The sequence below is a fragment of the Phaseolus vulgaris genome, chromosome 11, assembly GCF_051622355.1.
Source record: "Phaseolus vulgaris cultivar YP4 chromosome 11, ASM5162235v1, whole genome shotgun sequence".
Classification (NCBI taxonomy): domain Eukaryota; kingdom Viridiplantae; phylum Streptophyta; class Magnoliopsida; order Fabales; family Fabaceae; genus Phaseolus; species Phaseolus vulgaris.
In genome coordinates this window covers 40,663,922-40,724,320 of record NC_143508.1, presented here as the reverse complement: position 1 = coordinate 40,724,320, position 60,399 = coordinate 40,663,922, and the positions used below count along the sequence as shown (strand labels likewise).

The window sequence follows — 60,399 nt, the reverse complement described above, 5'->3', positions numbered from 1 at the left end:
CAGTAAGCGAAAATATAGGCGTGTTGAACGGAACACCTAGCTGACAGAAGGGAAGGACATCGGGAAGTCTGTGTAGTCGCCAATCGTTAAGTTGGCGTGCTCCGATCTCTAGCATATCTAAACCGGCGGTCACCAGGCTTGTGTCGTAGTCGCCGTATGCGAGCTTATACGACCAAGTGGTCAGAGATCGCCGAGAGGGGGACATCGCCGAAAGATCAGGAAAGCTTGTTCAAAGCTTTCAAAGGGCACGAGTACGAAGGATGAAGTTATCAGATGATCATTCCCTAGCCAGAGGTTGAGGCCAGGGAACAGTTTACCAGAACATGCACGATGAGCAAGTGATGCAGATCGTGATAGCGGCAGGCGAGACCACAGAGAAGGTGTGCATGGTGACACCCCGTGCTCGCCATTAGAAGAGATCGCGCTCCAAGGCAGCTATGCACCGAGTTGCTCCTCATCTGAGTAACTTAGTCGAACAGCCTGAAGAGTAGAAGTGGCGCTCAAGCAGAAGACGTTCCAGATGGTGACACGTGTACAGCTGGATGCGAGCCACGTATCCAGAGGTGTAACCATCAGTAGAGAGAAAATGCACAGGTACATAAGGAACTCTTAACAGATTCTGAGCTACGCGCGTTTAGAACACTTCTTTACGCATTGAGAACACTTGAGTACGCTGAGAGAGATTTTGCACGGTTCCTTGAGTTTTAGCTTTTCTCTCTTAGAGTTTTGGTGATTTTGTCACTGACTTGAGCGTCGGAGCGCGATCGGCCGCAGTGGCGCCACTCTGTCTTTTTCAGGTTCTTGAGGAGAATCGAGGTGTGAAGGACGGAAGCTAGCGTGATGCAAAACCGATCCAGAGGGAGATACCTTTGACGTGGCAAGATTCTTGCGTTTTGGTCAACCGGCAGGATCAAATCGAATGAAAGCAAAGATTATTTTTAATCATGTGATAAAAATCTTAGCTCATTGAACTGATTACAAACTCAGAATTAAGGAAAGTCTATGAAAATTATAAACCTCATGAAAAATGTATACAATTAAACCAATGCATAATTGAATTATATTAAGAGAAACTGTAACTACTTTTGTCAGTAAATTAAATTCTGTAACATAACTATTTTATAATGTGAGACAGCCTCTACAAAATCATTAATAAAATACTAGCTTCTATAGCAGGGAGTGTAGGTACTCCCCTCAACAAATTGAAGTTTATAATAGAGAAAAACTGTAATATGAGCAATTCAAACATTAGACTTATTTTTTTCCATGGAAGAAAATGGAAGGAGTAGAAGAATAGATCTTTATTTAAAGCACAAAAAAACAATATAGAGCATAATATATATTTTTTCTTTACTTATGTGTAGACTGTAGAAGTTTAAAAATTTATTTAATTAACAATTAGAAAGATAAGATCTCTGTAAGAAATCTCTAAATAGAAATTAATTCTAGAAATAAAATAATTAATTATTATTTTAACTAAATTAGATATTATTTTAGAAAAAAAATTTATTGATGGTTAAAGTAGTTTTATTATTAATAAAATTTATAAATTAGTTTTTAAATTGGTATCTAATTAGTTGTTAAGGTTTTAGTTACCAATTTTAAAATCTAAATTAATTAATAATTAATATCTTAGTAGCTAATTAGATATTAATTTAGAAACTAATTTATAAATTTTATTAATAATAGACATATTTTAAATACTAAAAAAAATTAGTCTTTAAAATAATATCTAATTTAATTAATATAGTAACTAATTATTATTATTTTTAAATTATTTTTATTTAATAATTTTCTTGTAATAGATGAATAGTTGATATGAATAAATAGAGTCACTTATTACATAAAAAAAAATAACATGAAACCATACTAACATGTAATGCATGCGCACCTATGAGTACAAATTAATGCAATCACAATTATTATAAAATAACCATTATTTAGTTTAATGATTTTTAGAGTAATTGTTTAGTTGTAAATTACTTGTTTTCTATGTTGAATTATTTTATTCTTCAAAATTCAAAAGCAACCATACATTAAGGAGTATTATAAAAGATGGACGAGGCTTGCTTAATCGGCTTTTGGTGCATCAATATCTTTTCTTCTCTAATTTTATGTGTCTATGGTTACCCTTTATTCAATTAACTATTATTTTCACCAAATCCTACTAAAAGAGTTTTAAAATGTTAAATAAAAAAAAGTATAATTTCCCTTTTATTCCTATAATTATAAAAACTAAATAAAAAGTATTTTGGTTCAAAGTTTAAATGGTTTCAAACAAGAGCATTCAAGTTGAGTCTCTTTATTCATAGTGAGAAATGTATTGTATAAGTCCTAGTTTTGTTGTTTGTTATCCCTTGAATATTAACTAATATTATTTAATCTTTTGTATCTTCCTCAACTGATACCCATTTATTTTTTACTAAGATTTGGGTAGTTTTATTAAATCTTTATATTAATGATTAATAGATCCTATAACTAACTTTAGATAAGTTACATTCTCTTTTAATAGGAGACCAAATTAACTAATGGTACATAGTCCATCTATCTCAAGTTAAGTAGGCGAAGGAGTTTATCCAATGAAAATCTAGAAATAAATTACAACGTAGTTTGTGCCTAATCAGTTTATGGTCATCTATGAAAATATTATATCACTAAATATGACAACTTGCTTATCGATTTATGGTCATGTTTACTTTTAATATTTTATTAGTTTCCCATATTCAAATTACCATATAGGCTAAGACTCGAGAATTGCCAAAATAAGGAAAAATGAACTTACTTGTATCACACGGGGCTAGACATTAAGCAAATGTCACCAGAGCTAGGTTGGCATTGTCCGATAAGTTCAGTCTTAGTAGATACCACCTCATAAGGTCAGATTTTGTAGATATCGCCTAATAAAGTCAATTTTTGGTAGATATCATCCGATAAGGTCGATTTTTGTAGATGTCGTTTGATAAGGTGGTTTTTGGTAGATACTGTTGGATAAGGTCAGTTTTTTGTAGGTACCACATGATAAGGTTGATTTTTGTAGAGGCCTCCTAATAAGTTCAATTTTTCTAGATACTGCCTAATAATATCAATTTTTATAGATGCCATCTGACAAAGTCATCTTTTGTAGATGCCACCTAATAAGATCGATTTTTGTAAATAATGTCTTATAAGGTCGGTTTTTGTAGATACCGCCTGATGGAAGTGAGTGAGGCTTACATGCTCTTATTCTTGAATTTGATTGAATGAAGTAGATTGAAGTGGCAGGGGAAGGATTTTTATTGGATAGGTGAAGGAAATGGCAAGAATTTCTCAGAAAAGCTAGAAGAAGTGGAGGTTTATCTTCACGGTGCCCTAGCTAAGTTAGCAAGGATCAAGGTTGAGACTAGATAGAGTAATTGAATCTACATTTTATAGAGTTTCATTACTCAAAAAGGAAGTATGAATTTACAAGAATGAGAGGCCTTATTTATAGCCATGGAAGGGGAAAGGTGTTGTATGCATGAAGCTACCCAATCCCTAGTTTGCATGGCAAGTTAGGGTTAGGGTTTAAATCTTGCCATCCAAGCTTTTCCAAACCCTATCTTGCTACCCCAACGTGTATGGAAAGTTAAGGTTAGGGTTTGAGCCTAACCACCCAAGCTTCTCCAAACCCTAGCTTACTTAGCAAGTTAGGGTTTTTAGAAGCTTTCCCTTGTGTCTCTAGTTGCCTAGGTTTAAGGTTTCTTCCTACTCTATTTGTGACCCAGAATACAAGGTCAAATAAATGAAATTCTCTAATTTACTATTTACAACTTTATACAAAGCTTCAAAGTAAACAAATATATTATTTTGTGTCTTAGCTCTGAGCCTAAGTTGTTGTGGCTGACTTTATCTGGATGCATCTCCATCACCGCCTAATTAAGTCAGATTGCTTCATAAGATCATCTTTTTAATGTTAGGTGATCATGATCATCATTTTAATAATTCAGTTGAGCTAGGATTGAGGTTGATCATTGTCAACTTTTAAACAATTTGACTGAGTCAGGGTCAAGGCTTATCATAGTTATCATTTTAATAATTTATTTGAGTTGGGGTCAAGGCTTCTTAGAGAAAGTGAATAAGAGAAATTTTATTAATTAACCAACTCAATGAAATTAATATTACAAGCATTTATAGTGTTTGTACTGTTCAATGGTTGTATACTACCCACCTAGCATTGTTAGCTAATATGGATATTACAATGGATACTTGTACACTAACATACATGCAAACAACTAGACAATTGTACACTAACAATTCTTAGCTAGACACATGTACATTAACATACAAGCTAACAACTGAACAAGTGTACTCTAACAATTCTTACTAACATCCCCCCCTCAAACTCAATGAGAAAAATTATTCACAATGACTTTGCTTCGAAGAAAGGTAAATCAAGTTAAAGATAGCGACTTTGTTGGAGCATCTGCCCATTAATCAAGAGAAGGATAATGATATATACAAATTTGTTTGCCCATAACCTTCTCTCGCACACAAAAATATCAACATCCATGTGTTTAGTACGATTATGAAAAACTGAATTCTAAGCAATGGCTACAACACTTTGATTGTCACATAAAAGTATTGGAATAGTGTAGGGAATATGCAATTCTATGAGCAGAGCAGAAATCCATGAAAGTTCAATAAATATTTGAGCCAAACTTTTATGTTATGCCTCAGTACTAGAGCCAGCAATAACTTATTATTTACGAGACTTATCAAGATATTAAATTAGGACCAAGAAAAATGGTTGTTCCTGGAGTAAAATGTCTATCATCAACATTTTATGCTCAATCAGCATCACAAAAAGCTTTTAACGATAACGGATGATCAAGAGATGCAGGTTGAAAATCTAATCCATGAGAAAAAGTTCCTTAAAGATACCGTAATATGTATTTCACCACCACCTAGTGAAAATTAAGAGGTTTTTCCATGAATAGAGAAACTTCGTTCATAGAAAAGCTTATTTCTGGTCTAGTTAGCATAACTACTCCAAAGCACCCACGACTGAGCGATACAAAGTTGGATAAAAAGAACATCTAAGCACCAAGCTTGGAAAGTTTGCAATTAGAAACAATAGGAGAAGAAACTGAATGAGCTTTAGCCATATGTGTTTTATTAAGTAAGTCACAAACATATTTGGTTTGCATCATGAGAATATATTTATTAGGCAAACACTTAATTTCAAGACTAAGAAAATAATCAACCTAAAAAAGTTGTTTAAAGGAAAAAGTTTCATGAAGTTTAGTTATAATCTCTTGAATAAGAATAGGCGAGTTACCAATTATTATAACGTCATCTACATAGAACAAAAAATATAAAACCCTGCAACTATTTTTTGTAAACAAAAAAAAAGAGTCACAAGCACTGCTTAGAAACCCAAGTTGACAAAGAGTACTTTATAATCGATCAAAACATTGTCCCGGTGCTTGTTTTAGCCCATAGATAGCTTTATTCAGCTTACAAAAAAAAAGACTTGTCATTTTCTACAAAACTAGGTGGTTGAGCATGTTAAGACTCCAGATGATCCAGTCAATCTTAGATGATTCCTTAACTCACTAGACGATTTCATGATATGAGAGCCTATAAGTTTTAATGATAACAAATACTATAAGATGTGTTGTGGTGTATAACTAACTCGTTCATGTACAAAACCATTAGAAATCATATATCAGATGATCATGAGAGTTGAGCAGATGTTATGAACAAATAGACAATATAACACTCTAAGACCTAGTCATCATAAATAGAAGTATCAGATGGTACATGTGCTAGATGTTGCAAAGAATGAATGCTAGACGATTGTCGCAGCAAAGAATAAAGATGATGATTACAAATAGCCAAAGAAAACGCATTGAATACGCACAAATTCTATCAAATCAAAAGCTTCCATAACAAGCGTCTAACACATTGAAGATAAAGAAAAATGTGGTAGATTACATCAGATATTTGAATAAATATATTTAATGTTACAACATTCATATTTTAGGTATGGATTGAAATAATTTGAATTGCCTCACACGATTAAGACATAAAAGACTCAATTAAAGCAAGAGTTCCATTTCTAGCGTCTAACGGATACAACTTTAATGGTCATAATCTGAAAGTTATATAAAGACCTTGAAGATGAAGAAGACAACACACAATACCAAGCTTATATAACACAGTCATATTCTTAGTGTGAATAGTATTATTGTGATTATATTTCATATTTGCTACTTAGAGAATCCATACTTAGGTAGTGAGTCATATATTGTAAATCCTCCACTGTGTGAAGATAACCATGTGCGCTTTCACGGTTGCCCTCGATTTAAGAGTGTTTCTCACTCGTTGAGAGGTCTTGATCTCAAGGGAAGATTAAGACTAGTTACCTGGAGAGGTGTAGAATACTTGTACTTGAAGAGGTGTCGAATACTTGTGATAGTAAAGGCTCTTATGCAGGTTTCTTGAAAGGACTGGACGTAGGCCAAGTCTTGAGTGAACCATTATAAATTCTATGTGTACTTCTCTCTCCTTGCCTTTTATCTTTTAAATATTGTATTTGTTTTAATAATTTTTTAGGTACCTGAATTGAGTTTGGGATCTATTCAACTCCCCTTCACATAAATTGTTTCTTCAAGAAAGCCATTTAAAAAGGTATTATTAACATCAAGATGAAACAATTTCCATCCATAAGAGACTACACGAGTAAGAATAATTTCAATTGTAATAGGTTTCACCACTGAAGAAAAAGTCTCATGAAAATCAAAACCATGGACTTAATGAAATCCTTTTGCCACCAACCGTGCTTTATATTTATTAATGGAGCCATTTGCATAGGATGAGTATTAACAGTAAGTGTTGTATTATGTACAAGTTCAGTAGTTACAAAAGGTGCAATATTAGACATAAATTCATACAAAAAGGACTATTCCATGGAATTAACAAGAACATAAGAAAAGGAAGTAATGTTAGACACTAGAGGTGGTGTAAGAATGAGATTTAAATTAGAATACTCATTAAGATCCTTAACAGTATTGAGAGTATTACGAAAAAACGAGAATAAAGAAATTCATTTTCATTAAATCAAGCGTCCTTTGAAATGTAAACTCCTCGATTGGATGATAAACACTTATAGCATTAGTGTATTTAAGAGTAACCCATGAAAATACACTCCTCAAATTTAAAATCAAGTTTATGAAAATGATAAGGTTTTAAAGGAGGGAACACAAGCACATCCAAAAATTTTGAGAAAAGCAAAGTCTAGATCTTTATTAAAAACAACATAATAAGGAATATCAAAATTTAAAGAAGTTGTAGGAAGTCTATTAATAAGATACACATTTATAGTAAAGGCATAATCCCAAAATTGTAATGGAAGAGAAGCTTTGTGCAGTAAGTTAAGACCCAAATCAATAATATGTTTGTGTTTCCTCTCAACAATACATTTTTAATGATGTGTATGAGAACAAACAAGTATATCATTTATACCACAATAAGTTAAGACACTTGTAAAAGGTCCATATTCTCTAGACTGGATGCTTTTAATTTTGAAACCATGTTGTAACTTAACCAGGTGTTTAAAATTATGAAAAATAGCAATGTATCACTTTTTGACTTTATTAGAAATACCCTAGTATATCTAGAACAAGCATCAACAAAGGAAACTTAAATTTGTATCTTGTATAAGAGGTAAAATGAGTAGGTCCCTAAATATCAGTAAACACAAGTTTTAAAGGAGAATAATCATATTTTGAGGCATGAGATAACAACTTATATTATTTACCAATGCAATAATAAGATGAGCAAAAATAAGAATCAACTTTATCGAACAAAGAAATTTTACAATGTTTTAGTACAATTTGTATAATATGACTATTTGGATGACCAAAACTATTGTGCCACACAAAACACGGATTCTAGACTTATGAGTGAAACACTTAGAAGATGATGGCAACTGTGAGGGTAAAATTGGAGATTATTGAATGGATAAAGTTATCAACACCAACAACACCTTGAAGAAGAACTTTTTTTTCCTTGAGATTTAACAAGACACTTCTCAGAATGAAATTCAAAAAAATATAATTATCTTTGACAAATTGAGTAACACTTAACAAACTTTTGGTGATAGAAGGAACATGTAACAAATTGTCTAGTTTTAGAATGACATGTGGGTGAGACAAACGAAGAGACACTAACACCACAAATACTCAAACTTGCACAATTGCCTATGAAAATCTAGTCAGGACCATTAAAGTTGCTTTATGTTCTAAGATTTACCAATAACATGGAAACTTGCTACAGAATCTGGTATCCATAATGTATTAGTGTTTCCTTGAGAGGTGGACTTTATCAGCATTGTGTTAGGTTAAGTGTTATGTCCATACTTATTATTAGGATTTATTCATGTATTTTATGTCTTATATGAGCCCATCAAATAAGGATTACATTATTTTGTGCTCAAATCAATAAAACTCGTTGATTCATGAGGTTGATAAGAAACATTAGACCGGAAATGAAAAACTTGGTTGTATGACCAAACTTAAGGTAGATTTGACACAGAAAATTGGCAAACTTGCCACCACCACGACCTCTACCAGAACCAATAACACCATCATGAGAAAAAGTTCCATTACTGAAGCCTCCATGACCACGTCCATACGAGGCATGGTTGTAATTCATTATGGTGATACTAAAGTTTGTGTCCCATGACCATAAAGAAGAGCTTCAACTTCAATGATTAAAGATATATGTTTCTTACTTTCAATGATTGAGACAACATGTGCATAATCATACAAAATTCCTTCAAGAATAACATCAACATGTTCCTCATGAGGCACAGGTGCGCCTACAACAACAAGTTCATCAACATAACTTTTATTCTTGAGGAGATAGTCTTTCATTGATTTAGAATCTAGTTTAAAAATACTCATTGCATTACGCAACTGTCGTGCCTGAGATTTAGTTTGATGTCCAAAGTATTCATGAATTTTCTCCCAAACTTTATAAGAATGATTTGCACCAAGTACATGAGAGAGAACGGATTTTGAAAGAATGGACTAAAATCAAACTAATAACGTTTGATCCTGAACCCCCAAAATTCATATTCATAATTGATATTGTTAAGTGTTCCATCAGTTTCAATAAGAAAACGTGCAACAACTGCATTTACAACAAATCGTTGTAACTTGTGTGACTTAATTACTGATTCAACATGTTGTTTCTAGTGGACATAGTTTGTATTATCAGGTTTCTAAGGAAGGATTGCGAAAAGTAAGTGGAAGCCATAGTAACAAATACATTAATATAACAGCTAAACAAAATGAAACAATAGTACAACTTGCAACACGACACGAACATCAAAATTAAAACAAACCAATTCCAATTCATAGAACAAACTCACAAATACAATTAATGTTTCTCGATCACAAATCATACATCAAATTGACAAAACCAAACGAAACGCAATTTCATAACAGTGAGAAAAAATAACAACAATAAGGATAATCACAGCATCGCGAGATTAAGAAAAAGGAGGATAAGAAGAAGAAGTGCAATGGGCAATCACATTTGAAGAAACTAGATCGTCAAAAAGAAGCTCTAGATACCATCTTAAAGAAACTGAATGGGAGAAATTTTATTAATTGTTCAACCAACTCAATGAAACGAATATTACAAGTGTTTTCAACAACTGTGTGTTATCCACGTAACATTATCAGGTAATATAAATATTACAATGGATAGTTGTACACTAGCATACAAGCAAACAGTTGGATAATTGTAAACTAACAATTCTTAGCTAGACACGTGTACATTAATATACAAGCAAACAACTAGACAGTTATACACTAATAATTCTTATCGACAAGCTTAATCATAATCAGCATTTTAACAATCCAACCGAGTCAGGGTCGAGGATAATCATAGTTAACTATTTTAAAATAGTCAACAATTTCATAATCCAATTGAGGTGGGATTAAGGCTAATCATAGGCAGCATTGTAAAAATCCATCGGAACTTGGTTGAAGTTAATCATAGTCAATAATTTTAACAATCCAACATGGAATCAAGGCTAATCATAGTTAGCAATTTAATAATTCGACCGAGTTAGAATTGAAACTGACCATAGAGTCTACCGTTAGTTAGTCTAATATCTTAAGAGATAACTTAACTTATTTAAAATCAATAATAAGGCCTATTAATAACTAACAAAAATATTTAATAAAATTACACACAATCTTAATAAAAAAATAAAGAAATATTTACTTGTAGTACTTTATACAAATTTTAGAAATTAAATAATATTAATTAATAAATTAGGACTAAGGACTCTCAAAAAGTTAATTTCATGTTCTTTCAATCACCTAACCAAATTTCATTTCTTAAAGAAAAGAAAAATGTTACCCTTTTCTTGTTAACCTGATGATTTAGCAAGAATTTATAAAATAAATAAAAAATAAAAACTGGCATGATGAATCATAAGTAACATCCAATTATTCATGTAGTTGTCACGAAAGTAATAATACTAATGCAGTTGAAGGCAAAGAGACAAAGAAAAAACTTACAATTGTGTTTTTCTGAAGACCATTATTTTCATATTGTTTTAATAAAAAAAACTAAAAACTTATTTAAGCATGATAAGAAATACAATATTTGATTATAAAATCCTCTAAAATATTCAGGACGAGAAAGGAATCCAGGTGGAGAAGGGAGGAATACCATGAGAAACAATACTAATTTTGGAGTTTTGGGTTAATTTGGGTCTAAATTTGAGAAATTTATTGTGGTTGAAGTGATATATATGTGTGTGTGTGTGTGTATATATATATATATATATATATATATATATATATATATATTGTCAAAAAGAAATAGAATGCTTGAGACATTGATGTGAGTAAAAATGATGGCATCACAAACAAGAATATTTTGACCCGACTAACTTTGTAGCTTAAAATGTATACATAAAAAATATATCTGTTTAGAATATCTTAAAGGTGAAGACGAAAATATGGCGAGATTAGTATCAAACAAAACTTTAAAACACTAATAAACCATACTAATACTTGAATTTGAAAACACTGATTAAGTAGTAACCTCATATAGTTCTGCAGATCCACACACTACTAGACTATCATGGTTTCACATTCTCATAGGTTTCTCACAGCTCTTTTGTAATTAACAGTTACAATGCTGATAAAAAAAACTGTAACAATCAATTAAGACATGCAAAGATCAGACAAACATTTCAGCACCTGATGTAAAACAAGTTTTATATTTAACATTTTCTTCCTGAGAAAAGGATGAAAAACCAATTCCTATACATTATAAATTCCTTGAAAATTTGAAATTCTAAATAAGGATCATTTTTCAAATATTCACTGATAGTCTCATCTGCAGTAACAGGGAAGAATATATTAGTGTGAGGGAGTTTGCTAAAATAAAGTGCCACATGTCTAATCCAGAACCAGAAGTTAATACAAATTTGGAGGCACAAATTTTGTTTTCAATTATTTATAGGGGACCCTACAAAATTCAAGCAGCAGAAAAAGTTGCTGGAGGTCAAGACTGTGAGATCAAAGGTAATGGCACCTTCATGCCCTAATCCATTCCATGCTAGAAAATTGAGAAAGAGGTTTTTGTTTGTTTAGTTATCAGTAATGTACATGATGTCTTCCTCTGAAATGTTCATGGACCCTCGATCCCTTCTGCTACCCTGTTGGCTTTTGTCAGGTTGACCTCGCTGTGTCATTACATCAATAACCCATTTCAGCTTTTTTTTTATAATAGCAGTTTTGGTTTAAGTATGTTCTTATCCTAAAACATAACCTTATTTTTTTATTTTCTTTTAGTCCTTCTAACATATCTATATTTTTCATTTACTTTATAATTTGTTGTTCCTTTTGAATTAGTCCCTTTGAACAATATTATAATAAGGCTAAAGGAACATAAACAACAGATATATTAGTAGAAGGACTACAAAAAACAAGGACCAAAACGTAAAAAAAAGGAATTTTACAAGGACTAAAAGTCATTAAAAATTTAGGAATCAAAAGCCAAATACAAGCACTTGACATGAAAATGGTGGCACCACTATCAAGATGCATATTTAAGCGGACAAAAATAAATAGGAAAAAAATTTACCACTTGTTTGGATAAATAGAAGAGAGTGAAAATAAATAAATAAATTGTATAAAATTCTTATATTAATTAAAAGCAAAAAATTTAACCCAAAAAATAGGTTTTACTACCACCTTTTTTTTATTTTATAAAAAAATAAAAAATGTGAAATTCAACATTCACAGTTTGGAGGGAAATTTTCTTCTTATTTCTACTCCTAAATAGAGAATGAAAAAATTGGTATTTCTGAGCTACCTTAGCTATCACACTTCCTTTCTCTAAGATAAAGGAGGACTGAAGTTGTTCTTTTTTAAGAGCCAACTTAAATGCTTGCTACTCACCTTTCTCAACACAAATGACATGTATAAATATGCTGCCTCCCATTCATCAGCTGAGAGTGTACCTGATATAGAAATATGCACAAGTACTGCATTACTAGGATTTCCACTAACCAGAACACGTAAAAAAAGACTGGGAAACGCATTGTTGTTAGATGAAGTTAAATGGAAACTGAAATGGAAAACAGTAGGCACAAAGGCTTACTATGATCTTGGTTTCCATCTCCCAATGCACCTAGTCTTCGCATGAGCTCGACAAATTCCGGTTTTTTCATATACTCGTGCACAAATTCATGTGAGTTCTTTGCAAAAACAAGCTCAAAGTCATACTGTAAATGTTAATTTTAAATGAGTCTTCAAGAACAAGTCATTGCAATCAACACTTACCTTAGAAAAGCTAGAAATTTGGCAGAGTATCATAGACAGTGTACATACCTCTTCAGCTAATGACTTGAATACGTGGAAGGGGACAATCCATTCAGGACAATCAACAGCATCCTGAAACAAGACTTCGCGTCTTAAATGGCAGGGTATGTATTAAAAATATGGAATTTTAAAGGGAACTAAATAAGAGACATGGTCTTTGAATCATAAAATCACAACCCTTGTTACACAGAGCTTCTCCATTTATGCATGCACAAAGTCATACAAGTCATAGTAATTTGACAAGGAAACTACAAACCAGCCTTGTGTGATGGAAAACAACTACTTGATATTAACAAAAGGAAGATTAGAAAGAAATGATACCTCCAAATGGAACGTGTACTTTATTCCAAAAGGGCTGGAAGATTTAAATTTCTGAATCACAAAAGGAAATTTCAGGTAAGTTGAATTCACAATCATTTCCATAATTATAGTGGTTTCTGGCCTTAAAAAATAAAAGATGATGAGAGGGAGGACAAACTTACCTTCTCAGAAAATTCTTCATCAAAACGCACCCAATAGACACTGTTGCCAAAAGTTAATCCTTCAGCTGCAAATTCACAGGGAAAATAGTATCTCCAATCAAGAATGAGGAAAGAGATCTTCCATACCCAACAAAATCCCCCACTTATATGCCGCAAAGGATCAAAGTGTGTTGTTGGTGAAGCACATGTCGTTCAAAATAATCTATTAGTTCAATTCCAGATAGGAAATTTCACAAGCAAAGAGGAAACACCAAAAGTGCAAAACTCTACTGGTGAAATGGATCGTTTCTTTTCTTGTTGATAACATAAACATGTAAAAGAATGAAGATTTTATATGCGTTGAGACATTTTAAGTGACAAAGGACCAAATTCCTACATACATCATTATTTTAATTAACACTATTAACACAAACATTAAACATACCAACAAGTCTGTGTGAACTGCTAATAACATATTATGAATTTCTATCAACTTTTTTAAAATAGCAACAATTATCATTTCTTATTTAACTACATGTGGTCAATTACATAAGACAAAGCATGTGATAGATAGGACTTCATTAACAACTAAATTTATTTCAAAAGAATAATAAGAAAAACCTTCTTTAAGCTTCTTCACAATCACATTGGCATCAGGCATAGTCCCAATGAAAATGCCTCCTGGTCGAAGTAAAGCTGACACATTAGCTAATGCTTGCCGGGCCCGAGCTTCTGTAGACCATGAGTAATGTAATGCAAACTGCACATTTAAAAAGTTTATCAGACTAAAATCCAACATTCACTTTCACGATGTAAAGAAGTTCATAATTTATTGAGACAATATATAAAGGTTATGGTTATGTTGCTTCTACTGACAAAACAGTATAGTTGTTTTGCTTATTAAAAGAAAAAAGGGGCCAGTAATCAAGAATATAAATGGTAGACACATCATTTATTTACTATTTTTTTTGTATCAGAGAAACTGCAGCAGAACAAGGGCTTTGCAAGAACAAAATTAGATGCCAAATAAATATTTCTAAATGCAATAAAAGAAAAACGACATGCAAGGGTATATAACAAGAATATATGGATCAAAAGTAAAAGCAGAAAACATGGTAGTTACTGGGAGAGGCCACTCTTCAAGGTATTAGATTTTCTAGCAGCACACACAAATTTCTCTTTCTGCATAAATTCATCAATTATATATAATTATTTCAAGAGAGTATCATTTACCTGGCAACTACAAATATCAAAAGGAGCATCATCCGCAAGAACTTTGTCCAAGCGAACCTGCAATTGCAAATCATATGAACAACTAGACCTTCTTTGAACATCTAAACAAAATTCAGAAATTGGTATTGAAGCTCGAGATCACAATATCACTTTCTCTGAATAAAATTTAGGGTGTGTTTGATTGTGTTTTGTTTCTTAGTTTTTGAAAACTATTTTATAATAGAAAACAATTTTCAAAAGATAATCTTTAAAAAATAGAAGCGGGAGAAGAAGATGAAATAATATAAGAGAGAACACAACTAAAAACATAAAATCAAAACAACTTACAGATGTTCTCTGGTCTTTTATTTATAAAACTGAAAAAAAAGGTATTCTTTTTCTAAAACAGATTTATAAAGTTTTTTGCTTTTTCATTTTATTTAAAAAAAACAACTTTCAAGAACAGGATACAAAGAGACCCTGAAAATTTAATCTACTTGATTAATAACTATTCTTTCAGATTCCTATCTACCTAGGCAATTCAGTAAACAACAAACCAACTAATGCGGAAAACATTCTACTTTACAATCTGAAAATGAGATAAAACAAGTCATTTCAAAAAATTAGCTGGAAGTACTTGTACTAAAGTTCAGGTATTCGAATTGTTAGAAACCAACAAATCCTAACACAACACCTACTCTGCTATCAAAACAAAGCACCAAAAAGAGCACTCTCCTTTCCACTCTAGAAAATCCCAGTACATTCAACATAAAATATAAGCTGAAAAAACTCCCATACAACAGACAACCTATTTATTAGGTCAAACAGCACACTAAACTACCTGGATACAACTAATTACAATTTAGCCCCTTTTTATTCTTTCTTCCTCTATAATAGACCCATAAAAGACGTTCCAACTTCATTTTGGTCCTGTCACCATTTCTAACAATACACACTTCCTTTGAATTAACAATTTGTCCTCAAGGCTGAAATTGGGAAACTAAATACTGAAATCTGAAAGATCTTCCCATGTAGCTTCTTCTGGAGGTTTGTTCTGCCACCGCACCAAACACTTGAGGAATTACCTCTCCATTCTTATTCATTGTTCAATTATCCAATGTCTGAAGATGCTGGAAACTGTAGAACTCCACTAGATGGTTCCCTGCAACTTTTTTCTTATGTTGAGAAACATGGAATACAAGGTGAATCCAAGCCTGTTCAGGTAGTTGTAACTTGAATGCAACTGCTCCAGTTAGCTAAAGAACCAAATAAGGTCCATAATATCTAACTACTAGTTTAGGATAGCTTTCTAGTAAACATGGGAGTAGTCTGAGGCCTAATCTTCAGATATACCCAAATCCCCTGATTGAATCAAAGTCATCTTCCTGTACCTGTTAGCATAATAGGTCATTTGATTTTTTGCTCTCTGCAACTGAAATTTTAATTGCTTCAAAGCTTCACCCTTGTCCATTAACTACTGAGCCGCGTCTTCCACCAAAGTTTCAACTTGTACAATCATGGTAAAAGACTGTGGAGATCTTCCATAAACTACCTCTAAGGTGTGGAATGTATACAGCAGCTTGAAAAGTGATATTATACGAATCTTCAGCCCATGCAATGAATTCTACCCAACAACCTCTAGGTTGTTACAAACAAAAACAACTCACAATAGGTTTCCACTATTCTGCCTCAACTTTTGTTTGACCATCAAATTCCAGTTGATTTGTTATTAGGGAAAGCAAATAAACCCATCCCTGCAGGTGTTTTTGAATCCGTCCCGATTTTGACGAAGAATCCCCGCATTGACCGGGTATAGGTATGAGTATGGGTAACACCCGATTTTTTAAATTGGGTATGGAGATGAAGATGAGTATGTACATATCCGCCCCAATCCCTATACCCATCCCAATACCTATTCCTGTTTTAAATTACTAAAACACCCATAGTTTATTAAAGAACCAAGAAAACTTATATTCAATGCTCCCATTTCTTTTATTTCACTACACAATTCTTTTTGTTCTCCCTCATCTGTTTGACTTGTTCGAAATTCACTCCGATCCTCAAGGTATTTTCCTCTTATCAAAACTTCGATTACACATTTTTTCCAACACTTACAGCAACACACACACACCAGGGTAAACAAAATTACCCCCCAAAAGGTGCACTCTCCTTAGAAAATACCAGTACATCAATTTAAAAACTAAGCTGAAAAAACACCACTACAACAGAGGGCCTATTTATTAGGCCAAACCGCATACTAACTACCCAGTCACAACTAATTATAATTTAACCCCTTTTAACTTTTTCTTCATCTGTAAAGGTTGTTCCCACTTCTTTGCGGTTGTCACTATTTTTAACAAGAATAAATAGAGATGAAATGTGAAGTACATGTCAAAACTTTAGTAAGTTAAATTCTTACTTTTGGGATCTAATGAAGTTAAGAATAAAAAATCATAGAATTTTATTTTAAAGGCATAAAAATGCTAATCACCTCATAACAATCTCCACATATAAGGCGAGCAGGAAATGTAAACTTTTTACGTCGCTGATGATGGTCAGCATCACCATTGTAACGTGTTCGACAGTCTTTGATCTGGAAAGATTGTTGAATTCAGTGAGAAAATACTGAGGACACATTCATGATAATTACAAATAGCTTGACAAAATAAGGTATACAGTGTTTCGCCATGTAATGGACAAGGATTTGGGCTATAAAATATAATTATAAGTTAGCACCTAAAGTTGGGGAAATATATAAGCACAATGACAAATTTACTACCACTAGCAAAGGCATGATCTTAGGATCTAACTGCAAGGTCCGACTTGAGTACTACATTGGATGTTTTGGATTTTGATGTGTGGCTTATGAGCTCTTGAGCTCTTCAAACTACAATGGATAGCTTTTGTCTGTGAATGAAAGAAATGGGAAAAGAATAATATCAATCTCACACAACCTTCATGAGATCATCCATAAAGAGCACAGCTTCCATTTTGGTTCATCAAGAGACAATACTTATATGTTTCTTATACAAGCTTCTATATCTCATATTTGGCTATAGTTTTTCATAACTTTATTTCTTTGGATACATCATAGATACATACTAATGTAGTATTTGAGAGCATAGCTATAAATCTCAGATGGCAGCACATAGTGGTCAACTCTGAAAGTGTTATAGTAGGAAGCAGGATGACTTTATTTTAAATAGAACAACACAAACTTAAAAATTTATGCTACACATGATAAAACTCAAAATAAGAATACCAAATTTGAAGAAAATCATGATAAATAATAGCTCACAAGTTTTATACACAATTACCACCAATCTTTTGAGCAATAAAGAACATAGTGATGAGATAAAATATGAAAGATGATGGTGAAATTAAAAGAAAAAGTAACAAGATAGATAAAATTAGTAGAATGTGAATTGGGAAATCTAAAGGAAGAAGAAAAAATGGAACAGAATACACTAAAAAAATGGGTTTTTGATGCCTAAATCATGGTAGCATCACTATAGCAAGTGAAAAAGCTTCCAATTCAATCCACTACAGCTCCAATATGTGACGCTATTGACAACTATGTTAGACAGTATTGGCATTGGCTAAATGAAGAAAATGCAAATATTGGTGTTTAATTTGCAAGAGTGCCCTTAATTGTTCCCTATAAATGATATGAATTGGTGGAAGTGAATATGGAAACATGGTAAGAAAACCAGTGCAGACAATTATGGCAAAACGTCATACTCACCGAACCTTCGGCAATGTCAATACCAACATAATATCCAATTTTGGCCTTGTCCCATTTGATAAGATCACCACCCTGATAAGCATTCATGAAACAAAAAAGGATGCTTGGTTAAGAACATGGGAATGACTAGTGGCATTTAAACAACAACTGAAAACCCATTAACACCTTGCCGCAGGCAAGATCAAGTACTGCATCTCCTCGACGGGCATAAAGCTGAATTAAGACGCTCTTAATCTGTTAAATGACAAAGAAATTAATCTGCAATCATGTAGTAATTTGTGGGTAACACATCATGTATTACAGAAACACAATACATACCCAGTTATTGAGTTTCTTCAAATGAATTATTGGACTGGCCTCCCGTTCTTCTAAAGTCTGGTTGGATCTTGCACTGTAATGATCAGCTACTTTCCGAGCAAAATTCTTCGTGCTTTCATCCTCAAGAAAGTGTGCACCACCTAAACACAACGCATCAAATGATAATTAACAATAGAACCACAACCCCATATAAGCCTGTTACAAGAAAAGCAATTGCCATCACGTTTGCAGATTCATCATGATTCTTGATATTATAGAAAATTGTTAGCAGCTGATGCAGCCGCAATTGTGGTTGTAAACTGATTTCCAAAACCTTGAGAAGTGGAAACAAAGCCTTTAATTCCCACAATTGAATCGTGCAAACTCTTCACACAATGAAACTTAGCACCACAAATTACTGTGAACTTCATTTATATATAATTGAGCAAGTCCATTGCAATATTGTTTCTATCAAACATGTCAGCAACTTTGTTTGACCAGGATGCAGTTAACAACTATAAAAACCTCTACTCTTAACCTCAATTCGCAAACTGCAACCCAATATTTCAAAACTAGGAGCACTTTAATTTCATTCAATTGTCAATTCTTAACTCCGTATTTCAGACCAAACCCAATACATAAGCCACAAAATTTTCCTTTAACCCCATTCCTCCACTTGAAAATTCAACCAACCTACAGTGTCAAAAACAATTAACCCCGGATCCACAAACCCTTCACAACGGTGAAAAAACAAATGGGCTAGAGCCAAAACACTAAAATATTTACCTTGAGGATCATGCCTAGCTCTGGATTGAGGTGGACCTAACGAGGTCGAAGGTGATTCCTGGTACCCACGTTTCATTGGGAGCAATGAATTGAAGAAGAATGACACTCACCCACTCTGCCTGCCGGAAGATGCTGCAAGAATCGTTGAAGGATATCAGAGAAACAATCGAAACTGTTCCCAAGTGTTTCTTTTTCTTGCCGAAAACTAAGAGAGAGACTTGGGTGTGGTTTTGCGTAGGGTTGTGTTCCTGTGGGGTATGTTTGATTTGAAGAGAGAAGAATGGAAGTGAAAGTGAAAGATACACAAAAAAGCAACAAAAATTTTGGTCTGTGGAAGGATATATAGTGGTATGGTGATGGTGGTGCTGAAGGAATCTGGGTCCTTTGCTGCCCAACACAACGGTATTCGATTGGTGAATGAAATTAATTAGAACCAAACCCTCAAATCAGGGTTAATTTCATTCTTTAAATATAGAAAATATTAAAAAATTGAACAGAGTTAAGTATGATTTCAATTTGAACAAATAAACCGTAGCCAATTAAATAAAAATTAGTAATGAAGAAAATACCTAAACAATACAATTTATTAATTTTCATATTTGTGCAAATTAACAATTTTTTGCTAAAATGGTGTAATTTTATTGAAATTATTAAAATGGGTAAAAAATTTAAGAATTAAAATTGATAAACTGTGTTTGGAAATTGCCTTTCTGGGATCTATTTTCATCTTATTTTTGTAAAATTAAACAAAAAAACATTTTTACTATTGTAATAAATTAAAATAATACGAAGAAAAATTATTTAATTTAAATAAATATGAATTCGGTTTTATTATAATAATAGTATAATATTATCAATGATTACAAAAATACTAATATTAATATTAATATTAATAATTATAATTATAATTAGTAATAATATTTATAATAATAATAATAATAATAATAATAATAATATTATGTTATCTAATATCAAGAATATTTTGACTAATTGAGAAAAGTTAAAGTCACCTTTAACTATCGATATATCTCGATAAAATAAACTCGATTATTTTAAATAAGGGAGTCATGTGTCACAATCCTGACGTGCTCGAGTGACATGTGTTCCCTGAATAATTAAGCGCAATAAATCAGTCGTGTTGTGCTTATACACATCCTTAAATTGCAATTAGGATATATGTGGACTTTTCATAGAGTTTCGTCCAGGTATAGCTCCATAAAAACTAGTATAAATAGGGAGGTACTCTTAGGTAAAAACACTTTTGAATTAATCATTTTAATTGTTTACTTTTGAATATAGAAATTACAGTAACTTGAACATAGAAGTGGTTGTAGGTACCTCTGTCGAGACCAAGACTTAAACCGATACCACGGCAGACCAAGACTAAGATAGAGACTAAAGTCAAGACCTAGAGCAGCACAGAGATCATAAATGATTGGGTGACAAGAGTTCAAGTTAGTGATCCTATGGGGTCATTTCGGCCGTAAGAACATTTTGGTGCTCACTGTGAGGTCGGAGGAAACCTTTTGATGGATTAGATGGTGACCATGCGCAACATGATGAACGATAAATGCCAACTCAAGGAATCCTGAGGCAACCACGTGAATCAAATGGAAATGATAATGAAGTTGTGGAAGGACATAAATGTAGGTACAATTGGCTCCAAAATGGGGGTGAATGGAGCTTGAACTCAATTCGCTTTTTATCAACTCAAGATAAAACAAAGATTATAAAAGATGAGGGATAAAGAAAAGTATGCACAAATATTTATATTGGTTCACCCCAAACACTAGGGCTACGTCCAATTCCCTTAAGCTCCCCGCTTAAGAGTCTTATCTCTCCAGGTAACAAGTATTCTCCACATCTCCAGGTCACAAGTATTCTCCACATCTCCAAGTACACAAGTATTCTCCACCTTTTCAAGCAAAGTATTCTCCACCTCTCTGGGTAACAGGTATTGAACACCTCTCCATGCAAACAATCTTAATCTCCCCCTGAGTCCAAGACCTCTCAACAAGTGAGAAAAACAATATCGAAAAAGAAGATCACAGGGTAATCTTCACACAGTGAAAGATTTACAATAAGGCTCACTCCCCAAACTATGAGTTCTCTATACAGCATATATGAAATATTCTCTCTGAAGACTCTACAAACTAAAACAATGAATGCTTAATCGCTTGTGGTAATCTTGTATGCTAGTATTATTGTATATGGCTTCTTCATCTCTGGGGTCTTTATATAGGCTCAAATTATGACCATTGATGCTTTAATTATTCTCTTGTTCACCTTGACGTTAGACGCTTCATATGGAAACATTTGCTCTTGATTCAATTGTATTTGAATTGTTTCTTCTTTCAGTCCCAATGTGAACATTGATTCATTAATATTTTAATCTCAAGTATCCTTCATTTTCATCACATCAGACGCTAAATATAACAACATTTTCTTTGATTATATTCTTTACGTCTTTAAGCATATGAAACAATTTGAATTGTTTTCTTTATAATCTCTGATGTAATCGTTAATCTTTTAATGCATGTGACTGATTCTTCAATCATATCTATTTCACAATTGCTTCACCGTAATTGCCTTGAATGCTGAATATGGAAATAATTGTTTGGTAGTTTATTGTGCGTCTTTGACATCTATAATTGGCTTCAATGCTCTCTTAAAATCTTTTTATCTCTGTTGTGGATTTGAACGTTGGATATAATCTTGACTCTCATTCTCCACTTGAGTTTTGTTCCATTTGACGTTGATCATGGAAGGTTTTAACCTGCGTCTTTAATGTTCTTTCTCTCTTGAATTCTTCTTAAATGTATTTATCTGAAATACTCTTTCTCTTGACTATTTGCAACATCTTTGAAATGTTTTCAATGACTTCCCATGAATTTCGCTATGCAATAACTTCATTATGCTCGTTGGACGTTCAATAAGAAAACTTTTGCGCGTTCTCCTCTACATCTTGATTGTTCTTAACATCACATATATAAACCTTTGTGATTACTAGTGATATTAATATTTTCAACATGTCATAGTGTATATATCACTAAACATTAATCTCTTAATATTTTAGAAGTATCAATACTTTCCATTCACTCGCCTTCACCTGCATTCAATCGACTACCTTGGTGACGAAATTTCAAGCGCAGTTTGCCACCGGTTTACCTCATCATCTCACCTTAATACCCTTAGTCAACCTCAAGTAGGAGAAGACTAAATCTCTTTGAACCTTTATGGAATGATTTGAAAGGGTCGCATTCAACATTCGAAAGCTCAACCTAGATTTGGCTATTCATCATATGGTTATTGCACTTAAAGCTGAACTATTTTCAGACAACTTGTGCAAAAAACCAGCATCAAACCTCAATGAAGTGAGACAGAGAGTTGTTAACTTCATGTAGTTGGAAGAGCTTAAAGAATTTTGAAGTCAAGTAAGAACTAAGGAAACCACGAGCAAAAAAGGTCCAAGATGGGGATGGTTAGCTAACTTCTTAGTGATGAAAACCCTAGTTGACCAAGGCAATTTTGTGGGCATCTTATACTAGAAGACTTTTCAATGATTGGGTTTGTTAAAGGACTCCGTCTTTCCCTTAAAAAAGCAAAATATTGGATTCTCGAGGGAGAAAGTGGACACCAGAGACTTCATTGACCTTTAGATAAAGTTTGGGAGGGAAATAAGAAGTACAAGACGATAAAAGTGTGATACGTAATTATGGATGTCAACACCTCCTATAATATTCTTCTCGAACGAACTTCACTTAACAAGCTAGTCTAAGGCACTAGACGGTCTAATCACTTTTAAATGGTCTAATACCCCACTAGAAAATTTTATGAGAATGAGCATGTCTTTGAAGGTTTTGATGATAACAAACATTATAAGGTGTGCTAAGTTGTAATAATAAATATACTCATGTATAGTACTTAAAGTAAACACATTAGATGATTTATTGAGATTAAACCTATTAATGGTCTATAATTGTTAGACAGTCACTCTGTTTAAAAGAGTTAGTTAAGTCTATAATTTTAACACAGTAGACAGTCTCACAATGATTAACCTATTAGATAATCTCATTGTGCAAACCGTGCTAGATGATCTTACTATTTCAAACATGTTAGACGAGCTTTTTGTTAGACTTGCTAGACGGTTTTAGTGTAGACATTCTCAAAGATAAATGTATTAGACGGTCTTAAAGACATCAACATGTCAAACGGTATAGTCTTCATGTACATGTTAGACAATCCAATCTTCGTTTCACGATAGACGGTTTATCACGACAGAGTTTCTAAACTCAATTTTTAAGATCCATAAATGATTTCTATTTGTTCCTTAATCATTTGTAAAACCTATAATGATTCTAATCAAATTTTTATATTAAAATAAATGCTTCCACATCTTAATAATAATAATAATAATAACAAAAACAAAATAACATTACAATATAATTATAATAATCATTACAATAATAACATTAATAATAATTTATGATAATTATAATGTTAATAATTTATTTTATATTAATATGTATAAAAATAAAAATATTAATTTAATAATTTGTAATAATAATAAAGATAATAATGAAGAAAATAATAATAATAATAATTATTATTATTATAATAATAAAAATTATTATCATAATAAATATAATAATATTAATATTAATATCTTTATTAATAATAATATTGATAATAGTAATAATGTGAATATTAATAATAATTACAATAATTATAATATTATTATAATTGATAATAATAATAATATTAGTAATAATAATAATAATATTAGTAATAATAAATAATAATAATAATAATATTAATAATAATAATAATAATAATTTTAATAATAAAATTAATAATAATAATAATATTATTAAAAATAATATAAATAATAATATTCATAATATTAATAATAATAATATAAATGATAATAATAATAATAATATTGATAATAATATTCATTTGATAACTAAATTGCCTCTATGGTTACCATTCTCTCATGTCCAAACTAGACAACTAAATTTTTTTAAGAAAAATGTTGTTGACACTATCAACAGTAAATAACATAAACACGGTTTAAAATAATATAATAATATTTTTAAATTAAAAAATAAAATAAAAAATAAATAAAATATTAATTTATTAAAGTGTGAAATGTATGTTTTTACTGTTCTAATATATCAACACCTAAATTCATTAATGTGAATTGACTAATCCAAACAAAACACTTCAAAAAATAAATAATTTGTAATGAATTTTATACTGGTATGCTAAAACTGAGAGGTTAAGCCGAGAGCTAGATACAAGACATAACTGAGAGGTTATGTATAAAAGAATAAAACAAAATATAAATATTATTATAATAAGGCCCAATTAAATAAAAGTCTCCATTAGGGGGTGCGTAAATGATAAAACGATGTAGAAAGAAAGTCCAAAGTAAAAGCATAAGCCCATTAAGGAAACAGTATAAATAGGAGGTCAACATAAGCGCCATGTAAGAGTGATTTTCGTCTGATGAACATAAATCTATTTTCTGACTTTGGCATCAGAGCGCCTTGCAGGTACACCCCCCCATCTGTGTGAAGGAGAAGCCGAGAGCACCCAGCTTGAGGAGAAGCCGAGAGCACCCAGCTTGAGGAGAAGCCGAGAGCATCCAACCCTAGTTGAAGCCGAGAACATCCAACCCTAGTTGAAACCGAGAGGATCCAGCCCAAGAAGAAACCGAGAGAGTCCAGCCCAAGAAGAAACCAAGAGAGTCCGGCCTAAGATTGGAAGATTTGTACAAAAGTTAATCTTGTCAACCTGATTATAGTGTTCTTGGCCCTTGTTGTAAGAACATTTTGGCACCCACCGTGGGGCCGAGAAGTAGCTGAAAAAAGGTTGAAGACAAGATGAGTCAAAGAGAAGAACAGGCAGACAATATTAACATGCCAATGGCAATGTTGGTACAACTACAAAAAGAATTTGAGATGTTAAAAAAGAATAATGAAGAAGAATTAAGTATGTTGAGAGCCGAAAATGCACATATGAGGAGAAAGTTACAAGAGGAAACAATTTTGAATTCATCCTTTGAAATTGTTCAGCCTAGAGTACAGATGAATGAAAGGATTTATCACAACAAAAGTTCCCAAACCAAGAGAAGATTGCTTGAAAACTCGGGGGTTTTTGCAGGAGCATCTTCTAGAAAGCATCCGTTCTATGATGTTATAGTTGATACTCCATTACCTGACAATTGGAAAAATTTGACCATTGACAAATATGATGGAAGTACAGACCTTGATGAACATATTGCAATATATACCACTCAGATCAACTTATATACGTGGAATGATGTTGTTATGTGTAGGGTGTTCCCTACGATGCTGAAAGGAGCATCATTGAGTTGGTTCACGCGTCTCCCACCTTTGAGTGTTGATTGTTTTGATACATTGGTGGAAAAGTTTGGTGCTCAGTTTGCAACTAGTCACCCTCATCATTTAACATCAATTGCCTTGGTAAACATAAGACAAGAGAAGGGGGAGTCGTTAAGAATGTTCATGGAACGCTTTGGAAAGGTCGCCTTGGGTATTCGAAATCTCAGTCTAGAGGTTACCATGCATCATATGATAACAACATTAAAACCGGGACCATTTGCCGACAGCCTTTGCAAAAAACCTGCGACTAATTTGGATGAATTAAGGCAGCGAGCGTCAAAATTTATGCAGATGGAAGAACTAAGAGAGTTCCGAAACCAGGTGAGGGTTGATGGAGGTGAAAAGAGGGTGATGGAAAGAGAAAGTGGACCTATGGTTAGAAGAGCCCGAGAAGAGTTTAGAAGTCGAAAACTCCAACAATACACACCTTTGAATACAAACAGAGCAAGAGTTTTACAGGAAGCCATGGCAGCAGAAATGATACCACCACCAAGAAAAGCAAGAACACCAGAGAGAGTAGATCACACTAAACATTGTGAGTATCATAAAAATCATGGTCATCATACAGAAGAATGCATTGGGTTAAAAGATAGAATAAAAGAATTGATCCAAGCAGGGCAGTTGAAACGTTTCATCCGAGGAGGAAATATAAGAATGAGGTTAAGTCCAGAGAAAGGTTTGAAAGGGGGAGAGGTAGGAGAGAGAAGAGTGGAAAGATTTGAAAGAAGAGAAGATAGAAGAGTGGAAAAGAGAGATGATAGAAGGGGTGGAAGGCCAGAGAGAAGAGGTGATAGGGTTTATCAAAACACCCAATAAGTAAGGCGAAGTATGGAACGAAGTCTGGGAAAGCCAGTCAGAGGGTTTATAAATACAATTTCAGGTGGGTTTTCTGGAAAAGAATCCTTGTCAGCAAGAAAACAGCATTGGAGAAGTATCAGAACCATTAATCATATTTTTAAAAGAAGAACTCTACCACCGATGCTTTTCACAGATGAAGATTTTCAAGAAATTGATCCTGACCATGATGATCCTATGGTGATAACGGTGGAAATAGCTGAATATGCTGTCATGAAAACCTTGGTTGATCAGGGGAGTTCAGTTGATATTTTTGTTTTGGGACACTTTCAAAAGGTTACATTTGAGAGAAGAAGATATAGTACCCTTCCGAGAGCAAATCATTGGCTTCTCGGGTGAAAGAGTTAGCACCAAAGGATATGTTGATCTAATGACAACATTTGGAAGAGGCAGCAAAACTAAAAAGATTAAAATAAGGTATTTGGTGGTAGATGCCTCCATGTCATATAATGTGTTGTTGGGACGGTCTTTTTTAAACAAGTTGGGGGAAATAATATCAACACCACACCTGACCATGAAGTTCCCGACAGAGAAGGGGGAGATAGCAACAGTTTATGTCAACCAAAAAGATGCTCGGGAATGTTATGCGGTAGGTTTGAAGATGAATTTGAAAACGAATAAAGATACTGAAAGAATGGTGGCAATGGTGGATTTGGACCCCAGATTAAATGATGAGAGGTTAGAACCAAAAGAAGAGACAACAGCTGTGGTATTGGGCCGAGACGAGAGACAATGTACTTATATAGGTGGAAGTTTGCCTGAAGAATTGTTGAACAAACTCATCACGGTATTACGTAACAACAAAGATTTATTTTCTTGGAAACCATCTGATATTCTTGGAATTGATCCGGAGGTAATTTGTCACAAGTTGTCGGTTTTCCGAGAAGCAAGACCAGTATCCCAAAAACGAAGAAAATTGGGAGAAGAAAGACGAAAGACAGCAATTGAAGAAATCGAAAAGTTGATGCAAGTTGGTTTCATTCGATCACGGTATTACGTAACAACAAAGATTTATTTTCTTGGAAACCATCTGATATTCCTGGAATTGATCCGGAGGTAATTTGTCACAAGTTGTCGGTTTTCCGAGAAGCAAGACCAGTATCCCAAAAACGAAGAAAATTGGGAGAAGAAAGACGAAAGACAGCAATTGAAGAAATCGAAAAGTTGATGCAAGTTGGTTTCATTCGAGAGGCTCAGTATACGACGTGGTTATCCAATGTGGTGCTTGTCAAGAAACCGAATGGAAAATGGAGAATGTGCACAGACTATACAGACCTGAATAAAGCTTGCCCGAAAGACACATATCCATTGCCCAACATAGACTGATTGGTGGATGGGGCGTTTGGTCAAGAGATAATGAGCTTTCTTGATGCCTATTCAGGGTATAATCAAATACAGATGTATGAACTAGATATCCCAAAAACATCTTTTACCATAGATACTGCAAATTATTGTTATAAAGTCATGCCTTTCGGTTTGAAGAACACTGGAGCAACATATCAAAGGTTGATGGACAAGGTATTCAAAAAACAAATTGGAAAGAACATGGAAGTTTATGTTGATGATATGATTGTAAAATCAGGAGAAATAGAGAAACATTTAGAAGACCTTGAGGAAGTGTTTGCACGAATAAGAAAGTACAATATTCGTCTCAATCCAGAAAAGTGTGTTTTCGGTGTGAGAGGAGGAAAATTTTTGGGGTTCATGTTAACAAATAGAGGTATTGAGGCAAACCCTGATAAATGTGAAGCAATAATGAAGATGGGAAGTCCAAAAAACTTGAAGGAGGTACAAAGACTAGTGGGAAAGTTGAATTCATTGTCAAGATTCTTACCAATATTGGCCGAGAGAACTAAACCGATAGTAAACTTGTTGAAAAAATTTGAAACCTTTGAGTGGAATGAAAGATGTGAACAAGCCTATTCTCAAATCAAAAGTATAGTAGCCGAACCACCAATCTTAGTTAAACCAGTGTCAACCCAACCTATCATAGTTTACCTAGCAACTTCGCATGAAGCTATATGAGCTGCCTTAGTCCAAGAAAACCCAGATCAAAAACCAATTTATTTTGTGAGTAGGTCCCTTCAAAATGCCGAAACCAGATATCCCAAGGTTGAAAAGTCTGATGTGATTCCACTAGCACAATTAGAATGATTCTTGACATTCTTAGGAATCATCTTGAGTTGGTTATGAGATAGGCACTTTATCATAGAATTGGATCAAGGTTCTATGAACAAGAACTCACCAAAACTAGTGCCAAAACACAAACTCATATGGAAGTTCCAGTTATTGTCAAATTGAATCGATTAAAATGAGAGGAAAAGCAATTGCACCGAATAGAATTGACATAGAATTGAAATGAACCGATCAAAATAAAATAAAAGGCAAGAATACTGAAAAGAAGTGCTGGAAATGTAAAAGCACCGAACCAAAACACAAAACAAAGAAGAACAACTTGCTGAAAAGTGAAATAGCCGAACCAAAAGACAAGAACACAAATTAAGACATGAATATCAAAAGAGAAGGAAGGAGAAGAGAAAGCTCATGAAGATGGAAGAATGGTTGGATGATCACGCCACTAGGAGGATTGAGACTCCAAGATAAGTGTGCAAGCCGCCACTTGAGGTAACCATGGAACCATCAAGATAAGACTAGTGAAGAAGGCACAAAGCTCTCCAATGCTCTCTCAAAAATTGAGTATAGTTTCTCTAATTAAAATTCCAATCTGAAAAATACAAGGGCAGCACCTTAATTTATAGCCTAGAGGTGCTGAAATGCAAGCTAAATAAATTCAAAAACTCCCCCCAAATTCAAATGAAAGTGGCGCCTAAACCAAGTCATGAGGAAGGTGTGATCTCTTCTCTCACTTTGGCACCTCCTTATTTACTCCTACACCTATCTACTAACGCACCCCCCTTCCTAAAACTCCTAACTAAAAACTAAAAGATGCTTTAACAATAGAGGTTTCTAATGTTTCCCTCTAAGCACCTTCAACCAAAGAAATTACAAAAAGAGAAAATAGACGTCCCCTAGCTCCTAAAGCTTTGAACATGCTTCTTGTAAGCCTTTGAGGTGGGCTTTGACCTCCATGGGCGTCCTCCATTTGAGCCTCAACCTCTTCTTGCTTTTGATGATTGGCCTCCATGTCCACTTGAGCTTGATCTCCATCAAAGTCGCCCTAACACTGGTGTATGCCGCAAGACGTCTTCGACCATATTTTCATAATCATCAGATAATTGTGAGGATAGACTATCCAATATCTAAAATTTTGAGAAAACCAGGTAGAATGGTGACATGGTCGATGGAGCTTTCAGAATATGGAATCAAATATGAACCAAGAGGACCAATCAAAGCCCAATCCCTCTCAGATTTCATTATTCAAATGCTGACAACAACACAACAGGAGCAGTGGACATTATATGTAAATGGCGCATCAAGCAAAAAAGGAAGCGGAGCAGGGATAGTAATTGAAGGACCAGATAACTTTTAAGTAGAGATGGCGTTGAGATTTGAGTTCAAAACATCCAACAACCAAGCCAAATATGAAGCTCTTATTGCAGGATTGCTGTTAGCCAGGGACATGGGAGTCGAAAATGTCATTTGCAAAAGTGACTCTCAGCTTTCGGTAGGACATGTGCAAGGGGAGTATCAGGTAAAAGATCCATTATTAATGAAATATTATTATAAAGTATTAAATATTATGCAGTTCTTTAATAAGGCCGAAATAAAATATATTCCAAGAGAATTAAATATGAAAGCAGACTCATTGTCTAAGTTAGCAAGCCAACAATGACAAGTGCAACATAATTCAGTCATACAAAAAACCCTCAACCATCCGACAGTTAGTTTAGAAGAATGCCTCAATATTACAACATCAAAAGATGAATGGATAAACACATATATAGAAGTTATAAAGAGCCAAGAACAAGGTGTTGAACTAAATACAAAAATGGCAAAGAAAGTGGCTAGTTTTGTTTTAATTGGTGATGAACTTTACAAAAGAGGATATTCTATGCCTTTGCTAAAGTGTCTCTCGAGAGAGCAAGCTCAATATGTAGTTAAAGAACTTCATGAAGGAATTTGTGGATTACACTGTGGAGCTCAAGCAATGGCAAAAAAAGTCTGCAGAGCCGGATACTACTGGCCAACAATTCGAGAAGATTGTGAGATCTATGTTAAAGCATGTAAAAAATGTCAAGAGTTTGGAAGTTTAAACCATATATCAGCACAAGAGTTGCAAGGAATTGTTTCTCCATGGCCATTTTCAAAGTGGGGAATTGATATACTTGGTCCATTTCCACTTGGACGAGGACAAACCAAGTTCATGATAGTAGTTGTGGACTACTTTACAAAATGGATAGAAGCAGAAGCATTGACTAAGATAACGACTTAGCAAGTTCAAACGTTTGTATGGAAAAATATAATATGTCGATTTGGAATCCCACACACCATTATAACTGACAATGGCGGACAATTCATTGACAAAAAACTTATGGAATTTTATGCAGATTTGGGGATCAAGTCAACAAACACTTCAGTTGAACATTCGCAAACGAATGGACAAGCCGAAGCTGCAAACAAAGTTATTCTCGGACAGTTAAAGAAGAGGTTAGGAAGCGCTAAAGGTTTATGGGCAGAGAAGTTGCCAGAGGTATTATGGGCATATAGATGTACACCACAAACTTCAACTGGTGAAACACCATTCAACCTCACATATGGAACAGATGCAATGCTACCAGTAGAAGTTAATGAACCAACGTTACGAAGGCAAATGGAAGATTGGAATATCAACAATGAATGTTTAAGAACTGACCTTGATCTTATTGAAGAACTTAGAGAACGAGCAAAGATAAAGGAAGCAACAGTAAAGAGAAGAGCAATGAAGAGGTTTAATGCAAAAGTAAAGTTAAGAGATTTTAAAGAAGGGGATTTGGTCTGGAGAATGCGAACTGATGCTTGAAAAGATCCATGACATGGAAAGCTAGCATCTAATTGGGAAGATCCTTTCAAGGTACTGGAAAATTTGCAAAATGGAGCCTACAGATTAGAGACTTTGGAAGAAAAAGTGATACCAAGAACCTGGAATGCAAGCCATTTGAAGTTTTATTTTAGTTAAGGCAGAAGGTGTAAAAAGAAGACTTTGATGTACATATTTGTCGTTTAATGAAGAAGAAGCAACATTGAATGATAGAAATCATCTCATTTACTTTCATTTTTCGGTCATGGATGATTTCATTCCAGGTGAAACCCAACCGAAAAAATTCTTTGGTCTTGGAAGATTTCATCATAATTGAAACCCTGCCAAAGAAAACAAATAAAAAAAAAACAATTCGGGCTTGGATGCTTTCACTCTAAGTGAAAACCCTCCCGATATCACGTATAGTGAAGTGCAAAGCAAAAAACTCTTAAATATTTTGCATATTTAAAACATAAAATCATAAGGTCCAGCCAAACATTGGCATTATGAAACCAAGAAAGGTGATTAATAATTGTCTACCTCAAAACCGAAAGGTCCAAGTTAACAAAGCGATTAATAGTTTTATACCTTCAAAACCGAAAAGTCCAAGTTAACAAAGCGATTAATAGTTTTATACCTTCAAAACCGAAAAGTCCAAGTTAACAAAGCGATTAATAGTTTTATACCTTCAAAACTGAAAGGTCCAAGTTAACAAAGCGATTAATAGTTTTATGCCTTCAAAACCGAAAGGTCCAAGTTAACAAGAGATTAATAGTTTTATGCCTTCAAAACCGCAAGGTCCAGAGCAACAATTTCATCATTCCAAACCGAAAGGTAGTTAATAATTACTTCAAAACCGAAATATTCAGATTGCGAAGTGCTCAATAATTTTACTTAAAAATCGAAAAATCCAAGTTGCAAAGTGGTCAATAATTTTATTTTTCAGAACCGAAAAGTCTAATTAAAGATATATCAAACCAGCTATTTTCCAAAGAATATAATCTATAGTTCTCATGTTTGTTATATTAGATTCATTAAACTAATATATATTTTAAGCATACTAAACCGAGAGGTCTCATTTTTTGCATAGTAGAAAGCAAAAACCGAGGGTCTTATCAAAAAATCGAAAGGTTTTAATACAAAACCGAGAGGTCTTAAAGCAAAACCGAGAGGTCTAACCAAACATTGGCGTATCAGTATCAAGTCCAAAAGTTCAAACCTATAAAAATAGTGAAAATTGATCTCTAACTAGAAAAACCGAGAACTTTAAATAGAAAGTTCAAAAAACTGTTTACGGTTCAACCTCAAAAACCGAAAGGTTCAGGTTATAAGATGATTAATAATTTTATGCTTTAACAATCCAAAGGTCTAATTGAAGATGTATTAAATCAACTCTTTTCCAAAGAATAGTGTAGATCTCGTTTTCACTACGAAGTCGAATGTTATCTTCATCAATCTTCAGGTTCTCGACCTTTAACTCAGAGATATGCTTTACAAGATTTTCTTTTTCTATCTCTTGTTGATTTTTCTGCATCTTCACTTCTTCTAGTTACAAAGTTAACGAGCTCATTTTCTCATTAGTCTCGGCAAGTTCACTCTTCAACTTTTCAAACTAAGCAAGAGACACACAATTTCCATTCTTCGCTTTCATCATCTTCCCAATCAAAAGGGTTCTACTCGAGAGCTCGATAATAGAATCAGCCAGAGATGCATCATCAGTGGCTTTCAACATATTATAAGATGATTCACTAAAAGAGGTTTGAACGAACTTCGCATATTTTGTTGAAGCACCAAAAATTGTTTCAGGAAGAGGTTCAGTTGAACCACCTTCAGCGTGACGATGGCGCCGAGAAGAAGAGTGAGATCTCTTACTACTTTTATCTCGTTTATTAGACTTCTTCGAAGGACCAGCAACATGAGCATCATTTGTAGGTTCAACTGCTTCAACGTGTGGAACAGGTTCTATAGTCTCCACTTCCACCACAGGATTGACCACGTTCTCGCGACGAGGGGTTACATCGCCTGCTTTGTTGAGAAGTCTTGTGAAATAAGATCGAGCTTTCGGATTGGTGCTCGCCATCAAAGCTGAAAATCAATAAAAAAATTTAGCAAAGTTAAAAATCTCATCCTATAAAGCGAGAAAATGTGAAACAACCACATACCAATAAGATCTTCTTGGGGTCTTGATGAAGTGTACAATTGTAGCAAGGCGCGAGTGGGAATCCGGTATGAGAGGTGACTAAAAACTTCAATAACATGACGATCGGCAACATCAATTGAGTGAAAAGACATTGAGTTAAACTTCAAAGGATCTTTCGTCCAATATAGAGGAAACTTTGGAGAATCTCCATTAAAAAAATACTCTCTTCCTTCTAGCTCTATTAGAATTTTGAAAAATCCTCCCTTAAAATCCTTATATGAAGAGGTAAAAGGTTTAAGAAAACAAATATCGGGTTTACTAATAAGGGACAACCAACCTGGTCGTTTACCAGGCCGAGAGCTATAATAGTACAAGAAAGATGTGGGCTAGGAGAAAGTGATAATAATTTACATAAAATACTAAAAGCTTGCATTAACGCCCAATCATTGGGTAGGAGCAATATTAAGAAAATTAAGAACGCCCATTTGAAAATTGTTCAAAGGCAATCGAATACGAAGGTCTCTAAAAAAACAAGCATAAAAATAAAAAAAATCATAGTTATCACCCTCTCGGCCATGGCAAACGTTATCGACATTCCCAACACGCCGAAAAGAAATTATATCATTCTCAATATCAGAATAATAAATCTGAGAATGGGAAAGGAAACTACGAAGTTCACTAGCAGAACGGTACCGAGAAAAGAACTCTCGGACCTTAGGATTAATCCACTGATAACCTGGACGTAGATTTTTCGGAGGCATAATTCTTTCGAATGTTGGAGGAGCGTCAACAGTAGGAGCTCCATTCGAATCCTTCATACACGAAGGAGTAGCCAAAGAAGACTTTGATTCAAGATGCTCTTCTTCTCAAACCACTCAGCCAGTAGATTCACCACCCGCGCTTGAAAAACCACTCAAATCATCAGTAGCAGAAGAAGAACTCGAAATAGACATATTACCTTTAAAGACACAAATGAAGCTTGAAAATGAACTCACTTTCAGAAAGCAACAAAACTCACATAAAACTATGATAGGTTGAGTGAGAAACCTATTTATAACCCAAAATAAACCCTAGAACCTGAAACGTTACAACAACTTGAAACCGTTCAAAAATATATCATCTAACGGTTAAAACAACAAATTCACGTCAAATCACTTAGTCTGAACAAAATAAATCACGGGAAACGAGGCATTTAATATCAAATCAAATCACATTTCAAAACTATTATATTATATTCAGACATAAATACTTTTCTTAAAACTTAAATAAAAAATTTTATGTCTCGGGGGCAGTGTACTGGTAGGCTAAAACCGAGAGGTTAAGCCGAGAGTTAGATACAATACATAACTGAGAGGTTATGCATAAAAGAATAAAACAAAATATAAATATTATTATAATAAGGCCCAATTAAATAAAAGCCTGCATTAGGGGGTGCGTAAATGATAAAACGGTGTAGAAAGAATGTCCAAAGTAAAAGCATAAGCCCATTAAGGAAATTGTATAAATAGGAGGTCAACATAAGCGCCAGGTAAGAGTGATTTTCGTTTGATGAACATAAATCTATTTTCTGACTTTGGCATCGGAACGCCTTGCAGGTACACCCCCCATCTGTGTGAAGGAGAAGTCGAGAGCACCCAACTTGAGGAGAAGCCGAGAGCATCCAACCCTAGTTGAAGCTGAGAACATCCAGTCCTAGTTGAAACCGAGAAAGTCCAGCCCAAGAAAAAACCAAGAGAGTCCGACCCAAGATTGGAAGATTTGTACAAAAGTTAATCTTGTCAACCTGATTCTAGTGTTCTTGGTCCTTGTTGTAAGAACAAATTCAAATCATACATTTAAATTTAAATGTCTAAAAAAATTTAAATTCAATATATTTGAATGTCTAAAAATTTATAGAGTTTCCTTTCTAAACAAAGTAAAAAGAAACTTTAGCAGACACAAATCTTTTTTTATAGGAATAGATTGAAGAAAAGAAAGAAAGAAAAGTCCACCTGTTTAGTTTATTCATCTTTGAATCAATTAGCAACATATTCTATTAACTTGATATAATCACAGGTTCACTTCATTGAACCAATACCTTCAATCAAGGAATCAATATTTGTTTTCTACTCACCAGATGACATGAATCTTAAAAATAGGAAGTTCAACACCTAGTCATCACTTGATTGTTTGCTGCATTAACATTTTTCAATCCTTTGCATGCGATTTTCATTCATTAATTTCCTAAGAACTTTACAACTACAAAATGCTTTTCATGTATCATGATAACAATTCAAATTTCACTACTCCTTTCTGTCTCTATTCTGAGTATGTTTTTGAACCATTTCACAGAATCTTTTGGTATCCTAGTAAGATTATTCTTGAAATCCACATAGTAGAGTCCAAACCGTACAGTGTATCCCATGTTCCACTCCCAGTTGTCAAGCAATGACCATACAAAGTAACCTCGTACATTGCAATCATCTTCCCTGTATTGAATTCATATCATGTCAGAATTAAGATGACTAACACAATAATGTTATAAACCCATAAGCAGGAACTCAAGAACTTCCAATAGTTTACCTTATAGCAGCAGATAGGTTTGAGAGATAGTCTCCATGGTATCTTATCCTCTTGTCATCTTTTAAGGCCTTCTGTAAGGTCATAAAGGGTTGGCTTGGGTCATCCATTCCTGCCATCACAAATCTAATGGATGTAAACAAATTTATGATTATTGATGCCATCACAAATTACATTATCTAAAGTGAAACTCCCAAAATAAAATCTGGTGAAAATCAAACACACCATTACTTCTTTTTCTTTTTTTCTATTGATTTTTACTCCAACTTTAGAAGGAAATTCCGATCTCTTTGTGTTTCATTTTGTTTTATCAATTCAGTGATTCATTTTGTTATATCTTTTTTTTTTCATCTGTCTAGAACTATATAGTTTGGATAGTTTACCAACCATAAAACCACTGAGTACTCACCATTCTCTGTTATAATTACTGGTGTGTCCCCATATTTGTCTTTCACATGTTTTACCAACTTTCGGATACCCCAAGGGACAATGTGCAACCAACTTGAAGCTGCCTGAAAAAAGAGACTTACTGATTTAGCATGAAGTGTACTGAGCAAAAGCACATTGTAGCCTGAGACTATATTTGGATTCATAGTAAGGAATAGAATGAAATGGAGTAAAGTAAAATAGAATAGACTTAAATGAAGAAAAAAAATTGTGAATATCATTCCATTCAACTGTCATATTTTAGTTCATTTTATCTTTTTCCAATAACTAAACACTGCATTCTGAGCATACCTTTTCTCCAATTGCAGCTCCTCTTCGGTATGCTATAGGATTAAGAACAAGAGCAAATATCAGAAACTTCCAATGAACTTCAGTTATGCTTGTTTTATGCAAAGAAGAGTTTAAAAAATGGGATCACAATTAGCATTAATAGCTTAATTACCTGTTGTAATAACAGCAGCATCAGAAACAGCATCTTGCATAACCAGTTTATGAATCCTAGTCCTATCGTTACGAGTATATACTGAGGTGTAATGATTTATGCCAATAAAATCCAAAGATCCCACAAGAAACTTTGAGTTTGCATAAGAAATCTCTGGTAATCTCTCACCTACAAGTTTCTTCATTGAGAGAGGGTATTTTCCAAAGAAAAGTGGATCTAGGAACCTGATACACATTGGTGTTTGTGGAAGATAAGTTCTTAGTTGTTTTCACTAAGCTCCATAATATTTTTTTTGATAATCATTATGCTACACAAAAGGTTACCATCCAAGTGAGAAGTCCATAGCTCTTAATGCTGCATCTTTGTCTTCATCAAGTTCTGTTATTGGTTCATACCAAATAACATCTAGTGCTATTCCTATTTGACCACCTTGTTCCTGAATTCTCCATCCAAATGAAAATAAATAAATTATTATTGACATTTTTAGCTTTTCTCTAGACTCTTTAATGATAATATTATCAAGTAAACATGCACAATGAGATATGTAATGTAAATCTCACTCATACTTAGTAGGAAAGATTGCACTTCTCTCTAATGATGTTATATTACATAATCTCATCTCTCCTTTGATTTTAAAATAACCATTCATATCTATTATATTTTTAATAAAATAATATTTATTCTCTAATTTTTAAATAAACATGTATATTCTCATATTCTAATAAATGATATTCTCTTTTATATACTTTCAATAAAATGATATCTATTTTTCTTATCTTATTTAAAAACATCATATTAACTAAAAAACTTAAATAAAAAATATAAAATTAAAAGTTAAAATATAAAAATACATCTTTGATTTTACTCATCTTGCAAAATATAATTTTGTAAAGCTAGCTATTAAAGTGAAAGTTTTGTAAAATGAAGGACTATAATGAAACTAACTTACAGTCTGAAGAAACTGAGAAGAGTTTTAGTTTATTTTTTGAAAACAAATATATATTTTGTATGACTACTGTGAGAAGGATCTGTTTGGAACCTTGAAATGTAGTTGGTAGCTTCTGTATGCAGCAGCATGAGATAAGAGAATGTTATGAGCAACAATGTATGGCTCAGTGGATGATTTTCCCTTCTTGCATAGAAGACGACCTAACAGGGAACATCTTCCTGGTGCTTGAATCCCTAAATCATAACCATGGAGTGCAAAGTTATGAGGCTCATTGAAGGTAATCCAGTGCTTAACTCTGTCTCCAAAAGCTTTGAAGCATGTATATGCATAATGCTCAAAATCTTTTCTGTAAGCAAATAGAGGTGAATGTGAAATTCAACTACACATTTCAAAACATCAAAACACCTAATTTCTTACATGATTTGTGTGCTTAACCATCCTTCATATTCATCTTCAAGCATTTGTGGAAGATCCCAATGATATAGTGTAACAAAAGGCTGGATTCCTGATTGGAAGAAAGAGCTAAAACTTCTATGTTATTTTCCTTTATATGTTTGAAGATCAAATTCCCAAATGAATTATTGAGTAACCTTTTTCAAGCAAAGCATCAATGAGGCTGTTGTAATATGTTATTCCCTCTTTATTGGGTTCCCCTGTTCCATCTGTTCACAAATTTAGTTAGCATTTGGACCAAACTACACAAAAACTAAATGGTTTTGAAAAAACATAACTCACTTGGGAAAATTCTCGTCCACGATATGGAAAATCTGTAAGAATCCATTCCCAAATCCTTCATCAAGTTTACATCATTCTGTATGCAATGGAACTCATCAATGTGAAACTTTCTTTCCACTCATTCGAAATTATCAGAGAGAAGAAAAAAGCAACAGTTGAATTTACTAACTAATAAAAGTCTATAATTTATCAAAAACTGTAAGTAAACTTAATCTTCAGAAGTAAAATCTTGGGTTTAAATATTTTTAAATAGAAAGAAAAATAAAGTTGAAAGTAGAAGTTCTTGTAAAGATTAATAATGGATAAAGAGGTGGGGAATGTTCTTTACCAATAACATGATATAAACAAATAAAAGTCTATACTTTTTTTATATTATCAATAAATTTAACAAAGTTAAAAGAAAACCAAAAAAAAAAGAAACGAAGTCACATCAGCATATAAATAACAGATTTATAAAAGGATTAACATAGTAGTGGTGCGTTATAATAATAATGTATTATAATATAGTAAAAAGATCTCTTGCAACACTTTACACGCTTTGGAACTTTATGTCATGTGCTACTTTTACGCTGATTTTTTATTCCTCGAGGTTGGTGAAACGTTGTCATCTTCATAAGCTTGGCGGTGATCCTTCCAATTCTTTACCATTTTCACAATATTCTATTTTAGCCATTTTATAATAGGAAAATGTTACTTTTATATTTTACAATGAAAAACATCAATATGTAATTATGATGTAAGATAATATACTCTTAAAATTGTTTTATTTCTTTAAACAAGATTCAAATTTTAACAGAAAATGATTTTTTTAAGTTATAATACAGAATTATCAACATATTACCACTCAAATGAACCACATGCATGAAGATGAAGAGGGTAGAGAAAGAAAATTGAAGCAATTAATGTGAGTAGAGTGAAGTTGAAGTGTGTCTTCTTAGTTCACCTGAAATCTGTGGTATTGATCGACTGCCATGTCTGCATTACTGAAATCCACAATTCTCCCTACCATTGTAATCAACAAGAAATCAGAAACTTCAACTTCAAACCTTCCTTTGATTCATTTTTATTTTGATGTGTTTGTATTTTCTACAGTTCCAATTTTCATCACTACCTGGAATCCTTGAGAAAGTATCCCATATGCTATCTCCTTTGTTTCCTTCATCAGCAGCTCCCTCAAACTGTGACATACAACAGTTACCTTCTTTGTTAGACTGTCATTCAATCAGAATTTGTTTGAGCTTCAATTCATCAACTCTCATGCAATAAAACTTTGTATTGAGGTTATTGAGATGAAACTAGAGTTGAAAAACGATAAAAAAATGTAAATGTTTGTATGACTTTGTCTAAGTTCTGTTAGTTGACTAATAGAAGGAAAACTGAATGCATACCTGGTGAGCTGAAGAAGCAGTTCCAAAAATAAACCCCTTTGGAAAATCTGCTCTGCTTATTGATTCTGCTTTCACAAGGAGTTGGACTGTTGTGAGGAAAAGAGTTAGAGAAAAAACAATAACCCTCATGATGGTTGTTGATGCTGAAAAGTTTTCTCTACTTGGATAGTGAATCTTCTGTGGTTAGAGTCTAAAATCCTTTGGTTATATTTATATACAGAAAAAAAATGTAGCTGTTTTTTGTAAGGGTGAAGGTTGTGGCAGAAGAAGAAATAGACTAAAGAGTTTCCTCAGAAACAGGAACATGTGAGCTATGATTAATTCCCAAATTTTTGTTCTTGGTGTCAACTTCTCTGAGGGACCATGCTCATGAATCAGACACAGGTTAACTCCAAGTGAATTGGGATGTCATCGGTGGCATGGAGTGTTTAATTAGCAAGAGATTTTTCTATATTCTTCTTTTAGCAAAACTGTGTTTTGTGTGTGGAGATGAAAAAGGGTGTCTTCAAATGTTGATGAGGAAACTTGAACCTGAGGGAACGATGCAGTGTGCGTGAATAACAGGTTAAAGTTGCGGGGAAGAGATTATTACTTGTGTTGTTTTCTTAATACCACACTCAATGTCCTTTCCCTTTTTATACTTCTCCGTTTCTTCAGTATCTTTTATGTTATTGGTGAGTGGGTAAGTGTGTTTCAACCAGACACTGAATTAGGCCATAATTATCTTAATTCGTTTTCTTGTGGTTAAGTTCCTCTTGTGTGTCTCTCTAATCCACTTCTCTTCACGCAATTATATAAAATTTGAGAAACAACTCCAAAAATTTATTCTAACACCTTAGTACTACGTGGTCTTAGTGGTTCATAATTTTATATTATGTACAAGTAAATAAATTTTAAATTTAATTTAGTATTATAAAACGAATTTATAAAAATGAGATTTATATATATATGTATATATTATAAAATATGTTTTTATTTTTAATCATTGTGAAATATTTAGTAGACTCTCCTCATGTCAAAACTATCGTATGTAAAATTATATCATAAGTGATTTGAATAAAACCGATAATAACTGATTTGAATAAAACCGATAGTTAAGTGATTTGATAAGTTTAGAATATATTCTAAATGCTTTGATATCATTTAAAAAAAATATCTTAAATCTAATTTTATTTTACAAAATTAATTTATAAACTAAGATTTAAGTTTACTTTATTATAAAATATTCATATACAGTATAATGGAATCTCCAACAAGTTGAATAATGAATTAAACATCTCTGTCACACTTTATGGTATTTATGTCTTAGAATTTTCAATCATATATGGTTCGGAAAAAAGTAATGGTTTTTGGACATTCCACCGTTTTTATATGCACATTCTGTATGCTTCAGTAAAACTCGCCAATTTTTTATATTTCTTTTCCTGTTATATTACATTCCTTATTGTAATTATACCTTCATTTTTTTTATTTCTTTCTATTTGTTGGAATTAAATATGTTATTAGGTGTTTACGACAACAGAGTGGTATAAAAAGAGACAAACCATTGAACATTTTAATTGTTAAAATTTAAATATATGCATATACTATTTTCATTTACAAAAATGAAAACAACACTTTGGCCTACTTAATTTGTAGGTTTTTCAAGTGAGTTGGAATTGAAATTAAAAAACAAATATTGTAAAAGAGGATTGATCCATTGACACATATTCTAGTCAATTAGATAAACAACACAATTGTGATGAAGAGACCAATTACAATTACGTGGCAGACTGAGACAAATCACACCGTTTAATTTATTTAAACTTTACTCAAATAAATTATTACAAAATTTCTTACCAAATAAAAGTTTTTTTTATTAACAATAAAAAATAAAATAAATATAACCACTATAAGAATGATCCAATCCTTATACATAAACTTAATCATAACTTCTCTCAATAGATTTACTCACATGTTTGTTTATACATAACTTTTTTATCTAACTTAGAGGAAAACACATGAGGCAAACAATCATACAACCTAAATGGATACATCATGAGATCATCCTCATACAAATCAACGGATCTATGCACCAATCAGAAAAAAAAGGTGCAGACTGTGACTTAGTTGTAATCTATGATCAAATCTTTAATTGAATCAAAGCAAAAGCTTCCAGTACATCTATTATTTCTTCTTTAAAGATTACTTTGTTTTTATAATTCCAAATCGTTGATTACTGTAATCCAAGTTACTCTCAAACCTCATTCACCGAAATAGGTGCATTGTTCATCTTAAATTGAAAAAAATTTGACAATGGGACGTTGGGAAACATGCTCTGCACGCCAAGTCATGCACCACAATGATTCCACAATAACCTAACAACTCTGCACTCAAAAAATAAATAGATACTAATCTTCTTTTCGACTTAAGAAAGACTACATCTAGAACTTACAAGTATAATTCCGCGCTTTTCCAAATTAGTCGTGGGTGACCTCACCAAATAAAAATAGTACCTTACTGATACCAAACAAATTCGTAAATTAATACTACACCATCCATAATAATACTAAGTTTTATCATCTTTCCATATAATAGATTGGGGTGTATGGAAAAGGGAAGCAGAATGGAAGGTTGCAGGTCTAATAGAAGGTTGCAGGTCTATTTCGTACACCTCTGCTGTTATAAGAATTATGTTTCTTTTTTGCTTCATAATGGGTCCTGTATGTTGCACTCTGTTGGAAAGTGCCAGAGGTTCTTGCACACTGCTGAAATGTGCACTTAAATCACATAATGCGTATATTGTTATTTTTTTAGTTTTTTTTTTTGTATTTTCTACACCCTGAAATACCTTTTTTAATTTTATTAATTATTTGATAAAAAAATATTTCTATATAATTGTTAAAATTGATTTTTTTTTTCTTACTCGTCTTGTTTTATTTTTTCTTACAATTTTCAAGTTCTCTATTTTCTTACATTCCATTTATTCTCTCTTTTTAAAATTCTTTTCATCCTATATTTTAATCTCTTAAATAATATCTCAACTTCAAAAAAATATATAAATAAATAAATAAATATTTTATATATAATAATAGAAAAAAATTGCGAAATCTTGTTTTTTCTCGGATTATACTTGTCCAATATTTGTTTGGGGTTGTTGATGAGAAAAATAATTCTTTAATTGACTCCATATTATAAAACTCTAGTTTTACAAAAATTAAACTTAAATATACTACTTAGTCCGTCTATAATAAGAATGATTTAGTTATAATCTTAAAATTTTAATTTGTAAAAATTAAAATTATTAATTTAAGTTTTTGAAACTCTTATTTGGTTTGGCAGATGTTCTGATAAAGATGAAAGAAATGCATAGAATTGTGATGCCATGAATTTTGAAATTTTTAAAAGAATTATTGAAGAAAATCATTGTGCAGCTAAACTCCCTCGTTTAAATTAAACTTTAAATGGTTTGATTCTCTTGTGGCTTTTATTAGCTTAGATCATTACTTTTTGTAATAGGTTTGAGTTCCCACTTTTTCCGTTTTGTTTAATTTTTTTTAAGAAAGTTCTTTTGTAATGTCCTATGTAATGTTCCGTATGAGTTTAGTTTAATTTTTATATTTTTGTTTTTATTTTTTTAATATTTTTTTTATATAATGACACATTATTGTTGAATTCCAAAATATTAGTTTAACTGAAATATCATAATTCATAGTAATGTCTAACTTTTTTTTAAATCTCTATTTTGTTTTTAGTTTTAATCATTCTAAAATTGGTATCTTTTATCTCTAAATTATATTTTAAAATAGATAAATAACATTAGTTTAAATGTATAAAAACATTTTAGAGGTATTCTGATCGATATTTTACTATAGACATAGTGAATATTATTCAATATGATTACTTAATATTTCGTTAAACGCATAAATTATTATTAACGAGTATTTAAGAATCAAAAGTAAAATTTTAATTTTTCGTTAAAAAATGAAAAGTATTACAACAACTAAAATCAAAAGAGTCATCATTTAACCACCACTAAAATAGTATTTAGAAGCAATGAATTTAGAAGTAAAGAGATTCAAAATTTTGGGAGGAGCCAAGGTTCTGAACATCAACTAATTCCATCTGATTTTACTTTATTTTATTCACAAATAAAAAATCAACATTACATGGAAAGCATACAAATGATTAGGGGAACAGAGACGTATGAGAAATATTTTATACAATAAAGAAATTTAAAGATAAGAATAACAATTGGCCATTGAGTTTGGCAACTTCGTGATAAACTTCACAACCTACTTTCTAAACAAACCCAAGAACTTTTGGTTGGGTTCAAACTCCAAAACTATTTTCAAACACATGAGTAAGTGCTTTGGATAATTTTTTGGAGTTTTCTGTGTTTGGCACAACCTCATCAAATAATTTAAGTTCAAGATTTAGACCCCATGGAATCTCTTCCACCAATTCTATTATATTATTTGTTTTATTGCATATTGTTAAATTCAATCATAACTAGTAGCTTGTTTGTTTAAGATTTGAAAAAAAAAATCTTCTCATGTTTATATCCTACCGCATATAGTGATGGAAGCACATCCCGTCACAATACGCATAGAATAAGAAGAATGAAAATCTAAAATTTGTTGAAAAACTTATTAGTATGAATGGACTTAATTTGACTTGTGCCTATCTTTTGTAAACCTAATAAAGAGGATAATTGTAAGAGAAAAGAATATACATAGCATATCATAGAAGACCTTCAAACTATGAAAGAATATTAGAGCCTTGGTCAGAGGACAACAATAAGACTGTAACTAAGTTGACTTTAGTAAGATCAAGTCAATATCTTTTAGGACTTTAGCTTAAATAATTGTATAAATTACTTTAGAATTTTATTTAGGCCATATATTGGGCCTTGATTTAATTTTGGGCCTTGTATTTGGACTAATAGAAGACTAAATGTGTATAGTAATACAATGAATATATATTGTAAAGTGACTCACCACTTGACATGAGAAACATGGACGTGACATGAGAAGCCTGAACGTCCACATCTATTTTCATCAATGGAGAGGATCCCCACCAATTAAGAGGTGACATTTTCCAACCTCTCATTTGAGACTTAAATGAGAGGAAGATACTTGTCAATCTATCATTTGAGAAGATCATGAGCATGAAACACGTGACGCCACTTGTCACCTTGCCAATAGAGAGTTTTTAGGTTAAAATTCTTATTTTAGACATCCAAGTCTCCTAAAAATATGAGTTCACATCTCTTGTATTTTTTTTTAACTTGGAATGAGTAATAAAATGCTACCCATTTATGACCATTTTACTTGTTCCTAAGTTCTTTCTAGGTTAGTCTCCTTCAAGACTTAACCTAAAATCTTTCCTAGTGAGTTGGCCTCACCTATCACTCACAAATTCCTTACTCCACTTCAAACCATCGAAACTTCTCTTAATTTTCTTGAATATTTTCTCTCCTCAAATCTCCTTCATCATCCATTCAAAGAAGAAATAAAAAAAATGACTAATAGAAGAAGAGTGATTTTCATCATTTGGTATCAGAGCCTTAGTTGACAACAAGATAAGTAGCCATTCTTCTCTTATTTGTTTGTATCATATTTCTGTGTTGTTTACTATTTTTATTTGGTTTAATTAGTTGTTTTGTCCCTACATTTAGAGTCCATAGGCAATTTAGTACAGTGGTTTTTTAAAAAATCAATATGGTCCCTAAGTTTTTTAAAATGTAGTCAAAATGGTCCTTTCTGTTAAGTTGCACCAAAAGACGTTAAGTGGTACTTATGTGGCAGAGACGTGTCAAGTGACGTGGATGGTGGTTACATTAGTTTAGTGAGTACTGAATTACGAGTTAGGGTTATAGTGATTTGAATTGGGGATTACGAATTTTGAATTGAAAGCACGGTTTACGGTTTTCTTGCGTAAACGTTTTTGGTTGCTGCCTTATTCCCAGAAACAAGTGAGTTAACATATAGGAGGGTCACTGTTTGTGGTGGAGTCGGTGATTGTGGAGTTCGTGGGTGTAGCTTCGTTTGTGGTGGAAATGTGTGCCTATAGATCTGCATCTGTATCATCATGCAGCTGTAGCGGAATGGAAATGCAGCAACAACGATCAAATTCTAGCCATGGTGGTGGGAGCAGGACGACTTTTGTTGCTCCCATTTGCAATTGTGGGGAATTTGCAGTTTTGAGAACCGCAACAACTGTAAAAAATTGTGGGAGGCAATTTTGGGAGTGTCCAAAGTATAAGGTGAGATGTATTAATCTATGGTTTATGAAAAAAAATGCATTGATATTGATTTTTTGGTTATGGTTTTGTCTAATACAGAGTAGGAGTGGCGTAAGCATGGGATGCAATTTTTTTAGATGGTGCAAGTGCATTGAAGACATTGAGGATGACAAAGATGGAACTATTGCTAGACAAAGAAACAAGATTTGTAGCTTGGAAAAACGTTTGAAGATGTCAAGAAAGTGGATAAAGATGTTGTTAGTAGAGTTGTGTGTTGTTGTTGTAATAAACATTGTTATGTTGATTATTTTCTTAAAATTCCCATGAGTGACGTATGAATGTATATTTTGGTTGGGATTATGATTGAAAGAGTTAATGTAATATGTATTAGTGTGTTGAGTTCATTATGTCCAATATGTAATATGTATGCTAAAATTTGTATCAATGGAAAATGAATTTTAGCAAGTGGTTGATATAGAAGTTATGTACTATTTTCTTGTTTTCTGGTGCTGCATAATTTTGGTGTTGCATAAGTATGGTGTAGTTTTATTTTGATGCCTTGTATCAATAAAACAACAGTTTTATTGGCTTGGCAGATAACCCCTTTACTACTAGAGGTTCCACTTTTAAGATTAGAATTATAGGAAGTGGCATGAAGTACTGGATAGCATGGGGTGCAAAGGAATTGGAAAAGGCATAGTAATGTGTGAATCTGTATGTGCTTCAGCAAGAACTTGATAATATATTGTGCTACAACTGTAAGATTATTTTTGTCATATAAGAATGTACATGTAACCTATGAATTCTTATCCACACCAGTATTCAGCAATAAACGATGACTTTTAAAGCCACTCCTCCTTTGAATTCTAGCCTGGTGACTAGAACTTCCAGCATTCAAACTTTTATATTTAAAGCTATATAAAAATGTGCACCATTTCATAACTTTCAGAATAAAAATCTACACTTTGGCCTACAATTCAATATTTGAACAGCTTGAGTGCAAATTTTAGTTTACCATATTCAATATTTGAACACTGATTTATCCAAATGACACCTAGACAGTTAGCAAAAGTGATTAATTACATAGAACCTGATAACATTAATGTACTCCAAAAATTACCAAAGACATTGAGTAAATGATACATTAACAAATTACCAAATTATCAATCCAAAATACATTAGCAGGATCCTATAATAATTGTTTTTCAAAATACATAGGTTTAGAAATGAGTGAGTTCCAAAAGCATTCATGGCTTCCAAAAGCGGCCTCTCATGGACTGTAACTTAAGCCTCGTGTTGGTTTTGAAAATTTTGTAGTTGATCTTGTTGTCCTTCGAGCTGCCTGAGATGGTTGTGAAACTTTTGGTTGAGTAAAGGGAGATGGTGAAGGGGGTGCGGTTGGTGTTGCCTGGCTTGGAGCTTCCTGAGATGGTTGTGAAACTTTTGGTTGAGTAAAGGGAGATGGTGGAGGGGGTGCGGTTGGGGCTGCCTGACTTGGAGCTTCCTGAGATGGCCTTGGTGCACTTGTAGCTGCCTGACATGGACCTTGGTCAGGTGGGCCTGGGTGAAATGGCCTTGGGTGAGATGGTCGAGGTGCACTTGCACCTTGTTCAAATGATTTTTCAATGCAGGACTTTCTATTGTGGCCAAGCTTATGACAAATCCCACATTTTTTCTTTAACCCAGTTTGGCCTAACTGACTCTTGTTCTTCATTACCTCCCATGGCTTTAACCTTCTCTTCTTTTTTGGTCTTCCTGGCATATTCTTTGTGGGAGGTGACACAACATCTGACATTTCAGTTCTTTCCCATACTTGTTCACCATTCACTGGATAGATAATTGAGTTGTACACCTCTGCATATGTTTCCTCTTGTACCAAAATGAAATGAAGTTCACTGGATCAACATTGAGAAATTTCATTGCAGCAGTGCATGGCAACATGGTATTCCAGTCAACATCCATTTTCGGCAGTTGCACTGATGTAGCTCTAAGTTAACTGCATACTTTTCTCCAATGGTAGAGGTATGTCTCACTTCAAATAGGTGATCTGCAGAAGAGCTGTGATGATGGAATTGGTTAGACATATCTAACAAGTAAGACAATAACTTTTTAAAATAGTGTATGAATGTTGTCATCTAACCTGTGTATCCAATATCGAGTTTGATTTGCTTTCTTTTGTAACCTGCTTAAAATCTTTGGACATACTGATCCTTCAAATGAGGCAATTTTCAATATGTTTTTGGCCCATCTCTGCATCATATAAGTCCTAATATCTTCTAGCATGGTAATGATAGGTTTTGCACGTGCTAGTACAAACACACTATTAAAGCCTTCAGAAATATTGTTCACAAGTGAGTCACATTTTGGAGTGAATGTGAACCTTGATCTGGACCAGAACCTAGTACACGAAAATAAATGATTTCAGATACTAGGAATTGGTGTGCATGTGCTGTATAAGGTTAGTGGATGTGCATGTGCATGTGCTGTCTAACAAATTTTGTTCCAGTTTCACACTACATCTTCAAAATTAATTCCCTAATGCCAATGGACAAATAATCAAACAGCCAGCAACCAATTACAAACAATTTGGGAGTGAACAACAGGGAGAAAAATATAACATGGACTTTTCAAATCTGAATGTAGTTTTCAGTTTTGAAATCATATTAAAATTTTTCACTCGTGTCTCAAAATCATATTAAAATCATATTAAAATTCAGTTTTCAAAAACCATTTCATGGAATTCGTATAGGATTTTACACTGCACCTAAAAAGCTGATTTTGCTCTATAAAATCTAAGCATGAATAGGCAATGAAGGCCCCATAATGTGTCTCTCACTATACGTGTCTTAACTAGCCCCACATGACAATTATTGTAGCATCACAATTAATCAATAGCCATCAACCAATTACAATCAATGCAGTTTTCAGTTTTTGCACCTAAAAGAAAAGTATGAATACTTTCCTGGGAGGTAAAACAATAAGATGTTTGAATGCATCATCATTGACTTCCTTTATAGCTCTCATCTCCCTCTCCCATGCTTGGGGATATGTGTTGTCGGTTACCCTCCACATTAAAGTTTTAGTTTTTTTCTTGGGAATTTCTTTCTGAAGTTGGAGTACAGGTGTCGAACACAGAACCGCTGCACTGCCCACGTATGAGTTCTTGAATGACAAGCAACAAACCCTGTCAAAAACCATATATAAAATAGTTAAATGAAAATTATCATCAAATAAAATTAACAATTGACAGCAAAGAATATATCTTTTGTTGGTCAGACATGAAAGTCATGCCTTGACATACATGTACACCCCCAACATCTTCAATTAAAAGCTGCAAAAACTAGGTCCAAGAATCTTTGCATTCAACCTCAACCACAACATATGCTAGAGGAAGCATATGATCATTTGGGTCCCTCCTAATTGCTGTCAACAGTTCACCACCATAAAATCCTTTCAAGAAGCACCCATCCAAAGCAATTATGGGCCTACAAGATATAAAGCTATCCTTTCAGGCTTTTAAGCACACATAAAATTTGTTAAAAACTTTGAATCCATTCATGTCTTCAACTCTGACTTTCACTGTAGACCCAGAATTTGCACGCATCCACTCATGTGCATAGTCATAAATTCATTTGTACTGCTCTTGAAATGAACCCTGAACATTCTTCAGCGTCATGGCTATTGCCCGTTGAGCTTTTGACTTACTTATACTTGTGTTCCATTTTTTAACAGTTTTATTCCTTACATCATTAATTCTCAATTTTGGATTTTGACTTAAAGAAGTTTCCAACCTTCCACTCAACCATTTAGTGCTCAACAAATCAACCTTAAACTGCCTATCACAGGTATGCACATCATTTAGTTTTCTTAACTGCCAACACCTTGTTGAGGGTAAGAACCCACAATATGCATACCATTCACATTGTCCTTGTGCTCCAACACAACGCACACGGACTCTCTAATTATCATTTTTTACTAATTTTAAATTCCTCCCTGAATGGACAACATAAGTTTTAATGGCATCTTTAAATGCTTCCTTGTCTGTAAAATGTTGAATCAAGTGTGTTCAAGTTTTGAAGAATCCAAACCCTTTGAAGGTTGATGGAAGGCTGGATGTGCTTGCTGTTGCTGAGGTGTTTTAGAATAAGATATGGGGTAAATTATATTGTAATTCCACTCTTGATTGAATCCAAAGCTTAAGCATTCTTAAACCTTTTAATTGAAAGTGTTTTTCAAACTAAGTGAAAAACAACCTGTTGTTTTGTCGAAACAACCGATTGTTTTGTCGAAACAACCGATTGTTTTATACTTAGGTGTTCTTAAACCTTTTAATTGAAAGTGTTTTTCAAACTAAGTGAAAAACAACCTGTTGTTTTGTCGAAACAACCAATTGTTTTATACTTAGGTGTTTTTAGAAAGGTTGAAAACTGTTTTTGATGGTTGACTTGCTGTCAAACCAAAACAACCAATTGATTTGAGTATTCAACCGATTGTTTGTTTTGGGACCATAACAGAAAACTATTTTGTGCTTTGACTGAGCATTAAATGATTTTATAACTGATTACGCTCCAATTTTAAATGCTTTGACTAGTCTTTGAAAGCAATAAATAGTTTGTTCAGTTTATGTAACAAACAAGAACTGAGTTTTAATCAAAGAAAAACAGATTTGAGTTTTTCACTAATTTTGCTTTTGAAGAGTTGAAGTTTGCTTTGAGATTGCTTTTGATCAAGAGAGTGTGGAATAGGATTTTCATCTTGTATTGATTTCAGATCTTTCTGTAACAAGTGTAATCGTTTTGTACTTTGAAGAAACTCTGGGTGTGAAGCTGAGAAGTATTGTGTGCTCTTGAGGTTATCAAGATCAACATTCTTAGTGGTGTTTGTGCTGAGCCAAAGGAAGTGTGTGTCTTGAGGGGATCAAGGTCACTTTTTTGGTGGTGTTTTAAGTAATCTAGGGTTGATTGCTTAGCCCCAGTGGTTTCTGGGAAGACTGGATGTAGCTCTTGGTTTAAGAGTGAACCAGTATAAACCTCTGTGTGCATTCTCTCTATCCCTTGAACTCTTTAATTTCAGTTTATATTTGTGAACTGGTATAAACAACCGATTGTTTTTGCGAAACAACCGATTGTTTTTCTGGTGCTGTGCTAAATTGCTTTGTGTTTTTGGCAAACTGAATTCTGAATCAAGTTTTCTCAAAGTAATTTCATTCTAGACATAAAAGTTTGCGAAAACCCTTTTTAAACCATTCACCTCCCCTCTAGTTTAAAGTCATACATTCTACATAAAATAGGTTCCTAAATCCCACGAAAAATCTGCTATGTTTTTTGGCATTTCAAATGATGGAAATTTACCACCTGTACTGACATCCTCCTCACAATCTTCAAATTCGTCCATGCTGTCTAACTCTTTTGATTCCCACTCTGTATCTAACAACCCTCTATCATGCACAAATGTTCCTTCACTTTCATCATCATCAGCACCCAAATCATGCAAATCATTTGTACAATTTGGTTGTAAACCTTCAATAGGATTATTGGCCTGCCTTTTACTTCTGTGCCTATGCCTAACCTCACCCTCACCATCACCCTGACCATGATGACCTTCATCCTCCTCATCATCTTCCTCACCCACACCTTCCACCACCATCCTGAACATTAGCTTGAACACCTTGAGATTCCACACCACCACCATCCTCAACATTACCTTCAACACCTTCGGGTTCAACACCACCACCATCCTCAACATCACCTTCAACATCCTCGGGTTGCAGACCACCACCATCCTCAACATTACGTTCAAGACCTTCGGGTTCCACACCACCACCATCCTCAACATCACATTCAAGACCTTCGGGTTCCACACCACCACCATCCTCAACATCACGTTCAAGACCTTCGGGTTCCACACCACCATTCTCAACATCACGTTCAAGACCTTTGGGTTCCACACCACCACCATCCTCAACATCACCTAAAACCAACACCACTTCTGCCTCTGAAACAACATGCAATAAAAATAAATGAACTTCACCATGTGTATTTACAATTTTCAGCATTTCTATTGCACCACCATCATCAACCAGAACCTCCAATCTATTTTCCAACTCTTCACAACCTCCACGTGAATACCACATCTCCTGTACTGTTATAAACCCCAGCTCCTTTAGGATGCCAACTATTTCAAAGTAACTCCATCTATCATTGTGACATGACCATGTTGATGTATCACCACCAACATATCTCGCATAAAAAAATTTCCCACTATGGTGGACCACAAGCAGAAAATAACCTTCTTCCATAATATGATTTTATAAAAGGTATTCATGTGAAATATAAATATACATATGACCACAAATAACAAACAAATTACAAAGCAAACATTCATTTAATTATGTCACAGACCAAATGTTGGACCACATAGAAAAATCTTGCACATGGTGGACCCTACATCATAAACTACTCTGTATATGTTCTCTAAAACACCAACACAACCACTCTGAAACTAAGTCAAAAAATACTAACCTTATAAAGGACCAACCACGAAACGACACCACGATCGACAATGCCTTCGGGTTCCTCAATCGTTGCCCCTTCACCAACTCTGGATCGCACCACAGGATCGCACCTCTGAATGAACTCGCACCACAGAATCGCACCTCCAAATGGACTCGCACCACAGAATCGCACCTTCAAATGGACTCGCACCACACAATCGAACCAGGGGACCGCACCTCAAGATCCTTGTTCACAATCGCACCTCGTATCTCAAAAACCCTAAATCGTGCTTTCAATTCAAAATTCGTAATCCCCAATTCAAATCACTATAACCCTAAATCCCTAATTTAGTATTCACTAAACTAATGTAACCACCATCCACGTCACTTGACACGTCTCTGCCACATAAGCACCACTTAACGCCGTTTGGTGCGAATTAACAAAAAGGACCATTTTGACTACATTTTAAAAAACTTAGGGACCATATTGATTTTTTTTAAAACCACTGTACTAAATTGCCTATGGTAGGACGAAACATCTAATTAAACCTTTTTAATTTGATGTTTTGAACCTATATCAATTCAATTTCACCAATTATATTGTGTGTCTTATTCTTTTAAACGGTTCAATCATCTTGTTTTTTTATTGAACCTCCATTGTTTGTGCTTTTAAGACTTATATTGTGTGAATCGTTTGCTTTTCTTTTTCTATTTGAGTCTTATTATTTTCATTCGGTAGATTCATGTTATATTTGATGTATTTCATTTTATGATCAAGTCTAAGGCCATTTTTAATGTATTTCACTCATTACTTTTATAATTAAAAAACAATCTCCTTCAACCATCGTAATAAACCTCCTTTTATATTTATTGCGTTTATATATGCCTAATCTTTAGCTACCTGCTTTTTAATATATTCATTTTTAGTTTTATCTGTAAATTAAATCTTAAATTTTTTTAAAATTTTATATTATAATCTATAAATTATTTAGGGTACTCCAACATTTTGGATGCTAAGATTATGGCCCTTTCTCGTGGGATTTGCATTTGTTGGAGTGTTGGCTTTGGAAAAATAATTGGTTTTATTTAAATGTTTTTCTTTTGTGATTGGAAATTTATTAGTTATCAAATGAAATTCTGGAAACAAAATATGTTATATAAAAATGAAGCTGAAATAATTTTTTAACTCAATTTCAAAATAATATTCTATACACCTAAAAAAATGAATTTAGTTTTTAATTTAAAGAATATGTATTCTTAATATTTTTTTTATAATATCTCCTCCAGTCACATTATAGTTACCATATATTACCATCTTATTTATTGTCATTATGTAATTATTATAATCATTACAACACTTACATTACCTTCCTCATATACTATTATTTTATATTTTTTTTTAATTATCATCATCCTGTTTTTATTGTTCTTATTTTGATTATTATTATAATTAATATTAAAATTATTATTGTTTTGTACTTGTATAGAAAAAGTGGGCTTGGATAGTACCTGAAATTAGTCGTACAATCGTTAAGTTATCGGTTTTTCGGTCACTCCCTGCTCCCAATACTCTAAGACTCCTACTTTAATTTGTTGATGCTTGGTCGATGTTGACTTGCAAAAGGTACTTCGACGATCAAGTAAGTACTTAGTATTCATAGTGTATATTAAGAACTGAATCAAAGCAAGTCTTACTCATCTGTAGAGGGTTTATTTATAGTGTTTGGTCATGGGCCCTCTATTATGATAAGTTGAATCTATCATTATTAGTGTTAGCTTATTTCTAGGGAGAATCCTTGATTTCTCGGGGCGTTACTCGGATTTGGTGGGACGTGTCCCTGATTTTTAGGTAGTCTCTACAATTACTTTAACTATCATCTATTATAACTGCTTTAAGTGTGTTTTCAACCAGTCGGTCGGTTACCGAGACCGAGTGCCGGTATCGATTGGTACAATTTTGAATATATATATATATATATATATATATATAAGTATCGAGTTAATTTATTTAAGAGTACAACTGTTTAAAATGAAAATAAGTATGGATATTTTCTTATTTAAATTAAAAAGTTTATAAATAGAAAAAAATTAACAATTCAAACTTTATTTAACAAAAATTATCATATTTTTAAAATACTTTTTTCTCTACTTTGTCTCTATTTTGACCCTTTCATAAATTTGAATCCACCTTAGAGATAATAGTGGAGAAGTTGTTTTTTTAGTAATTTTCTCTTTTCCCTTTTCTTTTCTTGAGTTGGTTTTATGGAAAAGGATGCATTCTTAAGGTTAAGGCTTTGCTTGTGAAGTTTTTGGGACAAAGATGAGTCTTTGTTAGTTTAGGAACGTGATGATATGTTTAAATTGTTGATCGTAGTATTTTATGTACATGCTTAACATTTATTGTTAGTGAAGTTGGTAGCTTAAGCTTGATTAAGCAAGTTATAAAGGTAAGAAAAACTAATTATAATATTGATAGCACCTTAAGATATATGATTTGGATTGTCGATGTGACTTGGTCAAAATATTGACTTTTGTGCAGGAATTACGTTTTGTTTGAGAATGTTCAAAGTGTTTTAATTTTGATATGGATGGTAGATGTGATGATAAATTTTGAAATATTTGTGATAAGACTTCTATATTTGCAATATAGTTAATGTTCCTTTTAAACATTACTAGTTAGTAATGTATTGTATTAATGAAATATTGAATTGTTGAAAGTGGCGAATATTATAAATGGTATAGTTTTGTTGGTGAAATTTTAAGTGGGATATATTGTATGTTTAGTAGTTAAATATGTAGAATGTTGTTAATGGGTTAAATTGGTTCAATATGTTCTTATTTAGAAATGAATTACTGAATTTTAGGTATAAGAAATGAAGTAGAACAATTTTTTGGACCAATTCGATTAAATTGTGAAATCCTATAGAAATTTGATTTATGTAGAGTTTTCGGGCAACCAATTTCTCACTGGGAGAAATTCATTTATTGAAAACTGGGGAGATTTAGTCATTAGCCTACCAATTTCTCATTGAATGAAATTCATTTAATTGAAAACTCAAGAAGTTCAATTGTTGGATGAACATTTTACTTTTTAGGCAAGTAGACATTTGGCTGAGTGAGCAGAGTGGTGACTAAACAGATTTAGACATGAGCTTAATCCTCTAAATGAGCATAATTGTGATGGAGTGTAAGGACCTTGAAAATAGTCTTAGAGTAAAAGTGATATAATTAAAATGACACTTGAATATTTCATTATTAAGGTGAAAAGTCTTTTTAAATAGAAAAATCAGTTATTCAGGTTTCATTTTAATATAATCATCGTCTTTGCAGGTAAAAGAAAAAAACTTTTCTTTATCTTTTACCTTCTCTCTAGATTTTTTTATCTCATCCTTCATGAGATTAACAATCAGAGATCGTTGTTGGACTCCTGACAGTTATTAAAGTCAAGTTGCCTAATCAAATTCTTGAATGGTGTAAGTTCCTTTATAACTTTTTTCATTTAGGTCAGTTTTGTGATTTCTTGTGTACCTAGATACAATGCCTTGCATGTGATGTAATTGGTTTCAGGATTAGTCTCTTGGTCCTAGGATTAATCTCTGTTAATTCAAAATCCTAGTGTTGTAGTTTGATCATTGATCAAGGCTATATGACGTACATTATGTCATCTTTGCATATGGTTGGAGTTGGAGCTCCTTTTTGGTACCTAGCCATTTATTTAGGTAAGGGAAGTTAAACTTCATTTTAAATAGTACCCTAAGTTAGAATATCTGAATATGAAGTGACTTGTCACTTTGTTGGAATTTTTTGCAGGAATTGCACTTTGGGATAAATAGAGTATGTTTCAATATATTTGTTAAGCATGTTGAGAATTAATTAGATAGATTGAAGAAATTGTAGTATTATTGATCGATGTATAATTTTATTGTGATTTCAAGATATTTGATGTGAAATTGTATTGATTTGAACTATTTGAATTACATGTCTGAATACCTAATAGTTGTAAAACTCTTAATAGGATAAGTGACTTGATTGTGGATGGTAATCTTGAAAGAAAAAAGGAAAGGATATGAAAAGCCCTCTTGTGTCACTTGGACAAGTTTTAGAACTCTGTAGAATTATGCAAACTTGCCTCATTGGGTGAAATTCTTAATTTAGAAAACCTGAGAGCATCGGTCGTTGGGCAAGCCACTTTCGTTGGGCGAATTTGGTCCCAGAAGTTTGGTTGTTGGACAAATTTTTTTATCTAAAAATCAGAGAGTTTCAACAGCTAGGCGAAATAGCCTCGCTAAGTGAGACAGTGATGCTCTAAACGGCTTGCGAGGTTATTCACTGAACGAGAATGCATGTTGTACACCTTTAAAATTTTACGTTTAAGTGACTTTTAAAGATTTAGAGAGATCTTCCTTGTATTGGATGTTGTCATGATACATGTACTGATTGAATCATTTATGAATTGATGATTATATATATGAACATTGTGGTGAGAAATTTCATGGATTGAGATGAAAATACTTATGTAATTTTATTGATGCATAATATGTGCTATGGTGTGGACATATATATTCTTAAGGAGGGAGTATTGTGTTGAGATGTTAGGAATGTATATTGATTTTGGGACTCTGTGAAAGATATGATCTCGAGTCTCCTAATACACTAAAATAAGATAAATGAAGGTCCCAAGAAAGAAAGGTGGATCATAGTGGATATCTTAAGTACCAAGGTCTTTCCTAGTCAAAGCTTAAATGCACTTCATAAACCTCCTTCTAAAGAAACTTCTTCGACATAAACAAAGAGTTTTCTAAAAGAAAGAAACTAAAATGAAAAATCTTAAAATTAAGAATTTAAATTGAAAAATCTAAACTAGATGACTTCTAATGATGAGACTTGTTACCACTTGTGAGCCTTTTAGACACACTCACGGTCTAAAAGAGTTTTCTAAAGAGAGTGATTAAAGTAAACTTTTAGGAGATGGAAGAACACCAAATGCACTTTTAAGACACCTAAAATAAAGATAATGGTCAATTACAAAAAAATTGAAATAACACAAAAATTTAAAAATTCTTCAAAGTTCTCTTCTTCTCTCTCATAAGTGTTTCTCTCCAAGCTTCTACTTGTTTATCCTACAAAGGTGAGTACCCCTTGCAAAGTCTTTTGCCTTCTCTTAGGATGCTACCTAGAAGTTAGTTAAACTCTCACAAAAAATAATTCCAAAGTGTATTCCATTTAAGAGGCCAATAATAAAGACAATAAAAGCTTAATTTTGGAATGTAAAACTCAAGGGAGATTAGAGATACAAACTCATTGATTATCCAAAATTTCAAGACAAACAAGAAATTAAAGGCTATCAAAGAAATTAGACACTCAAAAGGAAACATCTAAAGATTGACACTAAAATGAATTACAAAATAAAATAAAAAAATTGAGAATAAAATAATGTACCAACTTTCTCATAACATCAAAGGGAAGTTACACCACACTATTCCAAGAAGACAAATAAATCCGATATTTATGTGAAATGGGTGTGAATAAAAATACATTTTGAATTTTTTTTTATGGAATAATTTTCTAGATTTGGATTTCTATAACACTATGTTTAAACTTTGAAATACTTTTTTAGATTTTTGTTATTTGGAAAAAAAATTCCAAAACATATTTTTTTTATTCCAAAATTGATTTTTTGAATGAGATTTTAATTTTCAAATTTTATTATGAAATTTTATTTCCAAAACATAATAATATATTTCAGATTTATTTTTCCAGAATATATTTTTTATTTTTTATTTTTTATTTTCAGAATAAAGAGCATTTCTATAAATTTAAAGGTGTAGAATGCAGGTTAAAAAGAGGTTAGGTGTTAGAAGAATTTGCTTTCCAATAATTCTTCAAATATATGAAATTGTGCAGTCCAATCACAATGAATTGCATCAAATTAATTCAACAAATCAGCTGCTGGACTCCACAATTAAATGCATCAAAATTCAACGAATCAAATTCAATAATTAGACAAATTTAATAAAATTTGGCCAAATTCAATTTCCTGACGCCACAGTACACTTTCATTTCAGCAGCTGTCTTTTCAATTTTATCACTGAAGTGTACAATGGAGCAGTATTTGGATTGGAATGGGAAAAATTGGAATCCAATAAACTCTATCATTTTTAATATAAATGTGACTGGTGTGTTAGGAATGTGTGTTTTGATGCAAACGAAAGTGTATCTTGAATTTTTACAAAATCTGGTACTGTTTCTTTTTTTTTTTTTAACTGGTGTTTGGAATCATTTGAAATGTATAAGATTGATCGATTGATGATCTTTTAGTTGCTTTTTAGTATTTAGTTTCTGGTAATGATGTGGTTAACTAGTTTGGTAACTTTTGTGAGATACTGATTTTTGTTTTCTTTGTATAAAGATTGAACCTCACATTTATTTAATTTTTTTCTATTGTCCATAAAAAAAAAGTGATGTGTACAATGGAAATTTGATTCGTTCTAGCCAAAGCACCATTCAACAAATCAATTTAGCTTCAAAATCGTGGACCCCACCGTGTGAATGCAATTTTACTCAAAGCAGATGGAACCTACTTACAACAACAATTGTTGAAACACCTTGGCTTAGCTGCAGTTTCAACAAAAACAAAAAAACAGCTGCTTCAATTTAGTTTTCTGCACAGGAACAGAATAATTAACCGTTATTTAACCAGATGACACTTTCGTGATCCCCTATGAATCAAATTTGATTGCATTGTTTGACTCAATCAAAATTTGCACTTTATTCTCACAAAGTCACCTCTCCTTTGATTGAAATAATCATTGTATTACCCTTCCCATCTCATCAAATATGGGTTATCAATATTCAATTTATATAAAGGATATCTTTCTGTTTATAAAAGTTGTGCTGTTAATATTTGCACAAATTAATATAACAAGAGACAATCGACGGAGACGAATTTAGATTTCATCGATCTAACAAATTTTTATTAGTATAAACCTAATGTGACAATAACACGCAGATATATAAAATCTCTAAAATGTAGGACATAGAAATACATATCTATTAATTATATAATTATGAATTATATAAATTGATAATAAAGATTTATGTTCACAAGTATGTTTCAGATTATTATTTGAAGAAGAAATATGTTTTCCATAACTGGTTCACAGGGATTTGTTTCTTATTTTTATTATCATAATAATCATTTATACAACAAAATTTGAATTTTAAAAAATTAATGTATTTTTTCTTTTTAAAATTGTGTTAGAACCGTACTAGAATTGTCATAAATCTAACAAATATTTTTTTAAGTAACAATTTAACTAAATTTAATATTTTGCAAATGTTTAATTTTAGAAAAGTTAAGGTAAAGTTTTATAAATACTTGATCATTTAAAAATATTTGTAAGATTATATTTAGAACGA

The 60,399-nt window shown here is 32.8% G+C and overlaps 3 protein-coding genes and 1 pseudogene across 4 annotated transcripts; 1 reads left to right on the top strand and 3 right to left on the bottom strand.

Annotated features, from left to right (window-relative positions):
• Positions 1-11,240: 11,240 nt before the first annotated feature.
• On the bottom strand, positions 11,241-19,824 carry LOC137819706 (mRNA capping enzyme family protein). Its single transcript, XM_068623631.2, has 13 exons — positions 19,380-19,824; positions 18,615-18,754; positions 18,462-18,530; positions 18,297-18,368; positions 17,043-17,144; positions 14,573-14,629; positions 13,961-14,099; positions 13,361-13,425; positions 13,200-13,250; positions 12,888-12,950; positions 12,658-12,781; positions 12,456-12,517; positions 11,241-11,737 (listed from the first exon to the last, which is right to left on the bottom strand). Exons 1-13 carry the CDS (start codon positions 19,453-19,455, stop codon positions 11,642-11,644), a joined length of 1,116 nt encoding a protein of 371 aa, XP_068479732.2. The 5' UTR covers positions 19,456-19,824; the 3' UTR covers positions 11,241-11,641.
• Positions 19,825-31,136: 11,312 nt separating this feature from the next.
• Positions 31,137-31,604, top strand: LOC137806908 (uncharacterized). Its single transcript, XM_068607288.1, has one exon. It carries the CDS (start codon positions 31,137-31,139, stop codon positions 31,602-31,604), a length of 468 nt encoding a protein of 155 aa, XP_068463389.1.
• A 4,113-nt stretch (positions 31,605-35,717) lies between these two features.
• BGLU41 (beta glucosidase 41) lies at positions 35,718-40,988 on the bottom strand. 2 transcript variants are annotated; one of them, XR_016517281.1, is made up of 13 exons: positions 40,262-40,988; positions 39,985-40,051; positions 39,817-39,875; positions 38,874-38,949; positions 38,729-38,800; positions 38,556-38,643; positions 38,229-38,484; positions 37,513-37,625; positions 37,190-37,413; positions 37,039-37,070; positions 36,710-36,812; positions 36,304-36,426; positions 35,718-36,209 (listed from the first exon to the last, which is right to left on the bottom strand). XR_016517281.1 is itself a non-coding variant. In XM_068631073.1 (13 exons), exons 1-13 carry the CDS (start codon positions 40,388-40,390, stop codon positions 36,014-36,016), a joined length of 1,524 nt encoding a protein of 507 aa, XP_068487174.1. In that variant the 5' UTR covers positions 40,391-40,988; the 3' UTR covers positions 35,718-36,013. The 2 variants fall into 2 exon arrangements, 1 of the variants encoding a protein (XP_068487174.1); XM_068631073.1 differs by having other exon boundaries at positions 36,304-36,412.
• A 6,769-nt stretch (positions 40,989-47,757) lies between these two features.
• On the bottom strand, positions 47,758-52,785 carry LOC137806902 (uncharacterized; annotated as a pseudogene).
• Between the last annotated feature and the right edge of the window lie 7,614 nt (positions 52,786-60,399).

Coding starts and splice junctions, on each gene's coding strand:
- LOC137819706 (XM_068623631.2), bottom strand. CDS start 19,455: ATGAAACGTGGGTACCAGGAATCACCTTCGACCTCGTTAGGTCCACCT. Junction 13,426..13,960: donor TGTGAAGAAGCTTAAAGAAG/GTTTTTCTTATT, acceptor GTGAATTTGCAG/CTGAAGGATTAACTTTTGGC. Junction 12,518..12,657: donor AGATGGAAACCAAGATCATA/GTAAGCCTTTGT, acceptor TTTCTATATCAG/GTACACTCTCAGCTGATGAA.
- BGLU41 (XM_068631073.1), bottom strand. CDS start 40,390: ATGAGGGTTATTGTTTTTTCTCTAACTCTTTTCCTCACAACAGTCCAA. Junction 38,644..38,728: donor TGATGCTTTGCTTGAAAAAG/GTTACTCAATAA, acceptor TCTTCCAATCAG/GAATCCAGCCTTTTGTTACA. Junction 36,813..37,038: donor GAGCTGCAATTGGAGAAAAG/GTATGCTCAGAA, acceptor CTCTTTTTTCAG/GCAGCTTCAAGTTGGTTGCA.
- LOC137806908 (XM_068607288.1), top strand. CDS start 31,137: ATGGAATTTTATGCAGATTTGGGGATCAAGTCAACAAACACTTCAGTT.